This window comes from Portunus trituberculatus, chromosome 47 (assembly GCF_017591435.1).
Source record: "Portunus trituberculatus isolate SZX2019 chromosome 47, ASM1759143v1, whole genome shotgun sequence".
NCBI lineage: Eukaryota > Metazoa > Arthropoda > Malacostraca > Decapoda > Portunidae > Portunus > Portunus trituberculatus.
Window position 1 is genome coordinate 12340549 of NC_059301.1, and position 67500 is coordinate 12408048.

The 67500-nt window shown below is 43.0% G+C and overlaps 3 protein-coding genes and 2 non-coding genes across 8 annotated transcripts in view; all 5 read right to left on the reverse strand.

The window, feature by feature from the left end:
* Window positions 1-14587: 14587 nt before the first annotated feature.
* On the reverse strand, window positions 14588-20259 carry LOC123520576 (cytochrome c oxidase assembly factor 7 homolog). Its single transcript, XM_045282966.1, has 4 exons — window positions 19893-20259; window positions 18289-18572; window positions 17112-17291; window positions 14588-16423 (listed from the first exon to the last, which is right to left on the reverse strand). Exons 1-4 carry the CDS (start codon window positions 19990-19992, stop codon window positions 16289-16291), a joined length of 699 nt encoding a protein of 232 aa, XP_045138901.1. The 5' UTR covers window positions 19993-20259; the 3' UTR covers window positions 14588-16288.
* A 4600-nt stretch (window positions 20260-24859) lies between these two features.
* Window positions 24860-24931, reverse strand: Trnac-gca. The gene has a single exon. It is a non-coding gene; the product is annotated as a tRNA-Cys (tRNA).
* Window positions 24932-25589: 658 nt separating this feature from the next.
* On the reverse strand, window positions 25590-25661 carry Trnac-gca. The gene has a single exon. It is a non-coding gene; the product is annotated as a tRNA-Cys (tRNA).
* A 469-nt stretch (window positions 25662-26130) lies between these two features.
* LOC123520572 (sialin-like) lies at window positions 26131-32795 on the reverse strand. Its single transcript, XM_045282958.1, is given in 11 exon segments — window positions 26131-26311; window positions 27363-27604; window positions 28243-28375; window positions 29096-29245; window positions 29422-29538; window positions 29540-29649; window positions 30242-30329; window positions 30911-31144; window positions 31390-31583; window positions 31879-32074; window positions 32721-32795. Coding segments are annotated over 10 exon segments (1605 nt in total). The 5' UTR covers window positions 32054-32074; window positions 32721-32795; the 3' UTR covers window positions 26131-26149.
* Window positions 32796-43502: 10707 nt separating this feature from the next.
* Window positions 43503-67500, reverse strand: part of LOC123520575 (protein maelstrom-like) — a 46473-nt gene continuing 22475 nt past the window's right edge. For all 4 annotated transcript variants that reach the window (XM_045282962.1, XM_045282963.1, XM_045282964.1 and 1 more), the window contains exons 2-10: window positions 65308-65566; window positions 63958-64138; window positions 63095-63238; window positions 55974-56110; window positions 49913-49991; window positions 49003-49142; window positions 48671-48861; window positions 47800-47941; window positions 43503-44148 (exon numbers count right to left, since the gene is read on the reverse strand). In XM_045282962.1, coding sequence (XP_045138897.1) covers window positions 48712-48861; window positions 49003-49142; window positions 49913-49991; window positions 55974-56110; window positions 63095-63238; window positions 63958-64138; window positions 65308-65436 — 960 coding nt within the window. In that variant the 5' untranslated portion in view covers window positions 65437-65566 and the 3' untranslated portion in view covers window positions 43503-44148; window positions 47800-47941; window positions 48671-48711. The remainder of the gene's footprint in view (window positions 44149-47799; window positions 47942-48670; window positions 48862-49002; window positions 49143-49912; window positions 49992-55973; window positions 56111-63094; window positions 63239-63957; window positions 64139-65307; window positions 65567-67500) is intronic.

Consider the following 67500-nt stretch of genomic DNA (forward strand, 5'->3'; position numbering starts at 1 on the left):
GACGAGGGCACTCCCAACACCCTGGCCTGCCTAATCAGCCTCCACCTGCCTCACCCTCACCCTCCCGTATGACCGGCGAGGGAGCAGAGGGAGTAGAGTGGGCCGCCAGGAAGGCTCTCCATAAAACACATCATCACGCAGTAATAATATTCCCTCCATTGTCGGGTAAATTTAACACTTCATCTAAAATTAATAGGAGTTTATCGTTTAATTTTCCGAGCCTCCCATTCAATCGTGCTATTAATATGTAATGATACATAATGATGTATTGATATGACGTATTAAAACATATTCATACATGCATACACAATCTCTCTCTCTCTCTCTCTCTCTCTCTCTCTCTCTCTCTCTCTCTCTCTCTCTCTCTCTCTCTCTCTCTCTCTTACAATGGCCTGTTTGGCTTTGCTCAACCATTTTCTGTTATTTTGCATTCGTATGACGCAAAATTCTTTCCCGCCTGCACGGCTGTCAATGGCCTGCCTGCCCAGCTTACCGCACATCCCTCCACGGCCAGGAGGCTTGGCATGGGGCTTTAATAACATTATGTAATACTAACATTTCACACACACACACACACACACACACACACACACACACACACACACACACACACACACACACACACACACTTTCATGCTGCTCACCGTTCCATGTGGCTTCACCTCACACGGCAGGAGGAAGGGAGGGAGGGGCCGAGGGAGGGAGAGAGAGAGAGAGAGAGAGAGGGGGATCTACCAGGCTACCGTTAAAAGTGGAGGCCAACGAGAATAATTTTGGAACGCATTTACTCTTATTTCGGGATTTGTTGCCGGTGTACGCGACCGGAAACTCCAGTGGGTGGATGGGACGCGTGATCTGCTTGATGTCCGTCCATGCGCCGCCGCCCATCGATCCTTTTCGCACCTCCCGCCCATCACCGCCACTCTGGAACAAGTAAACACGAGTAAATAAAATAAGTGAATAAATAATAGTCATGAAAATGAATATAAAAAGGGGAAAAACAAATGTGCGGATTGTGAGTCAGATATTGTCCTGTGTTCTGAAAAGATTTGTTTTCTCTCGTAAAAACGAATTGAAAAGCCACAAAGATAATTGGCCAGGTTCTCTTACGTATTTTTGAACTTTTCTTGTATTAGTAAAAACATTGTAGTTTCTCCCTCTTAACCCATTCAGTGCTGGGACGCATTTTTACCTTATTTTTGGCGCATGATCAGACGGTTTTATTGATATCAGCAAGGGTCTATGGAGGACAAAAGATTAATGGCCACAGTCTTTACTATTTCAGTCCCTCACATAAGTTTCTGAAGCTGTATGAAATCCCCAAGCAGTAACGAAAATGAATATGGAAGTTTGTCCTGGTACTGAAGGGGGTTAACCTACTATAACAAATCGAGGTAAGACGTCAAAAAGTGTCGGAATACGATATCTTATTTGCAGTGAGAGGCAGAATAAAAAGATGATCTGAAGCTACACAGTGGAAAAAAATCTGAAGCTACACTTGCTACTTACTCAATGGTTATAACACATTGAATGGATCGCTTCTCGTCTGATCAGCGAGGTTAAACAACAGAGGGTCTGCTTAGTGCCTGGATGGGTGACCAGTGACCACTACAGCCATTTTTTCAACGAGCTGTACGTATTTCATCTTTTTCTGTGTTCAGTCACCGTAGTACATCAAAAAGGGCCACCGTGGTACAGTGGAACCATGCGTGCTTTGGGGTCTGAGGGGTCTCCAAGCGCACGGGTTCGAATCCTATCCACGGTCCGAGTGTAGGTTGGGCTTCCTCACTCGGGGCAACGGTGTCCTAGCGGGTGGGCTTTGACATAGGAGGTATCCCCTTTAGGCCATGAATTCCCGTGAAAAGCCCACATGGTATAAATAATAATAATAAGAAAATACTGGACCTTTATGATGTCTCTCAGTATGTCAGTAATTGAGTCACACTTTTGTTGTTCCAGTACTCTACATCAATAAGAGCCGTGTTGTCTATATCGTTTTTTTTAAGGTGTCGGGTATTGTGCATGAATCAACCATGGGATAAATGGATGAAGTGACGCGTGTTCTTGATTCTGACATGGATCTCCGTATCGCTTCCTGGATAACCTCATACAGGAGTGGTCTTCTTTATTCATGGGGAGTAGAAACCCGCCTCTGGATTTGGAATACGAAAGGGGATAAAGAAGAAAGAAATGGAGAAAAACTGATAATAGGCTGGTGGTGGTGGTGGTGGTGGTGGTGGTAGTGCTCTATAGGGACTCAGCAGGAGGGAAGAATGGCCTCTCTCTCTCTCTCTCTCTCTCTCTCTCTCTCTCTCTCTCTCTCTCTCTCTCTCTCTCTCTCTCTCTCTCTCTTTATAGAGAGAGTAAACAAGGAAAATATAGTAGAGGCACGTTCTCTCTCTCTCTCTCTCTCTCTCTCTCTCTCTCTCTCTCTCTCTCTCTCTCTCTCTCTCTCTCTCTCTCTCTCTCTCTCTCTCTCTCTCTCGCTCTCGCTCTCTCTCTCTCTCTCGCTCTCGCTCTCGCTCTCTCTCTCTCTCTCTCTCTCTCTCTCTCTCTCTCTCTCTCTCTCTCTCTCTCTCTCGCTGGTCATCCTTACGTACAGGAGCAATCAGGGCAATCAAGCAGGCAAAGTCTAAACAACAACATCCAGCACCTGACAGAGTGAACCACCACAATACACGATGCTCGCTGGTGCTCGTCAAACATATGTCCAGCAATCTGTGGCCTCAGCTGCACTGTGTCCTTCTCTCTTTTGTGGTGATTGTGTGCGTATGTACATCTAGCGGCGTGTTCTTTTGTTGTACTGCTAATGCCATCTTCACTTAGCTTCTTTCTTCAGTTTTGTTTGTGTTGAAGTGTGTGTGTGTGTGTGTGTGTGTGTGTGTGTGTGTGTGTGTGTGTGTGTGTGTGTGTGTGTGTGTGTGTGTGTGTGTGTGTGTGTTGGGGCGGGTGTTTACTAAAAAGGTGATAGTAACATTGTCTTCATCAATACTAACAACGATGACAGGTTCAACAAAAACTACTGCCTCTATTACTACTACTACTACTACTACTGCTACTGCTACTGCTACTGCTACTGCTACTGCTACTACTACTACTACTGCTACTACTACTACTACTACTACTACTACTGTTGTTGCTATTAATTCACCACTACCACCACCGCCACCACCACCAACATCACCAGAAACAACAACAACAACAAAAACAACAGCAATTAGGGTCCTTGTTCCTGTTTATCGGACTTAGCTGGTTAACATTCAATGTGTGTGTGTGTGTGTGTGTGTGTGTGTGTGTGTGTGTGTGTGTGTGTGTGTGTGTGTGTGTCCGATCCACATTCTCATAGTCGTGTTTTTTCACATCTTTGTTTCTCCTGTTTTCTGTTTCTGCAATTTTCCTTCAGTTAATGCAAGCAAGACCTTCCTCGGCCATATCGTCTTTTCTGGGGCTGCTGATCTTCACATTATTCAGACTTGAGATGAAATATGTAAGTACTGGGGCGTGAAAGGGCGATTAACATGAACAATGGTAATGGGGATTCTGCTGCGCTCACGGAAACGCCTATGGAACCACGGCTTGCTGTAGGAAATGTCCCACGCTAAGTATAGTAGCTCAAAGTGGCGAGGTTTGTAATGCGGGTGTGTCTCAAGTAGTGATGGGAGAAGAGTAATTCAACCAAGAACCGAGTACAGAAGAGGTGATCACTTTACATGCCTGTCGCCCTCCTGTGTGTGTGTGTGTGTGTGTGTGTGTGTCTGTGTGTGTGTGTGTGGTAACGAGGGCGTTTCCGTAAAGCACCAGCGTAGGGTTCTCGTGCGGAGTGCCTCACATTGCATTAGGAGTGCGTGGTGCCGTTGAATGCCAAAGTACTTGTGGAGCCTGTCGATGATGGGGTCTGGTTGCGGGGACAGCGCTGTAGTCTGCTGGGAGAGGATGTGGAAGAGGGGAGAGGAGGCGTGTACATACAGTATTATGGAAGGCGAGGCTGAGACTGAGGCGTACTCGGGAGTGTCCTCTTATGGTCTTTGCAGTTTAAAGCTTAATCCGCGGCTTTGCTTTGCTGAGCGGCACGGCTACATCTCCTCTGCGGATAGGGTACTAGGATAGCAGGTAGAAGCTTTGTCCTGCTTCACACTGTTGGTGACTGTGGTGACTCTGAGGTGTGTGGAAGCTTTCAGTAACCTTGGCCATCATGTGCTGAGCGCTTGTTCTTCGCTACGTACAGTTCTTTCCACCCATAGTTCTTCATCTGCACTTGCTCTGCAGACTCAAACGCATTGAGAATAACGTGTTAAAATTGTGGATTTGTGAGTGTGCAGCTTTATTCATCGACTTGAGAATTAGATTCTTCTCTTGCCTGCCTCAAAACACATCCTGAGGTGTTTCCTCCCCGCATGCGCACCGTCACTTTCGCCTGCACATGTGCACCACCACTAAGGCGTTTCATGCAGACATTTTATACATGAGCAAGGCAGTGGGTCTCTTTGTAAGGCAGTTCACAGCAATCAGCGGAAGACATAGGAGACTACTGGCATCGGTGTTGAGTGCTGAGTCACGCGCGGGGAAGTGGGCACCTCTGGTCTCAGTCGGCTAAGGGTCGTAAGTGGGAGTGGGTGTCGAGATGGAGTGGCCATTATTGTCACTCGTTCAATTGATTCTGTTTTCTTCCAGTTTATCCGGCGGAAGGAGGCGAGAGGCGGCAGTGGCGCGTGTAGCGTGGTGCGAGGAAGCAGCGGCACCGAACATCACAGTGACTTTGCACCATCGCAAGTCAAATGTAAGTGGCTCACCAGTTTATAGTCGACGAGGTGTCTGGTGCCTCTCACCGGCTTGCTTCTTTCCCTCTCTCTCATTCCCTAGTCCTTGGTGCTTCAGTCCATGCACCACATGCCTCCCTCCCTCCCCTTATCCTTCTCCTCTGCTCTTCCCACCATTTCCATCCACTCTCCACGCCCTCTTCTTCGCAACTCGAGTCCCGCGTTGCAATCGGCGCCACACTTCATGTAAAGTATTTTTCTTAATAACTATAAATATCGCTGGCCTCACTGGAGAGAGAGAGAGAGAGAGAGAGAGAGAGAGAGAGAGAGATTAATTCCATCAAAGTCATCGCACTTAGCATTAGTGTTTCTCTTTGGCGTGATGAAGTGCGGCTCATCATCGCCAGTCACGCCGCGCGGCAGCAAGAGACAAACATCAGAGCGCCATGCTGTGGCATCAGACGTGGCGGACACACTTCCCTCACCTTACCCTCGCATCACTCACGCTGGGACCAAGCGACCTAATGCATCAAAGGAAAAGGGTTATCACATTCACACGGCAAAAAAAAAAAAAAAAAAAAATAGATAAGTAAATGTAAATAGATAGATAAATAAATAGATCAAGATTATGTGTTCAGATTCTTGTTTATTCATGCGTGTAAAGGGAATACGTAGTTAGTCACGTACGGAATACACAAAGGTGCTCATCATGTCAGTTCCTGCGCCTGCTGATTGCTTATGGAGTGGTGCATCTCCTGTCATTGTCGTTTCCCTTTGAAGAAAAATGTAATATCCCTGATCGCTTTCATCATTTTGGACGAGGCCAACAACCTGTTATCTATTTATATATCTATTTTTACCCTTGAATGTACAATCTGTGGTTAAGTCGCCGCACCAACACCGCCCTGCCTCGCTCAGTGGTTAGCTGTCGTGACGCAGGCTGCTGAAGAAACGTTAACACTCTGCCCGAGGTTTCCAAACAATACCAAACACTTGTTAAGAAAAGAAAACAAGTAAAAAAACTTCAATAACACGGGGGCTTTGAAGCGACTAAGAGCTTATTTAACTTCGCTTCTTCCGGAAAGCGAGGAACTGCAAACTTGAAAGGAATAGAAGCTGCTCGGTTAAAACTTCGTGGGGAAATAAACGTAACAGGTCCTTGGCTAATTTGAAGGTAAAAGTGTAATGGTGACGCTGATGCATGGGGGGCACGAGGCTATATTGGGGGTGAGGCGCTGCTTGGGGGATTAGCTGGAAGGACCCCCGCTCAACACTGCTGACAGCCGCCACCACTTTCACCCCGAGCACACGTGAAGGTGGGATTTATATCAGTAATGAATTGAGTGTATATATTGAAGAGGAGCACGAAAAGAAGGAGGAAGAAGGAAGAGGACGAAGAAGGATGGAGGAGGAAAACGGGAAGGAAGAGGAGGAGGAGGAAGAAGAGGAGGAGAAGAAGAAGAAAGAAGAACAGGAAGAATTACAGGAAAAGGAAGAAGTGGAATAGGAGGAGGAAGGAGAAGAAGAAACATGAGAAAAATAAAGAGAATAACAAAAACAACAAGAGGAGAAGAAGAAGAAGAAAATGATTATGATGAAGAACCAGAAACAAAAGCAACAACAACAACAACAACAACAACAACAACAACAACAACAACAACAACAACGACAGCAACAACAACACATCACCTATACCTCGCTCCACCTCTCACCTCTATTTAGAAATGGAAGAACGCGTGACGAACAACCTTCTCCTTGATCCCTTGTTGAGCTGAGGTGAACTGACGCTGTTAAAATGTTCATATATATTCCTGTCAACTCGTATATATTCCTGCTGGTGTTACTGCCGCTACTGCCGCCTCTTCAGTACACAGCGCTCTCCTCCCCTCCCTTTCCTTCCCTCCCTCCCTGCCTCCTCGACTATTACCACAACCACAGTCAACACCGTTAATAGAACACCACTGGTAGCATCGCCTGCGTCAACACCACCACCACCACTACCACCACCACCACGACCACCACCATCCCAGCCAGGCACTCCACGCCTCACTATATCACTTCAGGAACATTAAACTCATCCCGAATATTCCTCCCTCCGCGCCTGTTGGTCTCTCGTGCCCTTCCCTACCTTTCCCTTCCTTACTGGCCTACTGTTCTTCCTCCTCCTCCTCTTCCTCCTGTCATTTAACATTTATATCAAGGTTGTTTGTAGACTAGATGTGGTAGAAATAGACTTTAATATCTTTCTTACGTTCCTTTCAAATTTCTTGTTGTGTTTTCTCCTATACAACACGGTACCACTTCAGTTTACCGGACATGTTCGGTTGGAGGGATACGGGTGGAGGTTGGAGCCTTCTTCTGTGCTGTCCTCTGCCTCTTTCACTAACAGTTAAGGCAGAACAGTTACTCAAACGGCATAGTAAGAATCTCAGGGCCTATTGCTGTTTGGATTTACTTTGTATTCCTTCGTATTTTTTGTTTTCCTCCTCCTCCTCCTCCTCCTCCTTCTCCTTCTCCTTCCTCCTTCCTCCTTCTCCTTCTCCTTCTCCTTCTCCTCTCCTCCTCCTCCTCCTCCTCCTCCTCCTCCTCCTCCTCCTCCTCCTCCTCCTCCTCCTCCTCCTCCTTCTTCTCATCCTTCTCCTCCTCCTCCTTCTCCTCCACTCAACCTTAACTCTTCATAGCCCAAATTAATTAGTGTTGCGTCTTTATTGAATATGAACTGTGTGTGTGTGTGTGTGTGTGTGTGTGTGTGTGTGTGTGTGTGTGTGTGTGTGTGTGTGTGTGTGTGTGCAGGTGACGGAGTGCAGGGTATGAGGGAGGCACGGGGAGGTGGTGCCTGACTTTTCCTCTGCCGGCAAGGTCCGTCATCAAGGGTACAGAGTGATGAAATGCTTCACGCGGCGGTAATTTCAACCCATGTGGTTAGTTAATTCAGTTACCGCGCGTAGGGCGAGTCAGTGCAGCGTGCTATTGAGTGTGGAGTGGATGAAGGCTGGGCAAAGCGCAAATTTTTCTGCAAGAACAGAGGCGGCATTGCATGTCACCATGTGGCGCGCGTCTCACAAGCCGAGCTGTTGATGACGGCAACCCGCTCACATTTTAACCCCTGGCCGCTGCCTTTCGTGTTACCAAGACCGGAAGGTTGATGGCGGGGTGGCCCCTGTTTTAATCTGTCTCACCCCCCCACAACCTACACACTACTAGCCCAATTTTCATATGGTGAGGCTTCGCTGAAGTTAATAACTTTGCGATCGATTTAAAGTTTATTTCGGCAAGGGATTGGATGTAGGAAGAAAGATGTTGATATGATTATAAGTTTCAAAGAAAGCTTTGAAACTTATAATGTCAAGAAAAAGAAAAAATGAAGATATTGTATGGTTTTGTGAGGAACACACTGCCTGGATGCATGTCGTCAGAAAGAAAGGGATGATTGCTTGCATTACTACGCTTTCAATTTTCTCGGTGGAAAGGATGCGAGATGGCCACAAGACATGACTGTTGCTGCTTTACTTCAGCGTCCAGAAGGTCGGGCCACCTTTACAGACTGGAACAACTTGCAATGCCTTTCTTTATATGTCGAGGTCTCAAATAGAATGTATGTATCTATGAATACATAGAAATACACGCACCACTGCACGCGTGTTGGAGGGACTGTGCCACCAGTCCCGAAGCAGCTGCAGCAAGACCCAGAAATGATGTTGTGTGAACTTTGCCTCGCACGAGGCACGGCTTGGTACCCAAATTCAATTGGGAGACGACGGAAGACTTGAAAAGCCCCCCAGGGACAGCTTGACGAAATTCACGTAGCCCGAGAGAGCTTTCGCTAAAGCGTGAAGGACTGGAGAGACAGACAGACAGACAGACAGAGAGAGAGACAGAGAGAGAGAGAGAGAGAGAGAGAGAGAGAGAGACAGACAGACAGACAGACAGACAGACAGACAGACAGACAGACAGACAGACAGACAGACAGAGAGAGAGAGAGAGAGAGAGAGAGAGAGAGAGAGAGAGAGAGAGAGAGAGAAGGGAAGAATCATAACAAACCTGGAGAAAGAAAAGATCTAAGGCATTCATCTACCAAAGTGTCGCGGTGCATATCGAGTGGAAGAGAGCTACGGAGGAAGAGACTCGGCTGATGGAGGGCAGGCGAGGAGCACGTGACATTCAGAGCCTCAGCCCATTACTTTTTCCTTCTCCAGACCTTGCGCTGAGTGTTGGACGTTCGAGGGGAAATTACAGTCGTGTCTTGAAGGGTTTGCATCACTCTTTTTTGACAGTGCGAGGTCCGAGACAGGGAATGACGGAGGTAGAAGGCGAGGGGAGCGGAGATCTATAGGCCTGGCAGAAATAAAATAAACGTGAGGTGGAATGCAACAGGACAGACAGCCTGGCAGGTAAATAAGGACCAAGTGGACTTATATGACAGCAGTAAACAGTGACACGATGGTTGTTTGAGTGACAGACAAAGAAACACGTGGAGGAGAAAGATGAGGAGGAATAGGATATAGTAACAAGAAAGAACGAAAGAAGGAAACAAGTGAAGGAAGAACTAGAAGAAGTAGTAGTCAATAACAATGATAATTACGTCGATGATGAATATGGTGAAACAAAATTGCTTACAGGTTATGAAAGTATTGTAGACAAAGCTTGTGGCCGGTACTGAAACAAAAAGAAAAAAAAATAGGAGCTTATCTTGGCATCAGAGGGTTAGAATAAACAAGCTGATAAATAAATTAATGAAAAAAGGCAATGTCACAAGGGAGATGAGGCAAGCAGGCAAGCAGGCAAGCAGGCATTCATCCACATGCCTTTCTGGTCTGCGAGAGTGAGTCCAGCACCTTTAGTACAATATCGGCGTCGGGTGGCGGTGTCTCTAACACTCAAGATCGCGGGAGTGTGTGCGGCGACTGTGCGTGCAAAGTGAGGCGCCGCAGTGATTCACATGCACCGTCACCCAGCTTACCCTTCCATTCATGACAGGGACAAAGAAAAATAGGATGAGGCGCCATTGTTCCTAGGAAAAAGGCGGTGTGGTGGGGGTGGAAGAACAAAAACTTAAAACAATAACAAACGGCTTCAGTAAAGATTAAACTTTCTTTTTTTAACTGTTTTTAATTTTATCTTGGTGCTTTTTTGCAGTGACTAATGCAAGGAAAAAGGAGAAAAAAAAGAGACAACAGCACCAACACGGTTCTCATAATTAGATAGCTGAGTTTTTTCACGCCGCTGTAATGGAGAAAAAGTCACACAATCGCTGTTTTTATCCTCGTCCTTTCATTTCAGTACACCATTTTTCCTGTTTTTTTTTTTTTTGCCTAAGTGGCATGAGTTTGCACATTTGACTGCAGATACATGCATTGATTTTTTTTTTACGATCAGGGTCACTTATAGAACACAATACAAATCTTCATTTTACTCAAAACTGGGAATCCTTGCAAACATTCCACTTTCCAGTTGGTCTTGGGCTGCTCTTGATCTCACGCATTTCCCTCCATTCTAACTCCCATTTATCTTCGTTTTACACACCCAAGAATATACAATTAATCCGCTCATCAGTCACAGTCACTCGCCACACGCCGCACGCTCGGCCGCTCTTTCCCTCTTCTCTTTGCATCGGGCACGGCACACGCAAGCTTGCCAGCGTAACCCTTTGACTGCTACAGCTTCCTGTCAGCTTGATATAATGGCTTTGTGTAGGTTTAGAAGAGGATTTCTAAAGGCAACACAGTCAGCGAGAGATATCAACAAAAATGTAGCAGAACAAGCTTTTAGTGTTTGTAGTTTGATTTTTGATACGAAAATTTGCCCACGGCGGATAAAATTTAATTATATGTGCCTTTATCAGCTGAAGGGTTGATTAGTGCACCATCATGTCTAACTAGTTCAGTGCTATAGCCAGCTTCCAGACTTCATCAGATTCTATCAATTATAGTCATAAAAACAAGAGGATGGATGATTAAATGTACTGGTTAACTCTTTCGCTAGAGTTGGACAGAATAGAGGTGAGAGAAAGAAGAAAGTCTTGTGAGCGAGGCCGCGGGAGGGAGGGAGACTTGTAGTTAGCAAGGTCAGAAGACCAGTTGACATGAAAATAGATATAGAAGATAGCAAGAAATGTTATATATATATATATATATATATATATATATATATATATATATATATATATATATATATATATATATATATATATATATATATATACATACACACACACACACACACACACACACACACACACACACACACACACACACACACACACACACACACACACACACACACACACACACACACACACACACACACACACACACACACACACACACACACACACACACACACACACACACACACACATGCCCGGTAGCTCAGTGGTTAGAGCGCTGGCTTCACAAGCCAGAGGACCGGGGTTCGATTCCCGGCCGGTTGGAGATATTTGGGTGTGTCTCCTTTGACGTGTAGCCCTGTTCACCTAGCAGTGAGTAGGTACGGGATGTAAATCGAGGAGTTGTGACCTTGTTGTCCCGGTGTGTGGTGTGTGCCTGGTCTCAGGCCTATCCGAAGATCGGAAATAATGAGCTCTGAGCTCGTTCCGTAGGGTAACGTCTGGCTGTCTCGTCAGAGACTGCAGCAGATCAAACAGTGAAACACACACACACACACACACACACACACACACACACACACACACACACACACACACACACACACACACACACTTTTTTCAAGATTATTTGTATCCTCTAGATAGAGTAAAGTATAATCGCTAACATGATGAAATCTGGTAATGTTAAACTAGAAAATAAAACCGATACCATGATATGAAAAGGATTAAGAATATAGAATAGCATAGGCAGGAGTCCGTGGCTTGAGCTGCTCCTGCCTCCCTGCACCTCCTGACGGGGAGACCGCGGCAGAGTAACTGTAAAGCCATACTGAAAAGAAAAGAAGAAAAAAGAAGTTTTGCCCATGAACGCCCATTCTAGTCACGACGGACTGTAACGTTGCTCAGAGACTTTAACCACTGTGCGTGTTATTGCTTTCCGTATCTCTTTGTTGCGTGACCACTGTGTGTGTAGCTGTGCATCCTTCCCGTTTATCTGTGTCACTTTACTCTGATTCTTGATGGAGGGCAGTGTAGTATATAAACTTTTCCAACTTCCACCTTTTGTACTACGTTGTATCTCTGCTCTCTCACCACGACTATTCTCCAAAGCCTTCAACTAGAGCCTTTAGAAAGTAGTAGTGGAGTGTGGCCAGAAGTGTTTCATAATATACGTCCGTATTCAGAAACAGTTTGCTGTCTCACCACGAATGCTTTCCAAGGCCACGGAGATGATTGGTGGGGTTTTCCAGAGCGTTTCTACAATTGTTAATTTAGAAATCCTGTCTCTCTGTCTGTAGAACCATAAAAAAAAACCTTAAAAACTCATGTATATTCAAATAAAGCCTCTTGAAATAGTGGAGGTGAAGCATGGAAGTGTTTGAGGCATAGTCCTACGAGAGAATATATTGCAGCAGCTTCATCCTTGACCGATTTAGCAGCTGTATTGGTGTATGACGGAAATAACCTACAATAATTTCTTCCCATTTGGTTTTCGTGTAACAGCAAGCCACTCTAGCCTGTCAGAATTCAGTCTAGTGTTGGTGATCACTTACGAGCTGATTGGTAACGTGTAGGACTCGCTCTCACCTTGATTGTCCCGCCGGCGTTCAATCCCCGATGACGTCCTCTCTGGTGCAGCTTATCCCGCGCCCTGCAGGCCACTTCCTCTGTGTGTCTGTAATGCTGCGTAAGGAGACCTGTCACTTATAACAGCGGTGGTGTGAGTGATGCTGAGCTTGCTGTCCGCTTCTTTGTAAACACACACACACTCTCTCTCTCTCTCTCTCTCTCTCTCTCTCTCTCTCTCTCTCTCTCTCTCTGCTATATAGACCCTTTCAACTTTACCTTCCATCACCTCCCTCTTCTTTTTTTCTTTCCTTTCCTTTTCCAGAACCGTTTAGTTTTCAGCCCGACGCTCTGATCACCGCCCCCTGTCTGGCTCGGCTGGACAGGGAGGGGGTTGGAAGGATGAGACAGACAGGGAAAAATAAATTATATGGATGTACATTAAATAGCTTAGCAATAATTCGCGCGTGTGTGTGTGTGGAGACAATAGCAGCATAACTAGACCTACTGGAAAAGTACATGGCAGTGACGTTTAAGATTAAAGTGGGTCTTGCCTGTCACGTGTGCGTAGGTAATACTTAAACCTTGTAATCTGAAACGCTCCTTTCTCTCAATACGACTATTTACAAAGGCCACAGAGACGATTAGCCGAGTTTTAAAGAGCGTTTATCCTGTCAGTAACGTAGAGAACTTATTGATATGCTATTGGAATCTTACAAAAAGAATAATAAGAAAGCACGTAACTTCAACTAGACCCTTTTAAATAAAGCGGACGTGTAGTGAGAATATGTTACAGAAACCATATATACATCGCGGTGGAGGGAGTAGGGAGAGTAGGGAGTGCCATAGTAATAGTGTCGCGGCGCTGAGGTAGCAGGTGCAGTGTTCTCGCCGCGGTTCTCAAGTCCATTAATCTGCCTCCCTCCAGCGGCATGACAAGTGATGCCCTGTCCTGCGTGGCTACTGAAGGCTGCGTCTCAGGGGTGTCGTTACTGGGGCAGGTACACAAGGTGGAGAGAGAGAAATTTAGTATCCGTCTCTACCATCTTCACAGCATTCTTGGTGAAATTCTTCCTCTCGATTACTGTTTCTTTAGTCTTTTTTCTCTCATCCTCAGTCCCAGCTCAGGAAGACGTTTGGCCAGTCACTAAAATACACATTGAGTGACTATTATCATCACTATCATCATCATCATCACCACTATCATCATCATCATCATCCCTATCATCATTAATGCACCATTCAAGTAACATTAGCAGAGTGAGCATCATTTGAAAGACAGAGGGAACAATGCAGATATAAAGGTCAGGACCATTCTCTCTCTCTCTCTCTCTCTCTCTCTCTCTCTCTCTCTCTCTCTCTCACACACACACACACACACACACACGTCTCTCCTGTTGAAGGGTTAGCTGTCTCCTCAGTTCAGGTGTCTCCTTCAGGTCAGGCAGCTTCGTGGGTTTAAACATTGCATGCTTAAATACTTACAAACTGTCTTGCTGAATGAACCTTGCTAAAATAGGAGTGCATCTTATATACCTGTGTGTCTTATGCGGCATTAAATATGTGGTGTGTATTTTAGTATTAAGCAATGTTTGGATTTATTTATACCACTCCATTAACATAGTGTATAGCATGCCATTAACAATAAGATTTTTTTTTTCATTGGACCGGATCAATCATTCTCTATTTAATTCTTGTGGGCAAGATTTGTTTGGTAAATGAATCTTTTGAGCAAGGAAGAAATTGCAAAATGTATTCTTCTCCATCACGGACTTTCTTGTAGATGCTTATAAAGACTTCACATATTATTTCTGGTGCTGCCAATTGTTTAGTGTTGCAGTGAAAGGGTTAAATACTCATCCCTCTCAGCCTGCCACTCTCATGAATAAATTGCAGCAGGTTTGTATAGATCGTTGACATACTGTCCAGTTCACTCCATTAGTGCCTTATTAGATGTCTTCACAGACTTCACTGTGTCTTCATAACTCTTTCAATGTTACAACTCTTCTCATAATTTTGTATATTCTTTTGACAATTCTGTTTTTGGATGCATCTTTTTCTTGCTTTTTTCTGTCTTTTTTTATTTCCTTGGCCAGATTTCCTTACAACGACAAAACATGGAGTCAGGTGAACTTTAGGGTAGAATGATAGCTATATATCAGAGATTTGTACATAATAATTTAATTCTTCACAATGTAATTTACACCTCTATCAACAGACAACCACCTATGTTACACTATGTACAAGAAGATATACAGGTACTCATAACATGTGGCCTGGACAAGGTGGCCACTTCTGATCTAGTGGATATAAGGTAGTGAGGGTGTGGCTTGGAATCACACCACGGGACACAGAGGTTCTATCACAACACAGTGGGTCACACCTGATACAAACACCACACTTACACTGCACCACCTCCATCTGTCACACGTGGCAGGCTGGAGGTGGATCTGGCATGTTGAGAGCACTGCTAGGTTCCAAATTGACTGAGGTGGTCTGGAAACACTGACAGGAGAGCAGAATGACAGGAGAGAGCGAGTTATATATTGGAACATTCATTTCTTTCTGAAGGGAGAGATGTAGAACCATATTTCTTTTTGGAGATGTAGGATTGACAAAACAAGTGGATGGGACATGTTGTGAAGAGAACAGTGAATAGGTTCAGTGAGTTAAAAGATCTAAACACACTCAGATTACTTTTTGAAGAGAGATATAAAACCTATGTACATGTTTAGTGCAGTATAACATCTCCAAACTGACTGAAGTGGTGTGGATATATAAGGAGGAGGGCAAAGTGACTGAGCTGTGTTAAAGATCTGAACATATTTAGATTTCTTTCTGAAGGGAGATGTGTGAGATGCAGAACCTAAATGTTGAGTGCAGTACAACTCTCAATAGACTGGAGTGGTGGGAACATGGAAGGAGATGGTAGAATGACTAGGTTGAGTTAAAGATCTGAATACATATAGATTTCTTTCTGAAGGGAGAAGCAGAGGTTTTGAATGAAGCAGCCCATGATCTCAACAGGGATGCTTCTATAAGAGATTTGATTCTCTGCCACTTCTTCAGCCTTTACCTCAAATTGTCAGCACTTCAGAACCCAAGACATTACACTGGTACTGTAACCTACTGTCCATGCACCACACTTCATTTGTGCTCAGAATATGAATAATACTGAATCCTACTTGGCTCAACTCTCCACTATTGACAGAATACTTAAGCTCAGTAACTGAGTTTAGATGTGAGTCAATAAGGAATTTTAAAGAGATTTGACAGGTTTATGGATGAGAATGACAGCTGGAAGTAACCTGGCATGTTTTATACATAGACTGCCATGTGTGTGTAGGTCTTATGGCTTATTGCAGTTTGCCTTATTTTTGCTGTTCTGTTCTTTGACAATCTTTATAGGAAATGACATAGTAATAAGTAATAGTAAGGAATGTCATAACCAACTAACATCTCAGTAAACTGCACTGGCTTTCAATACAAACCAGACATCTTTCCTTATGACAGATTAGTGATGACAGTCAAGGCTCACAAAAAAAAAGAAAGGAAAGAGAAAAAATAAATAATAAATACATAAAAATATATAAATAACCCTTCTCTCTCGGTGATCATACTAGTGTGATTGGTAACACATCAAACTCGTGTCAAAGTGGCCTTGTCAGTGGCTCTCAGTATTTTCCATGACACTAGTAAAGTTTAGTTTTGGAGCACAGGATGCCTTCAACAACACAAGCAACAACCTCAAGTACAAACGCTCCTTCAATTATTACTTTTCAACTCAAGATGTACAAATAACAATGGCTAAAAGGTCACACGGGAGGTAGTTTCACATTCAGTACCAACTGGGATGCATTTAACTCTTTGCCGCTCCCTGCTGGAACTGTATCTGCATCTGCTCCTTGAACTGTTCCTGCATGTCCAACGTTTTCTTCTTAAACTCCTCACTCTTTGCCTCGTCCTTCTCCACACCGTCGCCCTTCCGGTACATCTAAAAGGGAGAGTCACAAGTCATTACTAGTGCCATTGCCATTAAAATCTTCTTCTTCCTCTTATATTTATCATTAATTACCCTCTATTTCCTCACCTTATCATCAAAATTATTCACATTTTAGTTATTTTTTCTTGCTATCATTCTCAGCATCATTATCATCACATGCCTTCTTTTCACAGCCAGCCAGTCACAGAGGAGTTACTATCATTCTCAGCATTACTATCACCATCATGAGCCTCCTTTTCACAGCCAGTCAGTCACAGAGAAGTGGTTAATGGTGAGAATACGACCATCACACACTTACTTTCCACAGACAAAAGTTTTCCGTGATGTATCTTGTCTTAAAACGTACAAACAATAGCAATCTCAAGCTAACAATAAAATTTAATCTTGCATCAGCATGTACTATTGAAACTTAGACGTAATTATAAGCTTGGGTGATGAAAAATGTAAAACTATGTGTGTTAAGTTGCAGTTTTTCCACCTGAGGACTAACAGATTAAACACTTTCCTATAATTAAATTTTTTTCCTTTTTGGTTCTAGGTTAGAGTTTTCCCACTGCTACTAAACTGGACTGATGTGCATACAAATACTGGCCATCTCCTGCCTTAACCATGTCCCTCTGCCACACTATTTACTACCTGCATTAACCAATGAAGTAAGTAAAGTGTAAGAAGAGCTTACCTGAGAAATATTGGCACAGGCGTACATGTTCCCAAGGTCACACGCTTTCATGGAGTACTGGAAGGCCTTGCTCATGTCCTTGGTGATGTTGTCCTTCACTCCCTGGATGAATATGCCTGAGATGTAATAGCAGGAGAAGGCGTTGTTCCCATTGCAGGCTTTATCCAGGAGCTCCAAACCCTGTGAAGAAGCAGAGAGGCAATTTGAGTACATTATGCAGAGAAGATTAACAGAATAGAGAGTTACAGGTGTCACTATTATTCAGTATATTATGGAAAACTGAAAATGTATTAAAGATAGGATAAACTGGCCATGAGAGGGTGAGGAGAGAGTAAGAGTGCATTACACACACAAACCACCTTGGTACAGTGGAACCCTGTCTGCCGAAGGGACCCTAAGCATATGGGTTCAAATTCTGGCCATGGTCCAAGTGAGGAGCTTCCACACAGGGTAACAGTTCCCAAAAGAATGGGTTTCAGATAGGAAGTACCCAAAATATCTCCTTTAGCCCAGAAATTCCAGTAAAAACAAGCCCATATTGTACAGAAAAAGGAGCATCAGGGTTGAGGATTTTAAGACCAGTGAGAAGACTAAACACGATCATGAGATGGTGTGTACAAGAAGACTTGAGGAAGGCAAGCATTAAAAAAAATAAAACATTAATTTTAACTCTAAAAAATGGGAGACTAATAAGCCATTTAATCCCATAAACAAAAATGATAATGGTGGTTATGATGGTGACATGGCATCAGAGTTTTCATATGAGGGTTAGGTAAGATCAGATTTGTTAAGAGTTAGATTGCCTAATTCAGTCCATTGATCTCTTCATTGTGTAAATCATGACTTAAGAAAACACTATATGACCAAGATATAAACTCAGTGTGTGGAAATTAGTACCTTAAATATACTTTCACAATACCTGTACAAGATAAATAGACAAACGGCTGTAGGTGTCATGTCTCCTTTGAAATATGGAAACACAGAGAAGAGAAATCAATCTAAAAGCAGGATAAGGATAAACAGACCATGAGAGACTGTCACTAGAAACTGCAGGAAACTAATAGTAATGCAAGTCCAACACATCCCCATATACACCAAGGAAACTACCAAGAACCGAATGAATTTTGGTCATCCTTAACTATCCTGTCAGTACATGGACGCCACAGCTACACCACACCTTGCTGTAATCCTTTGGCCGGTCAGCATTGGTGGGCGTATTGGAGACACACATAAGTCCCCCATTGAGGCAGGAGTCGTAGTCCCCCGCCGTGCAGCCCTTGAGGTAGTAGGAATAAGCCTCGTCCATGTTCTGCTTGCATCCCTTGCCCAAGAAGTTGTAGTTGGCATACTTATAGCAGCTCTTTGGGTACGAGGAGTCATCACAGTTACTCCTGAACACCCTGGCAGCTTTCTCAAAGTCCTTCTTCACCCCCTCAAAGTAGTCGCCCAGCAAGTGACAGCCTAACCGAGTGTAAAAGAGGTTATAAAAAATAAAAGACACAAGAGACAGGTTCATCATGCCTAGATTATGATACTTTAAGAGGCTAAATGATTTAACTTGTGACTCTAGCTGAAAATCATACATAGATGAGTTTTACTTAGCAGAGAATGGAGAATATATATATAATACATAATGAGTTTTAATGAAGAAGAAAGTATTGGCAAAAGGTGATGATTTTAAGATATGCAAAGGGGCCAGCATCCATCATAATGAATAGACAAAATGAGAGAGTGCAGTGTCTGAATAGTTGATTGTAAGATAAGAGCAGAGTAGAAGGTAGCAACCATTAGTGTAACTTAACAGAGACGGTTTCATAAGACCTGCAATGTTAAAGCCTTCCACTACAAGCACCCATGAAGAGAAGACATTATTCATGAGAGCTGATTGCATTGCAGTATCTATGAAAAATGTGAGGAAACAATCCCAAGGAGGGATGAAGATAGAGCAGCAGCCATAAAGAGATTGAGGAAGAGAGAGACAATGAATAGTTAACCCTTCAGTACTAGAATGCATTTTTACTATTAATTTTGGGTGTGATTAGATAATTTTATGTACTTTATGAAGGGTTTATGGAGAGCAGAAGGTTTATGGTCCAGTCTTCCCCATATGAGTTCCTGAAGCTGTATAAAATCACCTAATAGTAGCCAGAATAAATATGAAGATGTCATGCTAGCTAAAGGGTTAATGGTACAAAAGACAGGTGATAATATTATCTTGGTTAGGGAAAGAGACAGGGAATAATATTATCTTGGTTACAACTTCCAAAACAGGATATTAGTATTTTATGTAAGTCCTGCCTACACTAGTAAATAAAAATACAAAATAAAATAAGTAAGGAGATAAATAAAACATAAGTAAATAAAAGGTCTCAAAATATTAATTAATCCCTTCAGTACCACGATGCATTTCCATAATCATTCTGCTTACTATTTAGTGATTATATAGTTTTAGAACCTTACGTGGGGGATTAAAATAATGAAGACTGTGGCCATTACTCTTCTGACCTCCAAAGACTCTTCCTAATTTCAATGAAATGGTCTAATCGTACACAAATCTCAAGATAAAAATGTGTCCCCGTGTTGAAGGGATTAAAGTTTATATTATACTGTTGTTACCTAACCCTTTATGTAATTCTCTATTATTTCATTCCTTTATTCAGCAACTTCTCTTATGAATCCCAGATGATGAACGGCAAGAATAGTCAGCCTTTATAGAACAAGCCACAATATAATGAATATCTAACGGAAACCTTAAAATACGTGGTGTTGAGAGGTACTTACTTTCTGGCTTTTTCTCACTGAAGCAGCCAAATCTGTATTCTATTCCTATATTCTCCAAAAACTCCTTCACGTCCTCTTCCTTCTTCATATCAAACGCCATGGTTTCTTCGTAGGCTCTGTGTTTCTATACTTTTCACTCTGTTCCTTCCTTCCTCTTGTTTTTTTACTTCTCTTACTGTTCTCTTAGTCTTCTGTCTTCTTTTTACCTTACTTCTCTCGCCCCTTCAGTGTCTGTCTCCACTTTTCCTATAGCTCTTCAGTATCTTGTCTCCAATTCCCCAATAGTTCGTCCCCTCACGGTGTTCAGTGCCCAGTGCTCGTCTCTCTCCTCGCTTCTCGCCTTGCGTAAACAGAAACAGCTGATTCCTGAGAGACCGCTTATGTAAAGATTGAGCTTGGTCTTGATATTCTTGATCCTGGTGATTCAGATAGCGAATGGAAATGAACACAGCACTAAAGGGAAGGAGGACCTATAAGAGATACAAAAGCGGAGGTGGTCACAAGAAAATGATGAGGGGACTCGAATTATTACTGAGTCTCCGTTTCGGCAACTCCTGCAGGGGAAAAAAAGGAGAAGAAAAGATCCTGCAAACAGAAGACAATCACCATATTTCATGCTTCTGATTTCTACATCAAGCACGCCACATTCCCTCCATCAACTTCACAGCTTCAATCACCCTTTCATTAGTCTCTCCATACAGTCCCATCAGCAACACTATTCATTACCGTCCTGTCTTCACCCAGGCATTCTCTAGTTCTCTCAGCCCCACTTGCATCATCTCATTCCTTTCTCTGGCATACTTCACACACTCCAACATCTCATGCCCCAGCCACCGCCTTATCCTCTTCCGTGTCAAACATTGGCACACTTTGCTGCGGAACTCAGCCTCTTTGTAACTCATTGCATTCACTTCCATACAGTGTGCCCGGCATGTACTTCCCTCATTCTTCTCCCTTCTCTTCACATGGTCGTACGTGCAATGTTGTCTTTCCCGTGTCGGATTGTTTTCTCTCTCTAGAACGTTTATTTGTGATCCATGTGAAGCAGCACTGCCAATTACCTGCTTGAGAATCTTTCCCAGCTGTCTACCAGGAATGTTGAAGGCAGTGGATGGATAAATACTCTTCGCATGTTTGGGGGCGTTCCACTCACACAGTTTTATTAGATAGGGTGAAATCAAAAGCTTTTCGTCTCATCAACTCCCCTCCTCTGACTGACTGCCTTCAGCCTCTTTCTCACCACCGAAGTGTTGCATCCCCTTTTTTTTTTTTTTTTTTTTATTATCTTTTATCGCTATTTTCATGCTAACTGCTCTACTGATCTTGATAACTGCATGCCTCCCCTCCTCCTGCGGCCTCGCTGCACAAGGCTTTCTTCTTTCTCTCATCCCTATTCTCTCCAACTCTCTAATGCAAGAGTTAACCAGTACTCTCAATCATTTATATCTTTCTTTGATATACTCTGGAACTCCCTACTTGCTTCTGTATTTCCATCTTCTTACGACTTGACTTCTTTTAAGAGGTTTCAGGACATTTGTCCCTCACTTCTGGCTAAATTCTTCTATAATCTTTCAGGGAACTTGCAATTTAAGTGGGTCTCTTTTATATATATTCTTGCCTTTGGCAAGTTTCTTTCCTGCATGAAAAAAAAAAAAAAAAGGACTCGCATTCTTGCTTACTTTGAACTTGTGAGCCTCGCTGGTCAGATGACAGCTGTGCCATAACATGTAACACCATCGCATTCTATCGAGGTGACTGCATCGTATTGTCTGTGTAGTTCTTCAACTTCCAAAGTCTTAAATAACAAAATTGATAGTGTTTTTGTGACGCTTTGCGTGTTAAGGCAGCGGCTTTCAAGATACGCAAATTTACATACATGAGATAAATTTGCATTATTTCTGAAACCGCAGTTATCATGTTTGCATCGCCAGGTGGCTGGCTGCCTCACACCCTTACCTGTGATATACCACTCCTGTGTTAGCCACGTAGATGTGCGCGTGTTTCTGCCTCAATGTGTGTGTGTGTGTGTGTGTGTGTGTGTGTGTGTGTGTGTGTGTGTGTGTGTGTGTGTGTGTGTGTGTGTGCTCCATGCCATGCTAACTGGTATGGTGCGAAGCCAGATTCTCCTTTGTTATAGTGAGGATGTTTCAACTCTCACCGGTCTTCAATGAATGCATAGTCAAGTTGTGAGACGAGCATCCCGGCAGCTTGGAACTGAGTGAGCCGAGTGAGGCAATTGACCCAATGAGGTGCTTGTTCTAAGGCGGCGCTCAACCAATCAGCAAAGCATTTGCATAGCTTCTGTTATTTAAAAGTTTTGTACAAAGTGTCCCAAGGTTCCGAGGGTCTGTAAGGGAAAGCAAAGACTGGAGACATGTCTCAGGAAACCTCACGATTGACTGGTGAAGAGGAACACTCCCGAGGCTGCTGTGGCTACTATAGCTGTTTAGGATGGTTCCTCAGCCTATTTAGGAGGAAGAGGCGGGGGCGCCGCTACAAACACAAGGATTCCGAGCAATCTTCGACGGTCTTAGTAAGTAATGCAGAGCTCGTGGAGATCAACAACGAAGAAAATGAAAATGTCATGACTGTTGCAGAAAATAACGAAGCTAAAATCATTGAAGAAGAAAACGGCGACTGGGCGGCTGCCGAGGATGTGGGGGAGGCACGGCAGCCAGAGCTGGAGGATGCGGAGATGGCGTTGGAAGAGCAGGAGCCCAAGGTTATTAAGACCTGGGCTGAAGAAGTAGACGAGGCGGAGGAGAAGGGCTTGGATATGTTTGCTCCACAAACCAGTTGCCTTCTCCACACTGCGACAGTTCACTGCGAGACTAAAGCCTCACCAGAAAATGAGGCAGCGACCGACATTAAGATGAGTGCCACGCAGAGGCGTCGGGCCCGCCAGAAGGCCCTGGCTGCAGTTCGAAAAGCCGCGGCACAAAGCGTGTCCGCCTCTCTAGAAAATGAGGCTCCTGCGGCAGCGGCCGCCGAGACCACGCCCGAATACAGCACGCCCATTTGGCCCGACGTGGGGGCACATGGGAGCGACGGGGTGCCATCGTGCCTGAGGTTCCTGCGGTCGAAGCGACTCACCACGGCACGAGCGCTACGAGGCGGCGCAGGGCCCGTCGCAAGGCGTTAACCGCACGGGAAATGATCGAGCGAGGCATGGCGCACCAATACTACCGATGAATTGCCGTTTGGCCCTCACCTTCCGTGAGGGTATTTGGGAGCGACGGGCGTCCCTTCGTGACATTGTGGGAAGCGGCTGTGTACAGCACCTTCCACGCGCAACGACATTACTGAGGCCAGTGTCAAGGAAGGCAGGACTGGAACTGAGCATCGACTGACACCACCACGCGTAACTGTTAACAGAGAGAAAGAGGCGGGAAGACAAGTTAGGAAGACTGGTTCTCTCCGCTTGAATCTTTTGGCCGCTCAACGTAGCTGTGTTAGCGTTTTGTCTCCCACGGATTCAGATTATTATAACTCGTCTCTCATCATTGTCATTATTATTATTATTATTATCATTATTTCTTTTTCTTCTTCTTCTTCTTCTTCTTCTTCTTCTTCTTCTTCTTCTTCTTCTTCTTCTTCTTCTACCTCCACTACTGCTACTATTAATATCTACTACTACTACTACTACTACTACTACTACTACTACTACTACTACTACTACTACTACTGCTGCTGCTGCTGCTGCTGCTGCTGCTGCTGCTGCTGCTGCTGCTGCTGCTGCTGCTGCTGCTGCTGCTGCTGCTGCTGCTGCTACTACTACTACTACTCATTTTGGTTTGTGTTGTTCAAACTCCAGCTAAACACTCTCCACCCCATGGCCCTGTCCCCTGTGCCACTCTCCTAACTTGAATTACTTACGCCACTACTGCCTGGAATGCCCTGCTGTGGGAGACCTGCTCCCACGCGGACAGCCTCTCCTCCCAGTGTGCCAACCTGCTGCAAGGCGACCACCTGGACCTCATATTAGCCCAGCACCCACAGTTTGGCGGCTGTTAGCAATCAGTGTCTCACTTCACCAGTCCTCAAATGTTTTTGTCCCCTTTACCTTTCCCATTCCCAGTCTATAAATTCTGTTGTGCTGATCTTTCTCTTTCATTGTTTATTTGTTTATATATTATTATAGTTTTTTTCTTTACTTACCTAATTATTTATTTATTCCATTATTTATTTCTTTATTTTTTACTGTTTCAATGGATGTTGTTATTGTTCTTGTTATTGTTCTTATCGTTCTTATTGTTCTATTCCTATCGCTCTTTTGTAAACGTCTGTTTTTGCCTGTATGTATAGTCTGACGCCTGCCTTGGGCGTAATAAATTTATCAAACAACAACTCCACGCCATGGCGTGCAGCGGCCTCCTTCTTCCTTGCTGCATCCTCGTTGCATAGCTCATGTACACTGGTATGTCAACGAAGACAAGTGGAGGTGGTTTATCCACTACTATTCCTTGTATTTGGATAAGATGTTATCTCAAGGATTCAGAGATGGCTTCATTTCCGTAACAAATAATCACGCAGCCAAACCTTTCCCCACCCCATATCCCACAAAAGGTCACCATCCATTTAGCCCGTCCTCCTCCCCTAACCCACTTCCAACACAATGGGAGCAACACGTCAGCTGTGTGTGGAATAGTTGCCCTGCATATAAGGAACTGAACTGTCATCTTCACACAGATTGCTCAGGCACCAGGGCAGAGCGGGGCGGGGCTTGACGGGGCAGGGCAGGGCAGGGCGAGGCGGGACGGGATGGGATGGAGCGAGGCGAGAACTTAGGGCTGGAGGGATCTGGATCGAGGTTTTGCTCTCGCCATAAGGTCAGCAAAGAGCGTCTCTGGCTCGGTGCTCGCCAGCGCGGGCCCCATGCAGCAAGCTGAAGCATCTTATTTTAGCACTCTTGCCATGGCATGAAAGTGCTAGCTTTATTGTTTCAAAATGTCAAAAGCTGTAATCACAGGGGGCGCCCGGGTTTGAACCGGGGACCTCTCGATCTGCAGTCGAATGCTCTACCACTGAGCTACACCCCCTTGGAAGAGCAAGTCCCCTGTCACTGTTATCAACAGGTGTTGTTCATCACAATAACAGCTGTGACTAGCAGCTTCCTCACTCCTCGCCGTGACGCGCCACAAAACTAAGGGCAAAGCGTCTTTCACTTCATGTGTAGCCTTGCATGTGACCTCTTTCATTTTCTCATATTTGTTAATGATTGTAATGCTGTCCACAACAAAAGGCGTGACACTGACCCCGCGAGGTTTCAGTAAATTTGTAATGAAGCTTTCAAAATACACACACACACACACACACACACACACACACACACACACACACACACACACACACACACACACTACATTACAAGAACAGTTGTTCCCTACAAGACGGCAATGAGTGTAGCCGTGTGTAAGCGGCAGAGTGAGGCGTGGCTGGTTGTGGTCAGCACGGGATCACTGGCAAGAAGCCACATCAGAACCCTGGTAAGTCGTCCCTGATGTAGTGTTGCTCTTTGTCAAAAGCTATAGAGTCAAGTGTGATATTCTGTATTCTTGTTGTCTTACATAACCATCAACTTTCATATACAAGTCTAGGCTTTACAAAGAGCATTGTTATTACCGAGGCTTATGTTTGTCTCTGTCTTGACGCGTCACACCCGTTCAGGAATATTTAAGAAAAAAAAGATAAAAGCTTAGGGGGCGCCCGGGTTTGAACCGGGGACCTCTCGATCTGCAGTCGAATGCTCTACCACTGAGCTACACCCCCTTCGGCAATAAGAGCGAGTGCCATTATCAAGAACAAATGTTGTGAGCCACCCTATTTGAAATATATCAGTCTCTCACAACAAGCAGGCAAGAATATAAATTTTTGTATATAAACATTATTTTGAAAAGAGATTAAACAAACAAGACACAGTGACGCCAGAATGAAGGAGAACCTCTGAGGAGATGGTGTGTGTGTGTGTGTGTGTGTGTGTGTGTGTGTGTGTGTGTGTGTGTGTGCAATTCACCTCGGTCGTCTGCTGGTCACCCAGCCAGTCTTCCCCATTACGGAGCGAGCTCAGAGCTCATAGACCGATCTTCGGGTAGGATTGTGAAAGGAAAAGGAGACAAGTACCAGGCGAGAAAATGTGCGAGGATTGACTGTGTGAATTGTATGGATTTGAGTTGACAGTACTACCTTGCCATTTGTTCATTATACTAGGGCAGCGCTCGAGGAAACTCAAATAGTATACGGAGTTGCTTTTTTTTTTTTTATTGTATATTGGGAATCGTACTAACGATGACGTGTCCGCGTGGCTGCGGGTAATTCCAGGACTGAACCTTCGCTGTTCCGAAGATGACAAAGATGGAGCAGAAGAACACGTTGAATGAAGCAGAAATGATGAAAACAGTGTTCCACGCCTTCAGAGTTTGCTGAAAACATCAAGAGGAAACAAGTATTACGTGTCATAACAAGACTCACTGAAGAAATGTTCAAACACCTTATTCAGTTCGCCTTATACGTGCATCTGGTACAAGCAGACACAGAAATGTAACTTGCAAATTATTTCTGAAATTCTGTATCGCCTGTAAGAAAAGTTATATGTAATTTCGTTGAGGTCAGTCACGTCAAGTCACGTTAGAATTTATTCAGTGTTATCAAATGTACCCCACCGTCACATCACATCACCGTCTAGATCACCGTCACATCACAGCACCGTCACCCCACCGTCACATCACAGCACCATCACCCCAACGTCACATCACAGCACCATCACCCCACCGTCACATCACAGCACCATCACCCCACCGTCACATCACACACCGTCACCCCACCGTCACATCACAGCACCATCACCCCACCGTCACATCACAGCACCATCACCCCAACGTCACATCACAGCACCATCACCCCACCGTCACATCACAGCACCATCATCCCACCGTCACATCACAGCACCATCACCCCATCGTCACATCACAGCACCGTCACCCCACCGTCACATCACAGCAGCATCACCCCAACGTCACATCACAGCAGCATCACCCCACCGTCACATCACATCACCGTCACCCCACCGTCACATCACAGCACCGTCACCCCACCGTCACATCACAGCAGCATCACCCCACCGTCACATCACAGCACCATCACCCCACCGTCACATCACAGCAGCATCACCCCACCGTCACATCACAGCACCGTCACTCCACAGCCATTGGCACATCAGTAAGGCCCGTATTCAGAAATGCTTTGCTCTCTCACCACCACTGCTTTCTAAAGGGTCCAGTTGAAGATACTCGTATTTTTAAGGATATTTCCATGGTTCCAGTGATAAATTGGCAAGATCTTTAGTTTTTAAAAGGAGAAACTGTCTCAAAAACTCGGCTACTTGTGTCTGTGGCCTTGGAAAATTGTCGTAGTGAGAGGGAAGGCGTTTCTGAATACACATGCAAGTAATGGGATGACAGTGAATGAACTCACATTGTTTTTGATAATGGCTCCTGTCACGGCCGGCGCGAGAAAGCCCGTGGCAGAGCCCAGGGTGTTGGTGAGGCCCTTGAGCGTGCCGGCAAAGTTTGGGGCGATGTCCTGTTCGGATAAAGCGGAGCCGCTGTTGATGGGTCCTGTGGCGCTCACCGACAAGCACATGACTATGATGGCCCACACAGGATCGCACTCAACCCATATCATTGCCACCAACCCAGCAGCCGACACGTACAGGGCTGCCCACGGAAAGGAAAGCGTAAGATAGAGTGTTGTACTAAATATTTGGAAATTCATGATTATTATTGTTTTGTTGTTGTTGGTGGCGGTGGCGGTGTTGTTTCGAAATGACAAGATGATGCGTTTCCAGGCGGTCATCCATCCAGGTTCTCTCCACATGCAACGTCATTTAACCTTCCTGGCAGAACGAAGGTCCACATTCTCAATCAGTCCTTCCATCGTCTTATCTCGAACTTTTGAGCCAAGCTTAGTGCGGATAACTGGGATTCTCAAAGGTGTTTTCAAGATTCTAGTGATTATTTAACAAGGATTTTACACAATTAATGAGAAAAAAACACCCACGAGAACTTGACTTATTATTACTTGTTTATTTATCTTTTTATTTATTCATTTTTAGATTCATATATTTACTTTTAGAATTATTCTGATAAGAAAACCTGAGCATTAAAAGTACGGACCGAGGAGTACGTTCATTCAATATATATATATATATATATATATATATATATATATATATATATATATATATATATATATATATATATATATATATATATATATATATATATATATACTATATATATATATATATATATATATATATATATATGTATTTGTTTTTTTTTTTTCTGCTCACCTATCGATGTTGACAACTTTCGAACCATCCCGAGGGAGACGTAATTTCTGGAGTGCAAGGCGTTTATAAAGATGCCCCACAGCACAGATGTCACACATTGGATGGCGTATGGCAGGGCCGAGCGTAACCCATTCTGTGGAAAGGAACTGTGTACCGTCTCTCTCTCTCTCTCTCTCTCTCTCTCTCTCTCTCTCTCTCTCTCTCTCTCTCTCTATGGAATCGCAAGAATTAAGCTGGAGATTGAGCCTTTCGAAATATCTGAATGAATGAACAAATTAATGAACAGTACATTAATAGCACACGTACATATTCACTCTAATGGACATTGTAGTTTAAGAAATGAATGAGGAACTGCTCTCTTTCTTCGATTCAAAGAGAAGATAAATTAGCTGAAAAATAAGCATAATATAGTAAAGGAAAATAACTTGCACTGCTGATGAGTAGTTAACTTGTAATACAGTAAGTGATTCCTTTGTCCCTGATTACAAAACTTTCCCTGAAGACACACACCTGATACAAGCCATGCCACTACAGTACGCCTGCCCGACTTTCTGACTCCAGTTGTGCATTTCCTTTCTTTCTTTTTTTTTCGTGTGTCTCGCCTCTCTTTATTAGTACTATTATTTGTTCGCTATGTTCGCTATCAAGTCCGAGATTTCAGTAATGAGAAATGGAAAATGCAAATATCCTACCATAATAATCAGTTCTTTTGGTGCAGTTCTATTTGAGGGATCGATTCTAGTATAGCACTGTCCTTCTGAATGGTGATGAAATCATGCATTGTTTGGTGCCTTAAGATACTTGTTTTACTTTACTAACATTGTCGAACTTTGTGTATGTACTGTATGCTCACACTAGCTATATCGAAGTGCAACATATTGCTAAAGTATGTGGGAAGTTCTGTTAGGAGAGTATAGAAGCTGAAGTTATCACAGAAACTTGCCGCCATGATGGCCCAAAACGGAACTGACGTCACGATGTGTTGCCAGGGAATGGCCTCCACCTGCCGGGGGAATACGGTATTACTGTAGTGTCCCTTTAAAACACTTATGTTGAAATATGACGCATCACATCCATCTCGTTCACCTGGCTACTAACCAGCACATCCATCACCCATCATCCACAACCCAACTTTCATCATCACCCATCACCCACCACCCATAAGCCACCACCCATCACCTTGTCTCTCTTGACGTAGTAGCGGTGATCCAAGATGTACTGCAGTTCTGAGCGGGAGATCTTCGGGTGGTGCTCCGGAAGGTCGTGTGCAAAGAGAAACCACAGAATTCCCCAAATCAACACCCAAACCTCCAAATATGTAGAAGACGGAAGGCCACCCGCCCAAGAAGGTGGTGTTGCAGAGCCAGCCACCCACTGACATTGCCAGCACCGTTCCAAAATTCGAACCTGCAACGGTTTTGTCATAATTTCATCAAAGGAAAAAAAGTCGGAAACCAGTTGTATTTCGGTTCTCTCCCCTCAAACATTAGCATATCTCCTAGACGGTAATTCCTTCACCCTCTCCAATGACTAGATACATCTTTTAACCCCTTCATTACTGGGAAACATTTCTACCGAGTTCTGCGTATGACTATAGACGATTTTATTTACACCAGCAAGGTTCTATGGAGGTCAGGAGGTTAATGATCCAAAGCTTCACTATTTCAAACACCACATGAGATTCTGAAGCTATATAGAATCGCCTAATAGTAACCTGAATAAATATGAAGACGTGTCAAGGTACTAAAGGGGTTAAAAGTCCTGTTCTCTCATAGATATTTAAAAGCCCACGGTTTCAATTGGTTTTTCTCCACTGGTGATACGAAATCAGACGAAATCGCCAAAATCATGAAAAAAAAAACTTTGATAATATGCAATCGCCTCTAATGAGTCTCCACTCCCATAAGTGGTCGAGATAAGATACCAAGATGTTTGAATGTGTGGTTTCATGTGGCTACCCTGAAATGTGATGGTGACAGGTAAGCGAGGATGGTGTCACCTGATATCACAAAGCTGGAGTATTTGGCTTTGTCCTTGGGCGGGATCCAGGCTGCAATCATCAAGTGCACCGAGGGAAACACCATCCCCTGTGGATAAGGGACGTTCGTACAAATACATTAAAGAACGTAAAAATATAATGGAAGCTGCAGGATTCTATCAGGCCGAAGCGTTCCCTATGAAATACACCTTCCTATTTTTTCACTTTCATCCCCATCCATAAATTTGTCCGGTCATCTTTTAAAGCTTCCTAATGACTCAGCACTAATAGTCTTATTACTCAGTCTTTTCCATTCATCTACTCGTAATTCTTTCCTAACTCTTGTTTTTAATAAATTTTACAAGCTTGAACATATTTCCTGTTCTATCCTGATGACTAAATAAGAATTTTGTCTACGTCACCCTTGTTATATCCCTTACAGGTACAGTATCACTTAAAGGTCATGGGAGTTGGAAGATGGTTAGAATTTCGATGATATTACAAAAAAAGAGTTGCTATTTGAAAGATGGGGGGAAGGAAGGAAGCAAATAGAAGGAAGAGGGATCAGGAGATACAGAAATGGAGCGAGAGAGAGAGAGAGAGAGAGAGAGAGAGAGAGAGAGAGAGAGAGAGAGAGAGAGAGAGAGAAACTACGATATTTCAAACAAAACTAAGAGTGTATAGCCACACCTGCGTCAGTCCCTCCAACACTCTGAGGGCAATGAACAGATTTGGCGAAGTATAAATACACAAAGGTGAGAACAGCGTCAGGATGGAGGGAATGACAATGCCCAGGCCGAACATGAGGCGCCCCCCAAGGTATTCCGCCGCGCGACCCCCGATGAAGTTTGTTGCCGTGTAGCCGTAGAAGAAAGCACCCAAAATAATCGATTGTGTTTGGTCGTCCCAGGCAAATTCACCTTGCTGAAAGTAACAAGTAATAACAGTGTCAGAATGGAAAAGAAATTACTCAACCACATTCCTCCCTCTCTCTCCACACAAAAAAAAAAAAACTAGACTTCTAGATAAGATTTGCTTGCACTGAGCTCGCTGCACACACACACACACACACACACACACACACACACACACACACACACACACACACACACTGGGTTGGTAAAGTATATGACTCAAAAGATGCTCATTACTTTTATCTGAGTACTTACTACATAACTATCGCTGAGATCCTCGTCAGTGACTGGGCAGGTGTCGTTGTTCAGCGTCACGGTCACGTTTCTGGTCACCATGGCCACAATGGTGATGGAGAGGGCCACTCTGAGTAGGAACGCCACCATCAGTCCCAGGAAGATCAACACTCCCAAAGCGTTTCTAGCATTCCACCACGAGCAGCTGCTTGTGTCTGAGAGTAATTCATGGCATGAGCCACTACTTAACGTCAAGATTCTCATTTAGAGACATCATCCATAAAAAAAAAAAAAACGTTTATGTGAAATTTGCTAACGTAAAAACATATAATTCTTAAAAGTGGCAGTTTAATTATTTCGCCGGATATGTTCAGCATGCGAGAAAAGGCATGTGTGGTATAGATAGGTCCGTTGTTTCCCATTGATGATACAGAGCCCTCGGTTAAACCGTCACTATTGTAATGTAAGTACCGCTGTAGTGGGTTGGAGAGAAAATCATTAATTACTCACCGCTAGAAGTAATGGCTGTATGCGACGATTCGGCGGCATATGACAAAATTGCTCCTTTGTTCGTCTCCACCTCCAAATCACCAGTGAGCACCAGGCCATCATTCACTGTAACGCGCCTCCCGGTCTCCTTCGCCTCACCTACGCAACCATCGCTGCCCGAACTCTCCACACCCATCGTCAGGTCACTTACTTAACTCTTTGGAGAGAATATATGCCTATATGTATGAATGTATGTATGTATGTATGTATGTATATATATATATATATATATATATATATATATATATATATATATATATATATATATATATATATATATATATATATATATATATATATATATATATATATATATATATATATATATATATATATATATATATATATATATATATATATATATATATATATATATATATATATATATATATATATATATATATATATATATATATATATATATATATATACACACACACACACACACACACACACACACACACACACACACACACACATTGAGCAAAGTTCAATATCAGGGTACAGGTAACTAGAGTGGCGATATAGCGTTATACAGTCCACGCACGAACAATGTGCCTACGAAGTGTTTCTGACTGGTGATAACGATCATTACTGTATCTCCCTTTTGGAGTTTCACCGGTGAAGGACTTGAAATAAGATCTATTATTTAGATGAACACTGGTGCCACACCTATCTGGAATACACGTCTCACAAAATATGCATTAATGTATGCTTATCCTGGGACTGCTGAGCGCCGCACATTGCACAACTAGCCACGTCACCGTTATGGTAAAGGAGTACAGTACACACACAACACACACTTTACCACTTTCAGCCACCCACACTGGTGATGTCTACGTCCCTAGCACCATCACACACCATCTTTACAAGAGTAGTGTAATCTCTGCGATAAGCGTGTTGACGCATCTCAAGAACAATATGATACCAGATTCAACTTTACGGACTAGTGCGCAGAGCACACAATGCCCTCGCGTTCGAGGTTATTTCTGAAAGATAAATCAATACGTAATGTAGATTGTTCTTTTTCTTATCCTTATTGAGGTTGTGATTTGATTATATGCTTACATATTCAGCGATGTATTCATACATTTGTAGGCTATTACGTACTGTTTGTATGTAACTATACTACGTAGTATATATGTATGTATGAATTTGCACATTCACATGTGTGTGTGTGTGTGTGTGTGTGTGTGTGTGTGTGTGTGTGTGTGTGGGGGGTAGGAGTTGAGTCATGCAGTCTGCTTGAAAATAGCGGTAGAAAATAAGAAGAAATGCCACATTGCGGCGATTATAGAAGCTGATGAGTACGTCAGTTAGAGGAGAGGAGTTAATAAGACGAAATGGTTCTGATTCTATCCTGTCTAGGAGAGCAGTATGAGTGGAGACTGTGGAGTCCCCATACATGTGAAGCGTAGTAGTAACTAAATACGTAGACCCGTTTAATTCATTCACTCCCTGATATCTTCCCAAACAGAACACCCTCTCTTATGCTTCACTATCCAGAATTCTAGGTAAAAAGACGTTTTTAACACGTTCCAGACAGTTTCTCATAAGATTGGGTGTGGAGTTTAGCGGTAATTAGCGAGCTAACCACCACTAAGTACCTACCTACCATTCATTCATTAGCTCCTTGATATCTTCAGTAGAACACTCTCTCTTATGTTTCGCTGTCTACAAACAATTCTAGGCAAAAAGACATCTTGCAGAATTCCTGACAGCATATAATAAGTTTGGGTGTTAAATATAGCAAGCTTTATAACTACCACTACCATTATGTACCATTTGTTCATTCGCTCCTTAATATCTTCCGAAACAGAACACCCTCTCTTATGCTTCGCTGTCCAGAATTCTAGGCAAAAAGACCTCTTAGATACAGTTCCTCACAGCTTTTCATAAGATTGGGTGTTGAATATAGCCCGGTAATTAACGAGCTAACTACCACTAACCACCGTTCACCTATTCGCTCCTTGATGTCCTCGCCAACAGAACACCCTCTCTTATATCTCGCTGTCTACAATTCAAGGCAAAAAGACGTCTTAATTTCCAGACAGCATATCATAAGTTTAGGTATTGAGTAGCTGGAACTTCTTAACACAAGCTAACTACCAATCATTAAGCACCATTCGCTCATTGATATCTTCACCAACAGAACACCCTCCTCTCTTATGCTTCGCTGTCTACAATTCTGGGGCAAAAATACGTCTTGATACAGTTCCAGACAGCAGCATATCATAAGTTTCGGGTGTTGAGTACCTGAAACTTAACAAGAGTTAATTAACTACCACTAAGCACCATTCGCTCCTTGATATCCTCACCAACAGAAGACCCTCTCTTATGTTTCGCTGTCTAAAATTATTAACTCTCTCTCTCTCTCTCTAATTACGTTATTTATCATCTTTAGTTTTTCGTTGTTATTTCTATTTTCGCATTTTCTTGACGTATTTCAACGTGTATTTATTTATTTATTTATGGTCTTTATTATCTTTCTCTCGTCTTTCTTTGTTTAAATTCATCTTCTCATTCCTACCTTTCTTTTTTTTATAATTTCCCTTGAATTTTCTTTGTTTTTCAAGTCACCTGGCTTTTTCTCTTTTACTCATTCAAGGACAAAATGCAAAGTAAATAAAATGTAAAATAAAAAGCAAGACTCATAAAATATTGCTTTATTTCTCTTAAGACAATTTCATAATTACACAAGATCTACATGATACATAGTTTGATAATAATAATAATAATAATAATAATGATAATAATAATGATGATAATGATAAGCCCAATATTAGTTTTTTCTTTATTTTTTTTGGAAAAGAGAGGAGTACTGGCAAAGGCAACAAAAATATAAAGAAAAAAGGCCCACGTAAGTCGCCAGTCTCCTTATAGAGCCGAAAGAATTAACCATAGGACAGGTTTACAGTGAGGGATGAGGAAAACTGGTGGAATTGACTCAGAGCAACCATTGAGTTCATATTACCTGTTTTAGCTACAGATGATATATATAGTTTCCAGTTTAGGTTGTTGGTAAATGACAGACCAAGGATGGTCAGTGTGTGAGGGGGAACAGTACTGAAGATCCGAAGTGGGGATAGTCATTGAAGAGAAGGGGATCACACCTGTCATGTTACCGTAAAGAGCTCAACACTGAGGAAGATGGCAGGTAAACTCAGCCTGAAGCAAGCATCATTTGTGTTTTATTTATTTATTTTTTGTTTATACCATGTGGGCATTGAATTGTATTGATTGTATTCATTATTGACATGAACCACGATAGTAACATGAACTATCATATCTTTATGTATTGTATTCATTTCTGGCTGTTTTATGAGGAAAAGATCCTATGTTTGGAGATACTCTTGTTGATAAATGTTTGCAGGACATGGTGGACTTTGCCTTTCTGTCATCAGTTGTATTTGTGCGAGTATATTTCCTCCCTGTCTGTCTGTCTCACTCACTCACACACCACGTAGTGTAGTGGTTAACATGCTCGACTCACAATTGATAGGGTCCGGGTTCGAGTCCCGGAAAGCGGTGAGGCAAATGGGCACGCCTCTTAATGTGTAGCCCCTATTCACCTAGCAGTAAATAGGTATGGGATGTAACTCGAGTTGTGGCCTCGCTTTCCAGGTGTGTGGAGTGCGTTGTGGTCTCAGTCCTACCCGAAGATCAGTCTATGAGCTCTGAGCTCGCTCCGTAATGGGGAAGGTTGGCTGGGTGACCAGCAGACAACCGAGGTGAATGACACACACACACACACACACACACACACACACACACACACACGAAGATACGCAGAACTTGGAAGAGGAAGTAGAAGAAATAAACAGAATGGGACCATATCGAGAAGGAAAATCGAGACCAATTAAAATACTACTAAAATCACAAGCAGCAACAGAAGAAATATTATATAGAACAACAAAACTAAGAGAAACAGAAGGCTGCAAGGATATCTATATAAAGAAAAATAGAAATGAGGAAGAAAGGAAGAGATACAATGAACTGGCAGCAGCAGTAAGGGAAAAAAATAATGAAAGGTCAGAAGAGAAAATAAGGCATTTTTTTGGAGAATTCTAGGAGACAGGATAAGGAAATGGTATATAAACGAGAAGGTGATTGATTGATTGATTCATACATCTATTGTTGAATTAATAAATAATTACAACAAAGGAGGATGGGCCTTGCCACCCACCCCCTGGGCAAAGACTTAAGGTTAAAGTATCACAAAAATAACTCTGGACAGTATACACAGCAAGAATACAAGTATTTCAATAAATAATTACACATATTGCACACCTTATTGCCTAAGACATCCTACAGTCTGGGAGCAAACTGAGGATATTCCCTGAGTATATCCCTGAGGGTGGCAGAGTCTAGGAGATGGTCAATGAGGCTGTACAAGTCATGCTGACCTTGTGGCCTAAATTTAGCAATGAGAGGACATTCCATGATATAGTGACGCAGAGTGTGTCCCCTTGGTGTAGCACACAGCACACACCAGGAGAAGCACTGACTTCCCAAAAGTATTTGTAGCCTAATCTGAGCCTCATTGCCACCCTGTCATGTGATGCAGTGTGTCTCCCATAGGTGTAAGCACAGCTCTGGGAGACATGTGCATAGTGAAGACTAGTGCTACTGCCCCTATGGCAACAAAGCTCCAACTGATCACTAATGCTACTTTGTACAAAGTCCTTAATGCTACTCTTAACATAACCCAGAGTGTACTCAGTGCCAGGGTCCACTGTGTCATCTTGTAGGGCACACTGACCAAGGTGGTCTGCTTTTTCATTTAACGGGATACCCACATGAGAGGGTATCCACATGAAATGGACCGTGGCACCAGCACCTTCTAGGGCGTGGATGAGATCAAGACACTTATTAACTAGATCACAGTCCATGGGGAGGTGGATTGAAGGGCGTACAATGCAGCCTGACTGTCAATAAAGAAATATACATTCTTATGGAGAGGCGCCACAATGTGGAGCGCCTCCAGTACAGCATACAGTTCTGCTCTAGTGGAAGACATGGGTGCAGGGAGCCGCCTGGAAACCTCAGTGTCAGTGTAGAGACTGGCAGAGATGTAGTCACGGATGAACAGCCCACATCCAGACCTGCTGCCATTGACTGACCCATCACAATAAACATGAATAGCCTGAACGTGTGGGTACTTGGACAATTTAGTCATGAACATGTCTTGCAGCACATGAGGGAGCCAGTCCCTCTTGGGCTGATGCAGTGAGTGAATATCAACACTGACACAGTGAGGGTTCCAGGCGGGTTGCAGCGGTGACATAACAACGTTAATACAAGCCTCAGCTACACCTACACTTGTCAGTACTCCCAAGATCTTCCTGAGGTATGGTGTTGTAGGAGTGCGAGGATCATGATACAGGGGGTCAGTGATCCCTTTAGAGAGTCAGAGCCCGTGCATAGCATCCGACTAATTGTGCGACAAGTCATTTCCTGTACCCTACACATAATACTCGGCAGGTGCAGTTCAGCTCTGAGGACTTCAATCCGTGCAGTCCTGGGGCATCCCAAGATTATCCGCATGGCTTCATTCTGTACAAGCTCCAGGGACGGAGTTGGGTGGCACTAAACTGTATTAAAACAGGGCGGCATAATCAATAAGGGACCGTATGACAGATATATAGAACATTCTTAGGACTGGAATGCCCCCCCAGGCCCCTGTTGGCTAGCAGCCGAAGTGGTGCTAGCCGTGGCAGACAGAGGTCTCGAACATAGTGGACGGCTTGAAGAGACTTCCTAAAGCTCATCTGAACACCCAGGTACTTGTGTATATGAACTCTAGGGATGGGAATGTTATTTACAGTGGGCAGCCGAGAGACCTTCCCTTTAGCTTGAAATTTTGTTTTACATTCATTAATCACTAGTCCCATTTGGACACACAACGCTGCCAGTTGTGACAAAGCAACCTGGAGAATCCTGGGTGTGGGGCATTGGAGGAGTATGTCATCAGCATAGATGAGGACCTGGGTGCCCTGCGGAAAGGAACAGCGTGCAATTTTGTCCATTAAAACATTGAAAAGCATTGGACTAAGGACTCCACCCTGTGGTGTTCCAAGCTCAAAAACTTCCTCAGAGGAGACTGCACCTTGAAACCAAACCTGTGCTGTTCTATTGTACAAATAGTCCCTGATCCATCCTAATAATCTACCTTTGACACCTTTGAGAATGAGTTCCTCCATAATAACATCTTTGTTGGCCCTGTCGAAGGCACCCTTGAGATCAACGAAAGCTCTGCAGGTAGCATCCTTATTTATAAGACACTCAACAAAACAATGACTTGTAGAGTGACCTTTTAGGAAGCCATGTACATTGCCAGAGAGTACATGGCCCACCTTGTATATAAGTCTGTTCAATATTACCCATTCCATCATCTTACACAGACAGCTGGTGAGAGAAATAGGGCAAAAGGTGCCATCACCTTTGGGTATTGGGATGACGATGGCTGTTTTCCAAGAGCGGGGAAGCTTGCCTGCAGTGAAAGACATGTTAAATAAATCCAAGATAGGGTTGTCTACCTTTACCTCCAGGAGAGCATTGAGGATATCATAGGTGATGCCATCCTTGCCAGGAGCTGTTGACTTGCCCAACTTGACTGCCGAGAGGAGTTCGTCATGCGTGATAGGCACACAGGTGTCGTCCAGCAGAGGAACACTGTGGCAAAGCAACTCCATCCTTCGTGGTCTTTGCTGATCAAGCGCCTCCTGGTGTTCCACAGGAAGGCCAGAGAAGGATGAGGCTTCCTTCCACTGCAAGATGAGTTCTCGTGCCCTGCCTGCAGGATCAGGGTCACACACCTGCCATCTGGACTTGCCCCGGACGCTGTTGACATGGTGCCACACCTCCCGGAGGGACCGGGTCCTGCGCACCTTGTCCAGGAAGGAGACCCAGTACTTCTTCCTTTCCTGCTGCCGCAGATCCGTGAGGTGTCGAGCCACGGTAACCATGGCATCCCGTGACTCTGTGTCTGCTGGGTTGAGCTGCCAACGTCTCTGGTAGGCAGCGAGCGTCTGTTGGCAGTTCAGAATGACAGGGTCGGTAGCGTAAGTCCAGCGGCATGGAGCATGGGCCCTTGCTGGAACCCTTGGAGTCGCGATGAATCCCTCGATGGTGTGCAGGAGTCCGTCGTACAGTGCCTCTGCATCAGCAAAGGAGCCCTTCACGGCAGCGTACCATGCCACCACATGGACGACGAGGTCTGTCATCCTGGATGGTGGCACCGTCAAGCGCTTCCTGGGCACTGCCGGGCGGACTGCACCGGGAGGGTCGTCTCCAGGGCGAAGTGGTCGCTCAGCAATGACCTGACAAGATAAGTTTGGGCAGTATATGTTGGCATATTGATGAGGGCTACATAATCAAGTCTGCCTCCTTGAACATGTGTGGGTGTGTGGTCCCCAGTAAGTACAGCTGTATCTGTGGTGTCAAGGAAAGCCTTCCAGCGCACACCATTGGCATTGGTGGTGAGGTGGCTTCCTAATTCCTTATGCCTGGCATTAAGGTCACCCATGATAACACTTTGCTCTTCAAGAACATATTCAGGAAAATTTGCAATATTTAAGGCACCAGCATGAATGTACATGTTTACAAAGTAAATAATTTCACCCACAGTGTGCAAGCAAACAGTAATAAATTCAATACCCTCAGTGACCCCATTTCCATGAAGTTAACTGGAATCCCATGTTTAATGTAAGTGGCCATCCCCCGACTACTGCCGTCACCACAACTGAGGGTGTGGGAGGCATAACCCGCAGCTCAGGCACCCTTGGCCCTACCTCCTGTAAGGCAATAATGTCAGGCTTATGGAGAAGGACATGAGAGTGTAAGTCAGTGAAACAGGCATGTAGACCATTGATATTCCATGTTAGGGTGCGGAAAGTCTTACCGTTCATCGTGATGGTGTTGCATCTGTGTCTTCAGGCCATCCACTTCCTGTGTCAGGCGAGACATCTGCTCCATCAGCATCTGCATGGCTGTCATCAGATGTCCCTGGTCTGGCTCGGGGCTGGCAGTCTTCAGATGTCCCTGGTCTGGCTCAGAGCTGGCAGTCTTCAGATGTCCCTGGTCTGGCTCGAGGCTGGCAGTCTTCAGGTGTCCCTGGTCCGGCTCGGGGTTGGCAGTCCAGGCTGGGATTGGGCTGTAGCACCGCTTCTTCTTTCGGCTGACCAGTGTCCATTCACCTGCAGCATCCTCCTCACAGTCTGCCACAGGTGACTTGCTCTCTGAAGCAGGGGGAGCAGGGGCCATCCCTGAGAGGCTCCAGGTTGTCGTGTGGCTCCCTTGACTGGCTTAACGGTGGTATCCATCCTCGGTGTGGGTGCAGCAGCAGTTGCACATTGCCCTGCGGCCTTGTCCTTTTTCGTGGGTGGGTCGCACAGGCTATGCTGACACACGGCACTCTCTCCTTGGCCCTGTTGAGCACCGCTGGCTAGGGATGGGGTTGGGGCCATAGTGGAGGTCTCACTGCATACTGTGTGCTGCTGGTTCTTGAAGGCGGCAAACTCGGTACTAAGACCAGAGACTGTTGCAGTCAGATTGTCCACTTTGGCGGCTAGTGCACTCACCACTGCCATTAGCTGCTAGGCAGCATCGGTGCCAGGCAGTTCCTGAGTGATGCCTGCCTGGGACACTGTTTAGAGGCACAGGGGGCACTATAGCAGTGCGCTGCGGCAAAGGTGGGAACACGGCAGGTGTGGTTGAAGTGCCAGCGGTGGGGCAGGAAGGCTGGGACAGGTGAGGGCAGCGGCTGAGGAGGGCTTCGTCGCGCAGGCGTTGGTCTGGGGAGGTGGAGCCTGGCGGAACACAAGCCTGGGCTGACTCACCTCATCCGTGGCAGGCTCCCTTTGGGGTTGAGGCCTGACAGTGCAGAGGGTGGATTGGGCGTTGTTGTCACCCCTACAATTGCAGCAGCAAGGAGGGATTTTGGTGCCCTCCTTGATCTTATCCAGGCACTGTGCTGACTTATGGGGGCCAGCACAGTACCTGCAGCGAGGAGCAGACTGGCAGCGCCACTCCTTGCGTCCCCAGCGACTACAGTGGCGGCACAGGTCAGGTTCAGGTGGAAGAGAAAAAAAGTGGAACAAGTTTAACTAAAGATGATAAAGGCAAGAGACTAAAAATTATGTATACAAACATAGACGGGGTTTTATCAAGTAAATTAGAATTAAGAGATTACATAAAGAAAGAAAATCCGGATATTGTATGCCTGGCTAAAACAAAACAAAATAGACTTGGATAATAGGTATAATGTATGGAGAAGAGACAGAGTGGGTAAAGGAGGAGGAGGAGTCATGATAATGTTAAGGAAGGAGATAGTGATAAACCAAGTGGAATGTGGGGAAGGAAAAGCAGAAGTATTATATATGTTAAGATGCATATTAATAAAAAAAGAGTTAAATCATTGTAACATATGTGCCACCAAAAACAAATTCATGGACCAATCAAGAATATAAAGACATGATAGATGATACAATAAGGAGTCTAACGAGAATCGTTAAAGAAAGGAAAAAAAATTATATTAGTAGGAGATTTCAACTGTAAAGAAGTGGACTGGGAAAATTATGAAAGTGGTATGGGGGAAGAAGCCTGGGGAGAAAGATTCTTGAACCTAATGATAGACAATATGATGGACCATTGAGTAAAGGAATGCACAAGATTCAGAGGAAACGACGAGCCGGCGAGATTGGACCTAGCTTTTACAAGGGGTATACAAATGAATGATATAAGATATAAGTGCCCATTGGGAAAGAGTGACCATGTAATATTAGAAATGGATATAGAAGAGGGAAAGGAAGATAGAGACGATTCATACAAAGGAGACCGATTAAATTACAGAAAGGCTGATATTGAGAATCTCAAGATTTATTTTAAAAACGTAAACTGGGAGGAGATGGAAAACTCAGAGACGATGCAAAAGAAGTATAACTTATTTTTGGAAATATACAAAACAGGAGTCAGGGAATATGTCCTGAAATATAGACCTAAAGAAGAAGGACAAAAAGATTGGTTTAATGCAAGGTGTGCTAGGGCAAAGGAGAAAAGAGATGGAGCATGGAAAAGTGGAGGAGAAATAGAAATCCAGCAAATAAGGAAAACTTCAAGGCAGCAAGAAATGAATATGTTAAGGTGAGGAAGGAAGAGGAAAAAACTTTGAAAAGGACATTGTCGAAAAATGTAAGGAGCAACCAATATTGTTCTACAGATTCATAAACGGAAAAATTTGGCAAAAAGAAACAATAGAAAGGTTAAAGGGAGAGAACGGGATGGTAGAAGACCCAAAAAGTATGGCAGAACTGTTAGATAATAAATTCCAGGTGGTCTTTACTAAGGAATCCAAATTTGAAAGGCCACAGGGTAATAGAGAGACAGTCTATATGAGAGATTAAAGTAACCAAGCTTGAAATAAAAGAGTTAATGAAGGAACTGGATGAAGAGAAAGTAATGGGACCAGATGAAGTCTCAGGCAGAATACTGAAAGAATGTAGGGAAAAACTAGCAAGTCCTATATACATAATAAAATGCTCACACTCTCTCTCCTCCAACTTTTCCTCAGCCTCTGCATTACTTCATTCATTCTCTTTACTCCTTTAATTAATTCAAGAAGTTGATGGCTGTTGTATTCAGATTTGTTACAGCAGCCACTAACCAGCATATCCACTATTCAATTCTTAAGTAGCAGGGCAAGAAGTGTCTGCTCATCAATCGTCTTCTCCAGTACTTCAGGCACCCAGTCTCTTCGGCTGCAGGTTCCACTCCAGATCTTCCTTCACAGGTATGCAGTTTCACTCATCACCTCTGCCATGGCTTGCCACAACCTCATTCACACTTCATGCATCTTGCTTCAGACCACCTGTTGTTTCTACGCTCTCTCCAGCCTCTATGGCATGAGTTATGTACTCAAATGCATTCTGGTGCACATCATAATAATATAAAGTTGGGAACTTGAATTTGTTTGTTCCCCTTATCTTCACAGTGCAACCAAAAAACTAGTAGAATGCATAATGGAGATTAAATGAAAAGAGACTGTCTGGATGAATGACACATTACATACAACCACAATGTGGTAGACTTCTTGTCCTCACTTCCAAGGCAACACCAGTTTATTCCAGCCCCCATTACAACTATGTACTATGTAAGTACAAGTACTACTCACATCTCAAAGAACTACCTATTATTATTATGTACTAATCAGGGTTACTCTATTACACAATACTAAGGTACTGAAGATGTACCAACTACTACGAGTATTTACATACTACTTGTATGTTAAAAACTATCAAGCAGAGTTCTAGAGTTACTAGTGTAAGAAGAAAATCATGGAAATCTTGTAATAAGCCAGTGACATCTGACAGATCTTGTGTGTTGGCATCTACTTACCCTACCGTCATGCCCCTGATTTTCATAGAGTTGTCTATGACCAACATTTTGAGATAAAATGTAACTAATATCGTAGTCATTAACTACTCTTCCCACCTTACCAGCTTAAAGAGGAATGCAAGTATGGTACAGAAGTAAGCAGACATCCCAGCTTATTACTGTAACTTCAGGATACATTACCATATACAGTGTCAGACATAGCATGTATTCTTCACTTTAAAATAAAAACTACACATAAGTACTTGGAGACTGACCAAAATATTTTTCTAGTTAACCTGAATTGTAAACAGTGACTTGCATTAAAATCAAGTTTAAAAATCCAAACAAAAACAATACCAACTTAAAATTCAATGTTAGGCAATCCACTTAAAAATTAGTATCTTAAAACATTACAATATTAAGTGAACCTTTCCAATTCTTATATCAAATTATTACTATATTCACACACGGCTGACAACATTCTGGAGGCTATAATGCTTAGAACACAGGCAGGTGAGATGTGGGAGGTACATAACAGTACACTGCTTCCTGTCCCTTCCAACGAACACAAAACTAAACATGATGAATATTAAATTACAGCTTATGAAAAACTATACTTAACATAATTATCACATTCCTTGATTCAAGAATAGGAACACAAATAAAAATTTCAAAAGGTAATAAATTAAAATCATTCCCTTTAGTATTTGCTGTGTCTATTGAAAGTTTTAATTACTCGAAGTAATAATCAGGTGTATTCATCTATAGAAGCTTTGAGTCTCCAAGTCAAATAAGAAAAAGAATCATCAATAAAGTTCCAATGTGGGCCACAGGATAACATTCTCCATCTTCAGTTTTCTGTGTGGGAGATAAATAATACAGTAAATAACAGTATGAAACATTCACAATTCAAACTAAAACTTGAATGGTCATTAACCATTTTTCTGACATTAGGAAGGTCTATGGAGGTCAGAAGATTAACGATCCACAGTTTTCACTAGTTTAATTCCCCACATGAGTTTCTGAAACTATATAAAATCACCAAATAGTAAGCAGAATGAACAAGGAGATGCATCATGGTACTGAAAGGGTTAACAGTGATAGCTTCAATAAAACATAGTTAATGAACAATATGTAAAATGAACACCAGCAGCTACCTATCAGCTGTTGATTTTGTATTATTTGTTGGTGTTTTTGAGAGAGAGAGAGAGAGAGAGAGAGAGAGAGAGAGAGAGAGAGAGAGAGAGAGAGAGAGAGAGAGAGAGAGAGAGAGAGAGAGAGAATGGTTGGGAAAAGAGCAAAACAGTAACCCTGAGCTGCCTTTTCAGAAGCCCCTCATCATCATCATCATGGCAACCACAACCAAGACCACACCACAGCTGAAACCCATCCACGTGGTAGGATGGGCAGTAACGCTCCTCTGCCTGCCTACATAGTCCACCGTTAAGCCAGCACCAGGGAAAAACAGAAGACCAGCTGCCTCGACCACCACCTAACTGTTGTGTCGGCCAACGTGAGGGGTCTCCACACTAACCTTGCATCTTTATCTGTCTTCTACCGCTGTTTTCATGCTGTCTGCTCTTCTGAACTTGCTAACTGCATGCCTTCCCCCCTCCTGCGGCCTCGCTGCACAAGACTCTCTACTTCTTCTCATCCCTATTCTGTCCATCTTCCTAATGCAAGAGTTAACCAGTATCTTCACTCCTTCATTCCCTACACTGGTAAACTCTGGAACTCTCTACCTGTGTCTGTATTTCCACCTGCCTATGACTTAAACTCTTTCAAAAGAGGAGTGTCAAGACACCTCTTACGTTAACTGGACCCTCCTTTTAGACTTTCCTCTTAACAGGGCCTGGCAACCAGCGGGATTTTTTTTTCCAACACTTTGTTTACCCTTGGCCAGTGCCCTTGTAATGTAAAAAAAAAAAAAAAAAAAAAAACCTTGGTAACCTAACCCACAACTTTGTTCTCCGACACCAAGCAGATATTATTGCTGTCACGGGAATGTGGCTCAGTGGTGAGGTGGAGCCGATGTTTGGCAATATCCTGGACTAGACGAAGTGGGTAAGGAAGGACCATAAGCACTGGTTGGGCAGAGGTGTGACTGTCTGCTTTAAACACAGCCTCCAAAGCCAAGTAACTTAAGTAATGTTGAGACAAGGAATGGAGGCTTCATTCTTCAGTGTGGCATTAAAAGACAATACTGGACTCCTCCTGTGTGTCATGTACTGCCCTCCAGACAAGGATGTTCAATGCTGGATTTCCTACCAGAGGAACTGGACACCATGTCACAACTACATAAATTTTCCCACAGCAGGAATTCCCTTGTGTTCCTGGAGGACTACTTTTAAGGGAAAACCCTCAGTGATCATCAATGGACAGACATCATAGCCATCATCTATACAGGCCTCAGTGTTGGGCCTGATGCTGTGGAGTATACACATCAATGACCTCCTATGGCGAATACTGACGCTACTTGCTTACGCATGTGATTCATACAGTCCCCAGCTGCCTTCCCGGCAATCTCAGTATGGCTGCGCTTCAGAGGCCAGACACTTCCCCTCCAGGAACAAGTCAAAGTGCTGGGAGTAACGGTGAACTGTTGCCTGCACTTTGACCGCCATGATGGTGCTGTTGTCCACCAGGACTCCCTGCACGTCTCTAACCTGCATTGGATGGCAGGAAGCCTCGACTCCTGGAGCATCCTCACACTGTACAAGGCTCAGATCTGACCTTGTATGGAGCAGACACAGATGTCGAATGCCTCCACCCACATGCAGAGACTGGATGCCATGCAATGGCATGCTCTGCAGCTGGTGGGGAGGGATGGACAGCAGCAGGAGGAGCAGACAGGAGTCATTGGCAGGATGTGTCAAGCTCTACGTGCTGGAGGTGTCTCATCTCAGTGCATGGAGGCTTCCACCATGGGGTGATATGTGAGTGGGAGAGAGAGAAATAGAAAGACTCCCCCCCTCTCTCTCCTTCTCTTCCCCCCCACTTTCCCTCCCCTCCTCTTCTCCCCACTTTCCCTCCTCTCCTCCTCTTCCCCCCACTTTCCTTCCTCTCTTCTCCTTCCCCCACTTTCCCTCCTCTCCTCTTCTCCTCCCCTCCTCTTCTCCTCCCCCCACTTTCTCTCCCCTCCTCTTCTCCCTCCCATCCTTCTCCTCCCCCACTCTCTCTCTCTCTCTGTTCCTACCAGTATCCCACAGTGTAACTTGCAGACAACACACTCTACACATACAACAGTGGTGAACAACACATGCTCGACACAGTGTTTCACCAAGAGGAAGTAAATACTGGAATGCTTTACCTTCACAAATTATCCTATGTCTGAACAAAAAATCTTTCAAGTCAAAAAATAATCTGGAACATTTTATAACCCCTTCAGTACCATGACAAATTTTGATGTTCATTCTGCTTACTATATGGTGATGTTATACAGCTTCAGAAACTTATGTGAGGATGAAAATAGTGAAGACTGTGGCACCATTAATCTTCTGACTTCCATAGATGTTTCCTAATGTCAATAAAATTGTCTAATCACACCCCAAAATCCAAGTAAAAATTGTCTCAGTATTCAAGGGGGTTAATAAATACAATGTGTTGTGATTTGTTGATTTCTCAGTCATATTTGTTTGATATCCTGTTGTTACTCCTATTATTTTCTGCATGACTTTATACAAAATGTTGATATGCTATTGCTATTCATATTTTATGTATTACTTTTTATAATTATTAGCATTCTATTTGGTTCTTATATTGCTATGTGCATTACTTTTATACAAAAATGTTAATTTCCATGTATGTGTTTTTAAATAGTTATGGCCATATAGTCCAATGTTGTGCTTTCATATGTTACTCTTGGGTCCTTGTAGAGCTATGGCTTATTAGACATACTGCCTTTGGTCATGTACACATCATGTCCTAAAATGTATATTGTATGGCCTAATAAACATACCAATATCAATATGTTACTTACAATGCAAGCTTTGCTTTGTTCATTATAAGCAAGGTATTGCAGGGATGGAGTTTATCACTTAAGTGGAATGGTCAATACTTTTGGTTCCAAACTAGTGATAATCGATAAGCTAATTTTAGTTTTTTTGAACATAAGCATATTAAAGCTTTAACTTTTCAAAAGCAACAGAAGTTCTCATTAATGAAGAGACAAGATAAAACATATAATTTATAATTTTACCTAATCTTCTAAAGATAAAATAGATCTTATATCATATTAATAATTTTATCACGAATAGAAATCTTTATTTCACCGATTTATCAGTGAACTGGCAATGTATCAATTATATTATTGATTTACTGGTTATGGTGACCATCTTTTTTTATTGCACCCACTTAGGTTCATCTCAGCTACTGTCATATTTCATCATTAACTTTTGTCACACCCAAATAATTTTGCTCCCTCCTCCTACACATATAGTCCACTTTTCTCCCACTACTGCTACCAATCCCCACTCTCTCTGAGATAGAAGAAATATTGTGAATGCTTACCACCATGCTTTCCTCTCTGAGTTGGCTGTCAATATTTTGGGAGGAAGTCTGCACTACTTGAACTTGAACTCGCAGAATGTTTACCCTTCTGACCCACCAATGACCAGACATCACAGCTGGCACCCTCACCACAGTCAGAGTCCTGCAACAAGGTCAGACAAAGGTAATGCACAAGGTCAAAGCTGTTACATCTTTTTTTTCAATTCACCAGTAGGTTTGACCAATTCTAAGGACTCTTTACTCTTTATACATAATACTAGTTAAAAGTGCTACAACTGGGTTAATGTCATTAGAATTCTAAGTCTGTCAATGTACTATCTGTTCTTCTCTACATTAGTACTTAACAGCTCCATCAAGTAAATATAAACAGTTCTTGGACTGTGCTGTATGAAAAATGTTAGTGAGAGTAGTTATATTGTGCTGGTCAGGTTGTTTCCTTCAATATTCAATATCTAACACTCATCCACATGCAGGTTAATAACCACACAAAGTGAGAAAAGCTTGTGATCCCTTCCCTAATGCAGGTCACCATGATTCAGCTTAAGGAAAAAGGAAAGACTGGTATTTATCACCAAATCCTTGCTTTGTTGAGTCATTCAAGATATCCAAAATAAAAAAAATTATTTGAATTGCTGCAGATAACTTGCCTACTCTATTATTCAAGCTGCTCTGAAAGCAGATGGACATGGTGGTCATACAAAACATGAAATTAATTAATAGCCTTAAATTTTTGCATGTGTTCCATGCCAACCTTGTAATACTGAAATAATGATAATGTTTCTTTGTAATGGTTCTCATACAAACAAATGATATCAAGCACTATGGCTTCCAGTATTGCAACCCTCCACATGATGACATCCTAGAGCAGCACCTCCAGAGTAAGGCAGGCCATGCTGCTCTGCACTCCTCCTTTCAGCTCCATGTTGGAGGGTAGTGTTTCTTCTCCTGAGCCACCACCCCAAGCTTGCCAAGATCAATATACTGACACATGTAGTAAAACCAACGCCTTGCCGTGGAGAGAGTGCAGAACCTTGCAGAATCCATCTGGTTGGCCAGGTGCCACTGGAATGGAATGACAAATCACCCTTAGTAAGCAAGAAACTCTACTTCTTATCCTGGCACAACTCATCCAATATACAATACTTTCTTCACCTAACAAAATACTAGAAAAAATACATCAGCGACCAACACAAATGCACTCACAGGACAAGAAAGGTTTGGGTGGTAGTCCAGACCACACTCAGTAATCAATTCAGTAGCTACAGACAATGGGACAGGAACCATTACTGTTGAATACATGAACTGAAACAGCATGTCCAGGGAATATATCTTGTACTCCTTACCTGATGGGGAAAAAGTGTATATTAAACAATTGTCTTGGGAAATATACAGCTGCCTTGCCCATTAAAGTGAAAATCTTAAAAGTAAAAAAAAGATGACTAAAGCAATAAAATATTTGTCCATCTACTATGACAACTCTTCTTGGGCAATTCTTTTCTTGAAGATGAAAAGCATTTTTACTATTAAGAGAAAGCCTTCATTCACCACCCCTGTCACATCAACTATCTCTTCCTCCTGCCCAATGGTCACACAGCATCTGGGAATGAACCACTATCTTACAGTGGGACAACCTGATAAAGGATCTGGGAATAAACCACTATCTTACAGTGGGACAACCTGATATAGAAGGCACAATACACTTGTATGCCAAACAACACATTCATTTGTCACACTTGATTCACTTAACTGCCTTGCACATTCAGCTACTTAAAATGTGTGTTTTGTGCATCAACTATGATAGCCTTATGCATCAAATGTTTAGATTCATAATAGTTCCATGGTTCACAGGGTGATTGTGCTTAAAGTCCAATGAAGCTGTGTGGTGGTACTACCAGGTCAAGGCAATACAGCAGGAAAGATGCACCTCACTCAACATACTACCAGTGGTGGAATTCAAACATTACAAACTTTTTGTTGCCCTTGGCTGGCTTCCTTTCTTACATGGAGAGGAAAAAAAATAAATAAATAAATAAATAAATAAAATAAATTAATTAATAAAAAAAAAAAAAAAAAAAAACCTGCAGAACATCAAAGAATCAAGGACAAAAGCCACCTGTTATAGTCTCCATTATTTGCCTTGTCTGGTCCATCTCCTGGTGAAGGGTGTACAACGGCACACCCTTGTCCCAACCCTGGAGAGAGAGAGAGAGAGAGAGAGAGAGAGAGAGAGAGAGAGAGAGAGAGAGAGAGAGAGAGAGAGAGAGAGAGAGAGAGAGAGAGAGAGAGAGAGAGAGAGAATTAAAGCTTATCAAATAATATAATACAAACAATGAAACATATGTAAGAACATTATTGCCAAAAGTAATAAAACATGTCACATAAAAAAAAATAAATAAACACAAGAATAAAGCAATAAAATTCAGATTAATAAAAATAATGTTTGTATCAACTCTCACTAGGGTGCATCCTTACGTTACCCCTACACTCCCCAAGGTTAGAATGGCTGCTGCCTTAACATCCCCTCCCAGGCAAAGGCACATCCAGGGCATCAGGGGAATGACAGAAAATAATGGTTCTCCACCACTCACCTCCATCACTACCAAACACACCCTCCCTTCCTCCCTTCCACTATCTCTCGCCCCCCACCAAACACATCCTCCCATCCTCCCACCATCTCTCGTTCACTACGCTGCCACCACTCACTGAATATTTGAACATTCTACTTCATCTATTGACCTTTAGTTTTCAGATGCTTCATATTACTACTATGTATTCTATATCCAACTGGTTGCAATGTAAGTGATATTAGAGGAGAGGTAGGTCAGTTCAGTCTCATTAGTTGCTAAGGCTGTGTGTGTGTGATTTAGTTGCTGAGGCTGTGAGGCCAATGAATGAGTACTGGGACTGAACCTTTCCTCAGGGGTTGTGGACCTGGGCATCCTGCAGTGATCCTTCAGCTCCGCATGAAGGTGCCAGACCACTACCTAAGAGGCGAGGAACAACCCTCAACTGACACCCAGTACCCATTCACTGCTGGGTGGACAGGAGCATGAGTGTGAGGAGACTGCCCGTCTGTCTCTGCTCAGTCCTGGTGTTTGTATGTGTAATTCACCTCGGTCGTCTGCTGGTCACCTAACCAGTCTTCCCCATTATGGAGCGAGCTCAGAACTCATAGACCGATCTTTGGTTAGGACTGAGACCAAAACACACTACACACACCGAGACAGCGAGGCCACAACCCCTCGAGTTACATCCCATACCTATTTACTGCTAGGTGAACAGGGGCTACACATTAAGAGGCTTGCCCATTTGCCTTGCCGCTTCCCGGGACTAGAACCCGGGCCCTCTTGGTTGTGAGCTGAGCATGGTAACCACTACACTACGTGTGTGTGTGTGTGTGTGTGTGTGTGTATTTACCTAGTTGTAGTTTTACAGGGCCTGGGCTTTATGCTCGTGTGGCCCCGTCTCCATATCTACACTTATCCAATCTTACTTTAAAAGTGTGCACACTCGTTGCAGACACTACTTCTTCATCTAAACTGTTCCACGTCTCAATACATCTCTGCGGGAAACTATATTTTTTAATATCTCTCAGACATCTTCCTTTCTCAGCTTTTTACTATGCGATCTTGTGCTTGGATGTCATATTCTTCTCTCAGGATCAGTTTCTCATTATCCACTTGGTCCATTCCGTTGATCAATTTATAGACTTGTATCAGGTCTCCTCTCTCCTTCTTTGTTCCAAGGTTGGTAGATCCATAGCCTTTAGTCTCTCCTCATATGTCATCCCTTCAAGTTCTGGGACCATTCTTGTAGCCATTTTTTGTAGCCTCTCCAATTTCCTTATGTGTTTCTTTTTATGAGGGGTCCACACTACTCCTGCATATTCCAATCTGGGTCTTATTATAGTACTTATCAATTTCTTCATCATTTCTTTGTCCATGTAGTGAAATGCTACTCCAATATTCCTCAGCAAATTATATGTTTCTCTAAAAATTCTATCAATATGGCTTACTGGTTGATTGTTTTCTTCCATCGTCACTCCTAAGTCCTTTTCCTTTTGACTTTCTCCAGTTCTACTCCATCTCCCATCTTATAGATTCCCACAGGTCGTCTTTCACTCTTTCCCATTTCCATGACATGGCTTTTGTTCACATTGAATTCCATTTCCCACTTCTTACTCCATTCCCAGATCTTATTTAGGTCTTCTTGCAGTATTTCACAATCCTCCTTTTGCTTTATAACTCTGCACAGTTTCGTATCATCCGCAAACAAATTTATGTAGCTGTTCACTCCTTCTGGCATGTCGTTAATATAAATGAGGAAAAGTATTGGTGCCAATACTGACCCCTGTGGCACTCCGCTTTCTACTGCTCTCCACTTGGACTTCATATCTTTAACTACCGTCCTTATTTCTCTCCCCCTCAAATAATTTTCTATCCATCTCAATGTGCTTCCTTTTAAGCCACCCTTCTCCTCTAACTTCCATAGTAATCTTGCATGTGGCACTTTGTCAAACGCCTTTTTTAAATCCAAATAGATGCAGTCAACCCATCCCTCTCTCTCTTGTACTCTATCAACTATTCTAGAATAGAAACTCAATAAATTAGTTACACAAGACCGTCCTTTTCTAAAACCAAATTGGCTATTTGATATTAATTTGTTGTCTTCAAGGAACTCGATCCATTGTTTCTTTATTATTCTTTCACACATCTTGCATATTACACTAGTTAGTGATACCGGTCTGTAATTTAAAGGTTCTTCTTCCTTCCGCTCTTATATATGGGAACCACCTCAGCTCTTTTCCATTCTACTGGCACTGTTCCATTTTCTATTGAGCATTTTATGATGTTGTATATAGGACTTGCTAGTTCTTCCCTACATTCTTTCAGTATTCTGCCTGAGACTTCATCCGGTCCCATTGCCTTCTCTTCATCCAGTTCCTTCATTAACTCTTTTATTTCAAGCTTGGTTACTTTAATCTCTTTCATATAGATTGTCTCTCTATTACCCTGTGGCCTCTCAAATTTGGATTCTTTAGTAAAGACCTCCTGGAATTTTTATTTAATAGTTCTGCCATACTTTTGGGTCTTCCACCATCCCGTTCTCTCCTTTTAACCTTTCTATTGTTTCTTTTTGCCTAATTTTTCCATTTATGAATCTATAGAACAATTTTGGTTGCTCCTTACATTTTTCGACAATGTCTTTTTCAAGTTCTTTTCCTCTTCCTTCCTCACCTTAACATATTCATTTCTCGCTGCCTTGAAGTTTTCCTTATTTGTTGGATTCTATTTCTCCTCCACCTTTTCCATGCTCCATCTCTTTTCTCCTTTGCCCTAGCACACCTTGCATTAAACCAATCTTTCTTTCCTTCTTCTTTTGGTCTATATTTTGGGACATATTCCCTGACTCCTGTTTTGTATATTTCCAAAAATAAGTTATATTTGTCTTGCATTGTCTCTGAGTTTTCCATCTCCTCCCAGTCTACGTTTTAAAATAGTTCTTGAGATTCTCAATATCAGCCTTTCTGTAATTTAATCGGTCTCCTTTGTATGAATCGTCTCTATCTTCCTTTCCCTCTTCTATATCTATTTCTAATATTGCATGGTCACTCTTTCCCAATGGGCACTTATATCTTATATCATCATTCATTTGTATACCCCTTGTAAAAACTAGGTCCAATCTCGCCGGCTCATCGTTTCCTCTGAATCTTGTGCATTCCTTTACTCTCTAGTCCATCATATTGTCTATCATTAGGTTCAAGAATCTTTCTCCCCAGGCTTCTTCCTCCATACCACTTTCATAATTTTCCCAGTCCACTTCTTTACAGTGTGTGTGTGTGTGTGTGTGTGTGTGTGTGTGTGTGTGTGTGTGTGTAGTCACCCAGCCAGTCTTCCCCATCATGGAGCGAGCTCAGAGCTCATAGACACCCTGAATCAATTTTTCCCATAAGAATGTATTGAAATACCATTAATCCATTCCAGACCCAAAAAAAACTTTTGTCCATAAAACCCATTCAAAATAGACCTTTAATGTATGCATGACATGAACGAAATAATTATAAAAAGCCTAAATTGTTTGACTTACCTAAATGCTATCAAAATGATAATAAAATTAATAAAAAGAAAAGGTTATTTACTTGAGAGACTGGATGTTGATGGCATGATGGAATGGAGGAGAGGAGGATGGGGAGGAAGACAGACAAGATCCGAGAAGACAGTCATGAGAGAGGACTCTGGATGTGCAGCGTGCCAGAGCTACACAACACCTGTGTAGCGTCACAAGTCAGTGCCGTTATGTGGGGCCCCGTTATAGTAAACATCGGTGTAGGAAACATGGAAAGATTGCTGGTCTTCGTCCTTGCCTTTGGAAGACCCTTGCCGGCTGGGGATTGACTTCCTCATGCGTGTGGGAGCAAGTTTGGACTTCCAAGAAGGGAAGTTAAAGGTACGTGGCCAGGAAGTTCCTTTGATCCTTGGAGGTGATGCTCAGTGTGAGAGGAGTGGGCAGTAGGGCCGTGTTCCTTGCCAGGTGAGCGAGGAAACAGCTGCGATGGATGTGCCACAATCTGCAGTACCTGGACATGGCCAGGATGATGATGACAGCAACGCTGAGAGCCACCAGAGCAGCGAGGATAACGCCGAGAAAGCTACAGTAAAGCGAGCCAGTAACATCACCATGCCCAGGAAAAACAGGAGAAAATCGTGGTGGCACGGAGATTATGTTATGTAATATTTTTCGTATGTTCCTGTTTCTATTTTCTTTTGTGCTTATGTTTTGTTTTGTTGTTGTGTGATAGCCAGGTTGGCTATCACACAAATGGCTCGCTTGCCGGCAAGCCATTTAACCGCGTTCGTCCCCCGGGTCGATATATTGACTAATTTTTTGGTCGTCTCCCGAATTGTTCGTCCCCAGAGTCGTTCGTCAAGCAAGGTTTTACTGTACCTATTTACTGTTAGGTGAACAGGGGCCACACATTAAGAGGCTTGCCCATTTACCTTGCTGTTTTCCGGGACTCAAACCTGGATCCTCTCGATTGTGAGTCGAGCATGCTAACCACTACACTACGCTGTGTGTGTGTGTAATTCACCACGATCTCCTGCTGGTCACCCAGCCAGTCTTCCCCATTATGGAGCGAGCTCAGAGCTCATAGACCGATCTTCGGGTAGGACCGAGACCACAACACACTCCACACACCAGGAAAGCGAGGCCACAACCCCTCGAGTTACATCCTGTACCTATTTACTGCTAGGTGAACAGGGGCTACACATTAAGAGGCTTGCCCATTTGCCTCGCCGCGCCGGGACTCGAACCCGGCCCTCTCAATTGTGAGTCAAGCGTGCTAACCACTACACTACGCGGTGTGTGTGTGTGTTCACTACTACAACTCTTCCTCCCCCAATGCCACTGACTAAGCATTCTGCCTCACTTACTGGTCTTTAAGATATAGATGCTTCATGTTACTACCATTCTAATAGTATGTGTTGTATGGCATGAGGAGTCTTGCTCTAGATGACAGTAACCGATCACCACCTCAGCCAGCCACCGAGCCACCCAGCCTCTTGCAGCCATCCCTTCACCTCTCCCTGTACCCTGCCACCCACCAATAACTCTCACACTGCCTAAGATACACAATTATCATTATAGTTTGCATTATCATTATTATTATTGTTGATGTAGTTTTAATTGTAACCTAACCCAAAACTAGTAACTTTTGTACCATGCCATAATTTCCCTTGTATCTTATCAAATAAAAAGGCCAAGTTTTTTTATGATAAAGTGGGACTTTTCACTTTATTGTGCAAAAATAGGTTTCAATGGCAAACTGTAAAAATACTAAGATAATTAGGGGTGAAAAAATGAGGGTTCAATGTACTTGTATAAAGAGAAAAGAAATCCATACTCAGGATATTGTGAAAGTTAAACAACTGATCGTATATCACAACTCGGGAAAAAACACATTGTACAAGTAAAATTTCATATAATGGCAAATTGTACATTGGGAAATACCTCTACAACAATAGTTAGTTTATAGTCTCCTAAAACTCTTGTGAAGTCTCCTAAAACTGTATATACAATCAAGCAAGTCATGAAACAAGCTACTAAACAAGAGGAAGCACCAATTACTGAGAAAGATTGCTTAATACGCTTAACAGGAAACCAGAAGTACTCACATCCGACAAGAATTTTCTTATATTTTCAGCCATCTCTTCATGAGTCACTCCATGGCTGTTGTCTGGGTCTTGCAGCAAGTTGTGTGTGTCCTCAGAGTGTTTCTTTGCTGAGAAAGCGTAAGCCCGGGGAATCAAGGCTGTGGGCCAGAGGAAATGCAAACAATTTAAGCTCTGTAAAGGAGAAGGTGACCTTTAAAGCCAGGAGATGAGAGGGGAGGATCTTATAACAGAAAGAAAGGGAAGAGAAGACAAAGATAAAAGCACTAAGAACTATTTTTTTTTGTAGAAGGCCACTGGAAGAAAAACCACTCATTGCCAGTTTTTATATAGATGTCAGATAGATTGGAGGAAGAAAAAAGAAACAGGTTAAGTGTTTTGAATTTTCCTTCTTGAAAAGTTCACGTCACTGGAAAGAGGATATACCAAAGCAGTTCCAGAGTTCATCAGAGAAATGAATGAATGAATGAATGAGAATATTGGTTAACTCTTGAATTAGAAAGGTAGACAGAATGGGAGTGTGAGAAGAATGTCTTACTACTTTGGGAGACTATCTTGAGAAAGTACAAAGATGTGACAAAATGAGTCAGCAAGCCAGTTTCCACTCTGCCACATTCATAAAAGTACAGTAAAGTCATGAATCTTGATCAATCTCATCTTGATTGCACCACCAAGAACCCACGATTCACCATCTCGATCAAATTACGTGAATCTCGATAGATGCTGTTTTCCAATGGTTAATTATCTGCTTACTTAAAACAAACATGGCACATGGCAATGCAATTTTTTATTGCTCTCCCACCTACTGTCACTGCAAAAAGTGCTCCGTAGTGGGGTTACAATGTCACTCTTGGCTTACAGAAGCTCACAGAAGAGGTAATATGGGTATCCCCTGTGGACGGAGGACAATGTTGATAAACAAAACACTTACAGTAATCTGTGGCCTCTCTTCTCCTCTTGCTTACTTAAAACTTAATCTTTCCAATGAATAATATTTACAGCGACCAGTACAATATCGTTAGCGAGTCTCAGGACGAAGGGGATAACATCCCAAGGAATGGATTGTACTTATAGCAGCCAACTCACCAAACCCAGCACGTTAAAATTGTCTACTTGGCAACCTGGGTGCCATTCACCACGTTTCCCGCAGCCAATGGAAGGAAGCGAGAGGAGGGAGAATGCGAATCATGGACCACAACAGGGTGTTGTGAAAAACCAAGAAGTGAGAAACTCAATTCTCATAAGGACAGAAAGCCAAGAATTTCATTGCAATGGATGAACACTCTTGTTGGTTCTTGTCATAAACCACATTAATTCACAAATCATTCTCTCACATCCACTGTAGGAGTAACCATTGCATGTGTGCAGTGGTGTCCATGTTCATTGATCACAGAATCTGGTTACCCTGCTACTGCATGGTAATTAAATATAATCATGAGCTGCTGCAATTTACAACACAATGGCAAAAACATACAACTATGTGTGGCCACTTCAATAGACAAACTGCCACTGATTACTAGTCCATGGTGGAAAAAATATGGAGCAAAATGCACTTTGTAAACAGAGCTTTGATCTTGCTCAAATGGTTAACTCACCTGGTTGGCTACGCTTTAGCACTTTGTACTACATTTTTGGAGGTACTGGAGAAATGTAAGGGCAGCATAGTTCAAAAGGTACGCCAGTCAACTAGTTACTAGCATGGCAACAGAAACAATTATGAGGCATAAAAAGACTGAGTTGTGTACCTTTATGAAACATGGAGAAAAATTCAATGAGTATTAATGTTAGTGAAGTTAGCTATGAGCTAACATTGAAAAGACTTTTACGAAAGTGTAAGTTGTAAGAGAAGTAAAGAAATAGGGTAACTAGTCAGGGAATTTGTAAAGAAGTGGACCTAGAATATGATGCAAAGCTGATTTGTATGACCTGATAGATTTTTGTGCCACAACTTCGTCTGGTAGGGAGTTCCATATACTGGCACACCATAGTGAGAAGAATCTCCTCCTGGCCTCTATTGAACTGTGGGTGATCTGAATTTTGAATCTGTGTCCTCTTGTACCTTGAGAAGGTGCCACGGTAAATATTTCCTCGAGTGAGATATCACACTCTTTGTGGAAAATTTTCCAGTATTTGAGGTCAGCACGCAGTAGTCGCCCTTGGACTGAGTATAAGTCTAATATTCTGAGTTGCTCACCATATGGTACCTCAGACAGACCCTCAATGTGGCGAGTCCAGGTTCTTTGTACTGACTCCAGCAGATGAAGGTCTCCCGAGAAGCCTGTGTTCCACACACAGGAGGCATATTCTAGAATTGGTCGTATGTGAGTTTTGTAGAGAGTGATCATGAAGTCTTGGGATCTGCAGAGGGTGCTTTTGAAAAAAATTTGCCGACATTCCAGAGGCCTTGTTGGCAGTAGACCAAATGTGGTGATGGAATCTGAGACTGAAGTCTACTAGGACACCAAGGTCCTTGTGTTGGTCTACCATGGTGATGGGGAGTCCTTGGAGCAAATACTCTGACAACGCACCAATGCATTGCCAAGGCACTGTACCACGTTGTAGCCTTAACACTACACACTTGTCCTTATTGAGGTCAAGACCCCAAGAGGAAGCAACATCACAAATCTTATTTATGTCATGCTGACAGGACGAGGTTCCAAGGGCCAGTGATAGGGGGGTAGATGGGCTGTACTTCAAGTAAATCTTTAAGTCATTGGCAAAGATTTTACAGTTGTTCTGTATCGTGGATGGCAGGTGGTTAACATACAGTAGGAAAAGTAAGGGTCCCAGTACCGAGTCCCGAGGTACACCACTCTTTACATCCCTGTAGCTGCTTTTAACACCTGCAACAGATACACTCATGGATCTACCAAGTAGAAAAGAGCAAATCCAGCTTAACAGGTTGCCGGTGATACCAATGGTACAGAGTTTTTGGAGTAGCACTGAGTGGTTAACCACGTCAAAGGCTTTAGAGAAGTCAAATAGAATAACATCAACTACATTTCCAGTGTCAAGTCCAGAGGAGACAAAGTTGTAGGTAAGCAATAGTTGATCATCAGCTGTTCTACTGTGCCAAAAGCCAAACTGGTTGGGAGAGAGTAAAGCATTATGTTCAAGAAATGCATAAATATGTTCGGCCACAATCCTCTCTAATGTCTTGCAGCAGACTGAGGTTAGACTTATGGGTCTGTAGTTTAGAGGAGCAGAGCAAGATCCTTTATAAAAGATAGGCCGAACATCGGAGACTTTCCAAATGTCAGGGATGACGCCATCAGTTAGGCTAGTTGAGAAAATGATAAATATGGGATAAGCAAGAGATGGACAAGAATTAAGAAGTCTGGGATGTAGGTTGTCTGGTCCCATACTTGAGTTGGAGTCAAGAGATGCAAGGCCTTTAGACACACATTCACATTGTCAATGTCTGGTGGGGAAAAGGATTTGGGCAGCTGTCTTTGAAGACATAAGAGAAACTGTTCACAAAAATTTTGGCCATAGCACCACAATCTTCTACTATAGTCTGACCAGCCTTAATTTACGGCCATGGGGGCGAGCGTCTCTGTACAGTGTTGCCACGTTTTCACTACTGTTCTGTTAATCTCTCTCTCTCTCTCTCTCTCTCTCTCTCTCTCTCTCTCTCTCTCTCTCACTAAAGAATCAAAGGTAAGCAGAGTCATTTATAATTGTCATATATATATATATATATATATATATATATATATATATATATATATATATATATATATATATATATATATATATATATATATATATATATATATATATATATATATATATATATATATATATATATATATATATATATATATATATATATATATATATAGTGAGTGGCACGAGGTCAGTCACGTCGCCACCACAATGTGTCAAGGCCACCAGCTGGGTGTGGAAGAGTTGCCGCTCACAAGTGAAAAATGCTTTTTTTTTTCACTTAGGTATTGGCATATACCTACTATTTTGTAAAAATAGAAACTACACATTAGCTTGGCTTACGAATTATGAATGCGATTATGCCTCACCCTTGAAATTACTGTAAAAGCCAGTAAATGTGAGCATTTTATCTTATAATTATAGCAACATCTGGTACTACAAGGTGAGGCTATTCGGCCTGGCCAGGCTGGGTTCATCAGTATTGCCGCCACTCACAAGACTTCTACTATTTTTTTTTTTACTTTGGATAATAGATTATTTCTTTTTTCCATGTTCATTACCTTATATCTGTAACGCTGATATTATTACACACCCTAAACATACGCTAAGTACCATTATAAGTTACTACAGTTGATATCAGCAACACTGTTGAATATGTATGCCATGTTTGTATGGTACTATATAGTTTTTTATGCATATGATGGTTACTGTTGATTCAGCCATCTATATACACAAGTCGAAATTTTATACATCTGAATTGATGGTACTTGCGATGCCTTGTACACCAATAACTTCCATTTCACATCGCATTTTTTAGAAACGTGGCAGAACTGTAGAGTTCCCCTCGCCCCCCCACAGCCGTAAATTAAGCTCGGTCAGACTATAGTGAACCATCAGGATGTGATAGGGGGCCCACGGAGGGAGCACCTACTTTTTTGTTACGAGTGTACTGATGAAAGGCTTTTGGATTTCTTTTAAGCTTATCCATGAGAGTCCTTTCGTAAGCTATCTGGGAGTAGATAAAGTAGTTTCTGTATTGGCGATTGATAATGTAGTAGTTTTCCAAGGCCTGAGTGCATTGTTGGGAGTGGTGCCCAAAGAATCTTCTGGTAGACTTGAACAGCTGCCAGGCTGTTGTTCTGTTTTTCTTTAAAGCAGTAGGAGGACTGAGGGGAGAGCTTGGACTAAGCTGCTTGCATAGAGGAATATAAGAGTCTATGAGAGGAGTGAGGATTTGCAAAAGTCTAGTGAACTTTGCATCTACTGAGAGATGGCAAAACTCATAGTCCCAGTCAACCTGTGATACGTGATTGTCTATTATTTTGTACTTTCCTCTTTCCCAGGCTCTCTTTTTAATGCAAACGTTGCCATCTTGAGAAGTGTTGAATGTGAAATGGTAGGTGAACTTGATGGGGACATGTCCACAACCAGGCAGGGGACAGAGCGACTCAACACTCCCTATTCTGTCTGTTTCCGTAGACAAAATTAAATCAAGGGTGTTTCCAGAGGGTGTAAAGGTGGGAAAGTCAACCCACTGATGGAGGCCAATAGTGTTAAAGCAATTTGTAAAAGCTAGAGTTAGCGGATCATAGTCTTGGAATAAGGCATCTTCATTAGACCAATCAATAGCTGGCAAGTTGAAATCACCCAGTATAAGAACTTCCTTGCCTGTGCAAAACTGTTCTAAGAGATTAATCAATGCTGTATTGTCATTTTGAGTATTTGACGATGATCGGTATACAACAATTATGTAACATTTGAGGGAAACTAGGTGCACTATGTGAGTATTGGGACAGTTGCTATCAATGGAAATGAAGGGTATATTGTCTCTAATGTAGAAACATACACCATGTTTTCGAACATCTCCAACAACGTCAGTGCGGGCTATTGGATGAGTTAGAGTTAGGAATGCTTGGTAGAAGCCAGGACTCTGTAATTATCATAATATCTATATCACAGTCATGCATGAGATCAGTTACTTTGTTAACCTTATTTACTAAACTATTTACATTGCACAGACCCACTTTAAGCGTAAGATATTTTTCGAAAGTTGGTCGTTTGTTTGTTTGGTTCACTCTGTAAAAAATCAGAAGAGACTGCTCGGTCAGCCCTGTGGTCTGGAGTATTGTCTTGTGTATCCTGGGCAGGAGTACCAACAGTGGATGAGCTAGATGCCCCAGCCTGTGGGTGAGAAGCACTACCAGGGTATCCAGCAGGTGCTACCGCAGACTCACGGGTAGATGTATCAGGTGCTGAAGCTAGCTGGTCTTGGAGACCACTGCTAGCTCTAGCTTGTCGACATCGGGCCAAGTCCTGTCGCTGGGCATAAGTGAGGTCTCTACTGATGAAGATTCCAACAAACTGAGAATCTTTCAGGTTCTTGGCCTTATCAAGTAGAGATTTCCTGACTTCAATGTTAGGGACATTCAACCTATAGAGTTTTCTCTCTCTATTGATGCATTTTAGGTCAGTAAAATCTACAAGGTTTTCTAGCAGATATCGGGTCACAATGGTGAAATGCTGTTTGAAAACAGTTATCTGGGGCATCAATACCACGTACGATAAGGGAATTTACTCTCTTCTGTCTTTCATTCATTTCACGAATTTCTTCTCTGATCAGTCTCCTAGCATTATTATCAGTGTTGTTAGCTGGGTCGGTGGTGGGGTTTGCGGGAGACACTGATGACTAGGGGAGTGAGGCTGGAGAGGTTAGGCTCTTAACCTTAGCTGACAAAGTGTGCACAGATTCACATAACTTCTTCACAGTTTGTAACAGCTGTTTAAAGGCTGGATTGTCTATTCCTGATGCAGGACTTGTACATCGGCATTCTGTGCAAATATATGCAATGGCATCACCACCGAACTGTGCTATCCCCCTAACCAGTTCATCAGGCAGTCCCAAACACATGCCAGACGGGCAAAACCAATTGGTACAGCAATCACACCCAATGCAGTCATCTCCTACAATTTGGTTGCAAGTAGCAAAACGGTCATCAGCACTAGGGTTAGTAGGGTTATTAGCAGTGGGGTGCCTATCTAGCTGTGAAGGCAGTGTAGAAGAAAGTTGGGGGTTGCCTGTAGGTGTCCAGCCATTACCGCCGCCGCGACCGCGACCTCTATTTCCTCTACCTCCACGTACCATTATGGTATTTACTTGCGCTAATGGCTAGTGATCACCAACCAGGTGCTGAGAAGTAGCTCTAGTCCTAGATGGGCAGATGAGTAATGGCTGGTAACAGATAGGACGGAGCACAACAAAACACGTCTGTCTCCACCGACCGCCAACACCACTTCACTCCGAGAGCGATAAGTTGTACTCATTTCATCACAGAGCCAGTCATTTGTCTCAGCCAGTTAGGAAATGGTTCTAACATATAATACATGGCAAAGTGACTTGCTCTTGTGATATATTATGACAATAAGGTGAGAAAATTAAACAAATCTTAGCTACTTACCTTTGGCTGTTTCATGAAACTCCCTCATTATGCCACAATTGAAATTAAACTGCAGGATGCTCAGCTCAGCAGGGACATAATAGTACAAGTCAGTGTTAACATAGAAGTTGGTGCTGACGATGAAGAAAGTAGCCTGGTGCAGCGCTGGAAGAGAAGAACTCAGAATGTCTTATGTTTTTTTTTTTTTTTTAAACAAGAACACTGCCAGTGGGATCATTTACTCAAAGGATTGTATGCACAAGTTATCTTCTTGATGATTGATGGCTATGACTAAGAAAATGGTACCAGGTAATATCTGATGCCTGAGTGGAAGCATCCAAAGAATTTTAGTTGTCTATTCGTTACACACAATATCAAAAATGGGATTTGTGAATCAGGATCTTATAAAGCTGTAAAAATACATTTTCTACCCTTCACCTGCATAAATCTATTGAGCCTATTAATAAGGAAGTCATTAACCACAATATCCAATTCTTTTGCTGGACTATAACTGAATTTTTTTCCCCCCCACTTCTTTCATGTAATCCCTACCACTACCTTTCCACAACACACACATTATTCCAGTGGTGGAACTTATTGTCCTTGGGGCCCCAGTGCAAGATCTTTGGACAAACCCTTTAATGTACACTTGAATAACCACAACTCACGCAGGACAAGAGTCTTCAACTGAACACACATTGTCATTAACGGTGCAAAAATGAGAGGATTTCTAATAACACTCCTCCCTGACATCACAATGGGCCCGGTGGTGCCAGGAATGGCCTGAACTGGGCCCTCAGACATGACGTGGCCCAGTGCAGCTGCACTGCCTATAGCTATGCCCCTGCATTATTCACTACTTTACCATGTCCAATACCACTCACCTTGTCCAACATGATAAAAGTCCACCATTTCTGCTATGCTCTTCTTCATCTCCTCTGCCTGCCTTCTCTCATCCTGAGCCTCTTCCTCATGCTGACGCAGAGGAATGCCACGACAGTCCAGCTTCTCTCGATTTTCGCCACACATCATCCTGTACTTGTTCTTCTTGGAGTCTGGCAGTGCCTGTCAGTGGTAACTGACCACATGTTTACACTGTCTCACACACTTACACCTCTAAATTCTACTCTGACTTTAGTCATTGTACCACAAGGAAAACAAGAGCTGTACCCAATTTAGTAATTTTTTGTCAGTACAAATTATATTTTCTACCTTCAGAAGGCTATATATTACAGCAATTACTATGGGTACTTAGGAATCCTCATGTCATATACTTAATTGATGTATATACCAAGTAGCACCAATAAACTGGACTAATAGGTATATACTGACTTAACAATAAAATATTTATTTCAACTTTTGTTACATAATTCAAAATCTTCATCGTTATGACATCAAATATGTATGGATATGACATTAAGTTATAAGAAGCACTTTTATAATTATTTTACTGAGGGATCAAGAAATCTGAAGAAGTCACGTGTTTTTAAGTACAAACTCCACAGCCCTGAAACAAACGGTGCCGCTGAGAGGCAGGAAAAAAGTCACTGAGTAATATTTAGCGAAAGCAATGTTAAGACACGATATACAGACGTAAAGAAGAGGTTGCAGTAAGGCACAAGAGTATAATTTTTGAGGTCTCACGTTAGGTTAGATTATGCTTGGTGAGGTTAATGTTGTATTGTGGTTGAGGGTCTAGGTTAGGTCAATGTCCTAGTGAGGGCGAGATGTCTAAGGAGGCTAGCAGTCGCTATAATTTTTTTTTGTTTTTCAAGCTTTTAGGGGAGATGTGGACTTACTATCTACAAATAAACCCCAACACTAAAGAGATAAAATCGACGAAAATATAGAAATAAAACAATGATCGACTGTAGAATTCTGAGCACTGGCTGTCCAAGTAGAGTTGTTGGTAGGAAGCGTTGTAACACTATTCCCTGATATCCGCCGCCTCCCCCTCCCTCTCTCTTCTCTCTAACCAACCAAAACTTATGTATTCCTCTCTTTTGTTACTCCAAAGCAAACAAGTTACCTTAAGGAGGGCGCCGCATGAAGCCTCGGACCCATGAATTGAACAGCCTCGGTATGCAACGTTACGAGACTCCTGACGTTAAACACAGCTACCTTCACCTATCCACCTTCACCTCCCCGAGCCTTGCGCCGCTTATATGTAGAGAACATCTAGAGACTGATCCAGAAGTAAGCAATGTCCAAATACGAAGTACACGTATATTTACCTCCCAATCTGCCTTGACATGTTGAGGCATCTCGGCCATGGTCACTGTTCTTTTCAGTCTCATCTCTATCTCAGGCTTCCTCTCGTTCATGTAGTGGTAGAAGGCATTGCGCTTCTTACTCTTCCCCATGGTGGCCTCTTATGGTGCGCAGGGAGCCAAGGGTCAACACCAATGAGATCTGTCAGTCTTCTGCTCTTTGTTCAGTGTCAGCTGCTCCACGTGGCGACTGGGCTGGCTTTGCTTGGCAGAGCTGCGGCGTCTGGAAGAAGTTGCTCTTTTAAAACGGGACTTTTTTATCTTTATTCGTTCTTGTAATATTCGCTGTTAATCTCTATCTATTTATTAATTTATATGCCTTCTTATATGGCTTAAAATTCTACGTTGTTTAATTTGGGTGTATTTTTTTTTTTTTTTTGTTATTGTTGAATGTAATTATCTACCCAAGTCTCTATTTTCCCATATACCTAGAGCTCTCTCTCTCTCTCTCTCTCTCTCTCTCTCTCTCTCTCTCTCTGTACTAGTATATGGTTCGCACTACAGCAAATAATAATTCAAGTCCTCATTTTTCCATGGAACGAAATCAACAGAATCAAGAGTACAGGGTTGCCTGATTGCATAAGATTGAAGAATCGTCCATTACTATTTCTACAACAGCCATTCCCTTCCAACACTTACTCGCTCTGATATGCAATCCACTAAACTTAACAACAGGCATCAATTACAGGTGGAGGGGCAGTGATGAGGGGCTTGTGGAGAGCTCTGGTGGAGCATGCACTGGCTAGCTGTGTATACGTCTGAGTTCGCCTTTCCTATGGGAGAAATGTCGGTTTTCTTGGTCATGTGGAAGAAATGGAATGTGGAGAGATGGACCGGAAAAAAATGTTGAGGGTTTTGAGATGTAAAAAGTCAATCGATGTGCAAAGTTTGCCATGTGAAGTGTAAGGTAATTTAAGATGATTGATCCTGTGCTAACTTAACGTGAATAAACTAAACCAAACACACACACACAAACATCATTGTTGGCCATAGGTTGGGCAGGGTAGAAAGGAGCCACAAGTGATAGATAGAGCCAGAGCTCCTCAGCAGCATACGCACGCACGCACGCACGCACAGACGCGCACACACGCGCGCGCACGCACGAACGCACACACGCCCGGTAGCTCAGTGGTTAGATCGCTGGCTTCACAAGCCAGAGGACCGGAGTTCGATTCCCCGGCCGTGTGGAGATATTTGGGTGTGTCTCCTTTCACGTGTAGCCCCTGTTCACCTAGCAGTGCGTAGGTACGGGATGTAAATCGATGAGTTGTGACCTTGTTGTCCCAGTGTGTGGTGTGTGTCTCAGGCCTATCAAAAGATCGGAAATAATGAGCTCTGAGCTCGTTCCGTAGGGTAACGTCTGGCTGTCTCGTCAGACTGCAGCAGATCAAACAAACAGTGAAACTCACAAGCACGCGCGCGCGCACACATACGCACGCAGGCACGCACTCACGCACGCACATACAGTATAAAACGAAAAATAGGGCAAAATACACACACACACACACACACACACACACACACACACACACACACACACACACACACACAGAGTATCACCATCTATAAAACGAAAAATAGAGCAAAACACACACACACACACACACACACACACACACACACACACACACACGGCATCGCCTAATGTGTTATGTTCAGTAAAAAAAAAATAAAAAAAAAACGAAACACACACACACACACACACCATATATCAAATAAAAAAAAAAAACAGACCAACACACACACACACACACACACACACACACACACAGTGTTGATGTGGTCTCAGTCCTACCTGAAGATCGGTCTATGAGCTCTGAGCTCGCTCCGTAATGGGGAAGACCGGCTGGGTAACCAGCAGGCGACCGAGGAGGTGAATTACACACGAAGATCGGTTTATGAGCTCTGAGCTCGCTCAGTAATGGGGAAGGCTGGCTGGGTGACCAGCAGACGACCGTGGTGGGGAATTACACACACACACACACACACACACACACGATATAACAGTAAATCATATTAGATATGGACGAAGATAGCCATGCAGGAAGGGAAGACATCTGAGAGGCTCCCGCCATGGCGTTACGGCCCGGCCGGGTAGGGCGATGACGTCACTACCTGGCCCGGTGGTCTGATGACGTCACAGCCCTGGCCTGGCCT

Excerpts from the sequence above, each read along its gene's own strand:
- LOC123520576 (XM_045282966.1), bottom strand. The coding sequence starts at position 19,992 with ATGGCGTTTGATATGAAGAAGGAAGAGGACGTGAAGGAGTTTTTGGAG. Across the intron at positions 18,573-19,892 it reads CAGTGAGAAAAAGCCAGAAA|GCTGTCACTTGCTGGGCGAC; the intron begins GTAAGTACCTCT and ends ACACTCGGTTAG. Across the intron at positions 16,424-17,111 it reads CCTGTGCCAATATTTCTCAG|ATGTACCGGAAGGGCGACGG; the intron begins GTAAGCTCTTCT and ends TCTCCCTTTTAG.